The sequence below is a fragment of the Malus sylvestris genome, chromosome 4 (genome assembly GCF_916048215.2).
Source record: "Malus sylvestris chromosome 4, drMalSylv7.2, whole genome shotgun sequence".
Taxonomy (NCBI): Eukaryota; Viridiplantae; Streptophyta; class Magnoliopsida; order Rosales; family Rosaceae; genus Malus; species Malus sylvestris.
Window position 1 is genome coordinate 6,593,775 of NC_062263.1, and position 72,089 is coordinate 6,665,863.

The 72,089-nt window shown below is 38.9% G+C and overlaps 2 protein-coding genes and 2 pseudogenes across 4 annotated transcripts; 1 reads left to right on the top strand and 3 right to left on the bottom strand.

Annotated features, from left to right (window-relative positions):
- Nucleotides 1–4,889: 4,889 nt before the first annotated feature.
- Nucleotides 4,890–19,563, bottom strand: LOC126619525 (uncharacterized). 3 transcript variants are annotated; one of them, XM_050287916.1, is made up of 4 exons: nt 19,515–19,563; nt 17,633–17,716; nt 16,335–16,549; nt 6,227–15,621 (listed from the first exon to the last, which is right to left on the bottom strand). In XM_050287916.1, the coding sequence occupies exon 4, from the start codon at nt 12,252–12,254 to the stop codon at nt 11,301–11,303; it is 954 nt and encodes a 317-aa protein (XP_050143873.1). In that variant the 5' UTR covers nt 12,255–15,621; nt 16,335–16,549; nt 17,633–17,716; nt 19,515–19,563; the 3' UTR covers nt 6,227–11,300. The 3 variants fall into 3 exon arrangements, with proteins under 3 accessions (XP_050143874.1, XP_050143873.1, XP_050143872.1); XM_050287917.1 differs by lacking the exons at nt 6,227–15,621; nt 19,515–19,563 and adding an exon at nt 4,890–6,220 and having other exon boundaries at nt 16,335–16,505; nt 17,633–18,044; XM_050287915.1 differs by lacking the exon at nt 19,515–19,563 and having other exon boundaries at nt 17,633–18,044.
- Nucleotides 18,043–22,798, bottom strand: LOC126619524 (pentatricopeptide repeat-containing protein At1g71490-like; annotated as a pseudogene).
- A 317-nt stretch (nt 22,799–23,115) lies between these two features.
- LOC126619523 (uncharacterized) lies at nt 23,116–28,682 on the bottom strand. The gene is made up of 6 exons (XM_050287914.1): nt 28,321–28,682; nt 28,025–28,065; nt 24,786–26,420; nt 24,569–24,699; nt 24,426–24,501; nt 23,116–24,342 (listed from the first exon to the last, which is right to left on the bottom strand). The coding sequence occupies exons 3-6, from the start codon at nt 26,407–26,409 to the stop codon at nt 23,396–23,398; spliced, it is 2,778 nt and encodes a 925-aa protein (XP_050143871.1). The 5' UTR covers nt 26,410–26,420; nt 28,025–28,065; nt 28,321–28,682; the 3' UTR covers nt 23,116–23,395.
- Nucleotides 28,683–33,666: 4,984 nt separating this feature from the next.
- Nucleotides 33,667–41,341, top strand: LOC126619755 (uncharacterized; annotated as a pseudogene).
- Nucleotides 41,342–72,089: the final 30,748 nt, after the last annotated feature.

Sequence of the window (72,089 nt, forward strand, 5' to 3'; positions counted from 1 at the left end):
CCTGATCACTAATCAAACTACTTTTTGTTTCTATTCTACCCAAATATTGTGTTCAATCTTGATTGAGCTTTAGTTTTCACTAGAAAATGTGTCCATACCTATGAGGGTTGAATGCATCTGTTGTGAGCATGAATAATTTCCACATAAACTAGGCAAAATGGTGGTAAGAACATAATCACTCTCAAATGTAGCAATTCAAATAACATATATTTGAGCTAAGTGAATCCAACAAAATCACAGATCAACATACGCATCGTATCAATAATCGAAAATTGAAAATTTATCTAGTTTTTCAAATATTCAATAAATTAAACCACACAAAATTTAAAAATATATGACGCGACCCTACAGCGATAACAATTGATTTGTCTTCACTGTAGAGAGGTTGATCACCAGAAGCAGGGTCAACAATGGCCAGCCTCAAATGAGCAAAGAAACAATCTCCATGCCGGCATAGACCACTCCAATTAGGTCCACGAGACTTCAATCTATCAAATCCATCCATGCATATTGATTACCTGATTCGTATTGAAAATGAAACAAAACCCTCCAAATTTTTGAAATTTAGAGTAGGATGGATCGCTTACCTTTAGTAAAGTGGAGGAACATTGGTGGTGCGGATGGACTGGTGGTCCAGCGCGATTCGTTGGATTTGAGAGCGAGAAAAGGCTCTCCACTGCATTTTCTCTACATTCAATCATCAAATTGTAGTTCGTTTCAATTGATTTCTGCTGAAATTTTAAAAAATTAATAAACATTTCTAAAAATAAAAGTAAACTTCAAGCTACAGACAGTTTGACTTGAATGGCTTCAGCTGGAGCTAAGAAGGCTTATAGTGGGAGAATCAAAGGGATAAAGACACTGCAATTTTCAGCTTCATACCAAAGGATAGACAAAGCACGACAGCATGTTGCGAACTAATTGTTCAATCGAACTGAAAGGAAAAGTTGCAGGACAAAGATATTCACCTATTAATTTAGATCAAACCAGCAAAAGTGTCCGCGCTCTGCTGCGGGTTTTCAAACCATAAGCCAAATGAGCTATAAATCATTTCCACAAAAAAAGATACAATCTGGATAACAGCACCAGGCAATGAATTAATGCTAAAAAAAATCCCACAAAACCACTATAAACACGAAATTTTCCTGAAACAAACGAGACAAGAACAACGTGCACAAAATAATATTTTGTATTTGATGATTTTGGGTTACAATCTCTCTCAAATTTGATCATCTGATTCGATCTCCGTAAGGTGTTGATTTGTGGATGTGCGATTGATCCAAGGGCCATCGAGGCTTAATCTTGGATGAACGTTCTTCAAGGGTCGTGGGCTTGATCTTGAAGGTGGATTTGAGTGGATCTTCAAGGAGCCGTTGGGGCTTGATCTTGAGGATGAGCGTTTCTTTAAGGGCCGTTGAGGCTTGATCTTGAATAACGGTGATGAACGGATTTTCAAGGGCTTTTGGGCTTGATCTTGAAGAACAGTGATGAACGGATCTTCAAGGGCTTTTGGGCTTGATCTTGAAGAACGATGATTAACGGATCTTCAAAGGCTTTTGGGCTTGATCTTGAAGAACAGTTGGATGTATGGATTTGTCGACGTTGTTGATCCAAAGGGCCGTTGGGGTTTAATCTTAGGATGAACGGATGATGAATGATGAACACTTTCTTCAAGGGTCGTCGGGGCTTGATCTTGAATTGGTGGAAGTTCTTCAAGGGCCTTTAGGGCTTGATCTTGAATTGGTGGAAGTTCTTCAAATGGGCCGTCGGGACTTGATCTTGAAGGTGGATGATTGTTGATCCAAAGGCCATCGGGGCTTGATCTTGGAAGAACGAAGAACGAAGAAGGCTTTCTTGATTCTTCGGGAACCTGAATGCTTGAGAGCTTCGGAGTTTCAGAGCTTTAGAGCTTCAAGGTGTAATATGAATTGGTGAAATGAAATGAATGAAATTGGCTTCTATTTATAGAATTTTTCAAGGCCTAATTTTGAATATAATATTCCAGATGAAATAAGTCGTTTCTGCCAGGTGTTGACACGTGTCCTGTTTGATGACTTTTCCAACTCTTTTCAATTTTTCGTCGAGTCATACGCTATGTGTAAAATTTATGTAATACATGAGCGTTGAAACTTTGATTTATCGGTTAACATTTATTTACCAAAATTTCGATATCTACAAATGCCCCCACTTCAAGGCGCGTCGTATACATGTGCTTGTCGCGTGTAGGAGATGCGTTTTGAAGTCCCTTAATGTAGATGTCGATCCAAGGGCCGTTGAGGCTTGATCTTGAATTGGGCTGGAGATTTCTTCAAGGGCCGTTGAGGCTTGATCTTGAATTGGGCTTGAGATTTCTTCAAGGGCCGTCGAGGCTTGGTCTTAAATGTTGAAATTTGGACCACAAGGAGCTTCATGTGGTAGATGATCTTTGGCTTTGGTAGTGGATGAATTGGCACGTATTGTTTTTTGCGCTTTGTTGACTTTTCACAGCTTTGATCTTGAACTGGGTTGGAGGATTTTCTGGATTCCTCCAATTGTTGACTTTCCTCAGCTTATTCTTGAACTGGATTTGATTCAAGGGTGGTGGACGCTTGATCTTGAATCGGACTTGTGATTTCCTCAAGGGCCGTCGAGGCTTGATCTTGAATTTGGCTGGAAGCTTCTTCAAGGGCCGTTGAGGCTTGATTCTTGAAGGTTGACTCGAACACATGACAAGCAAGCACGAGGTGAAGGTGACGACTTGTTGCTTTGTTCAATCCTTCTAATTCACATCTGAGCAGTTTGGTCAACGGTATGATCTTCAAGATTGATGGGCTCTTCTTCCAGTTAGTGACTTGATCTTTAAGGATTTGATTCAAGGGTGGTGAATCGGCACGTGCAGCCCACAACGCCTAGCGAGTCGACCCAAGAATTTGAGGGTAAAAACGAGTCCTCCACTTAGAGTGATTGCAACCTTGATGATATGAGATACTTTTGATTTTGAAGAAGTAGCGGATGAATCGGCACGTGCTTTGTTGTGCTTGTCTCCACATGCTTCAATGTATCATTTTCCTTTGCCTTATCTATTCTTCTGGCAGAATGTGGCATCTTCTTGAGTTCCTCAGCTCAGACTCCTTCTGCTGAGTTGACTGTGCAGGCTGCATTCTTATATGCTTGTTTCTTTTGCACGTTGTCTCCACATGCTGCAAGGTATCATTTTCACTTGCCTTATCTGTTCTCCAGGCAGATGTGGCAGCTTCTTTGGAAGTACAGCAGCAATGGAAGACGAGTACTCAAGAGCAGTGCTAGGTAGGCAATCAGGGAAGGGTTTCAAGCAGTCGGTTTCTTACCCGAGTTTGAGTGGAGGTTCTGACATATTGCTTTCTTTATCCTTGTCTTTGCAGGTAAGAACAAGGACAAAGGAAAGGACAGGGAGAACGCATGATATGAGATACTCTTGCTTTCTACCTTGGTGATATGAGATACTTTTGCTTTGGTGTCATTTGTTTGCAAAGGTACCCCAAGGAATAAGGAACACTGAGTGACTCGAGAGGGTTTGTTGGAAATGCATTCTCAGAGATGAAGAAAGGTTGAGTATGTCTACCTTGCTATGGAAGGTAAAGGTGGACAGTTATAGGAAGTTCTTTAATACCTGTAGAGGTACTATTCTTTCACTCGTGTCGGCAACCATTGAGTGATTGATCAGTATGGCTTCACGTGATTTTTTTTTCATCAGAAATCTTCGACAAATTGTCCGTAATTTTCGCCAAGCTGAGTGTGCATGTGACAGGTGTTGACGAGGCTGAAAAAGACTGGCGCCTCTTTGATATTTGGGATCGACACTTTGACAAACTGCCCGTGATTTCCGCAAAGCTGAGTGTACATGTGACAAATGTTGACACGTCTGGAAAAGCAAATGCCTTTCCGATTTCTGAGCTTGCCTCTTCGAGTTCTGAGCTCTGTCGAGTGCAGAGGTTGCATGTGATAAGTGCGAACAAATCTGGAAATGAAGATTGGCCCGTGGTTTGTGAGCAAACCCAACTTTTGAGAAAGCTAGCACGTCTTCGATTTTTTGAATTGGCCTCTTCGAATTCTGAGCTCACCTCTTCGATCTCTAAAATCCCGTCGAATGCTGATTTTTATAGAGGCACGCAGGTTGTTTCAAAGCACACTTGAATTTTCGCTTGTAGAAACTCCCTTCTCGCACTTCTAAGATCTTGATTTGTCTGACCTATTCTTTCTTCAACACCTTTAAAAATGTATGGACCCTCCGATCGTCGTTTTGACTTGAACCTTGGTGAAGAGGCAGTCCCGCCTTCTCCAGACAACATATGGCGCCCATCATTCATATCCCCTACTGGTCTTCTTACCATTGGGGATTTGGTGATGAAGAATGATATGACCGTTGCGATGGTGGCCAGGAACCTTGTCACTCCCAAAGATAATAGACTACTTTCCAAACGGTCTGATGAGTTGGTTGTTAAGGATTATTTGGCTCTCAGTGTGCAGTGTGCAGGTTCTGTGTCTAATATGACCCAACGTCTATTTGCTCGAACCCGTCAAGTTGAATCATTGGCGGCTGAAGTGATGAGTCTCAAACAGGAAATTAGAGGGCTCAAGCATGAGAATAAGCAGTTGCACAAGCTCGCACATAACTATGCTATAAACATGAAGATGAAGATTGACCAGATGCAGGAATCCGATGGTTAGATTTTACTGGATCATCAGAGGTTCGTGGGTTTGTTCCAAAAACAGTTGCCTTCGTCTTCTGGGGTTGTACCGCGTAATGAAACTCCAACTGATCAACCTCCGGCTCCTCTTCTTCATGAAGTTCCACCGAGTGATGAGGCTTCACACGAGCAACCTTCGTGAAGGCTCCCTCTTGTTTGCTCTTTTTTTTTTTTGGACTGATATAAAATGTACATTTATGTAAATTTTTCAGAGAAATCAATAAACGAGCTTTATTTTATTAAAGTGTAAATTTTTTTTTAAATGCCACCCATTCATCTTTCCTATATACATATATATAATTTTATATGTATATATTCTATCGTGCAGGAAGAGCCCAATTTTTTTTTAATCATATATATATATATATATATATTCCTTTAATCATGGTGCACCCATTTTTTCCACATGGTGCCAGACGCACCAAAGACCAAACATTTTTTTTTCTTGCCTTTAATCATGGGGCGAGACGCACCAAAGATCAAACTTTTTTTTATTATATATATATTTTTTTTCTTCTTTTAGAATGGTGCACATGCGCACCTCCAGAAACTTTTGTAACTTTTTTTTTTCTTTCTTTTCGCCTTCGGTGGTACTCACACATACCACATCAAAATTTTTTTTATTATATTTTCTTCTTTGCTTTCGGTGGTACTTACACATGGTGCCATGATGAATCAAGATTCCATTTTTTCACATGGTGCCAGAGCACCCAAGACTCCACCATTCCTTCTTTATTCTTCTGGCGTATGTATGTATGTATGTATGTATGTATGTATGTATGGGGGCATAGCATGGAGGAAGGCGCTGGACTACTGGGAAACGACGTTGCTGGCGCGGTTGGAGGAGTGGACGAAGTCAGCGTCCAGTGCCATGACATGCACGCTCGTCGTCGACGATGATGACCTCACTCTCCGGCCGTCTTGGGTGTAGCACTCTTTTGGGTAGTTGTCAGACTCATCCATGACATTGAGATTGTGCTACCCCATGCATTCGTAAGTTCTGATGTATGGCAGATTAGAGTAGCCACCATGGCATTCCCAAGTACGTTCTCACCTCGAACCTTGTGGGGATCAGCTTCTGCTCGGGAACGATCCTGCAGTGATAAAGGTTTGGCTCTGCAGTGCTGATGGCGAGATTGGATTCATGGAGCTTGTACATGTGCAACTTCTGTGGCGTACATAACCCGAGCATCGAGTTTCAGGAGGAGAGAGAAGTCAGTCGTGAGCGTGCTTTCTGGCATCTGTGGACGACGACATCATTCTCGTCCACCTCCGGCTACTTGTACGAGTCCTCATGATCACCGCCATTGTCGAAATCATAACAGTTCCCGAGATCGTCGAAACTGTCCTCCTCCTCGTCGTTGGTCGCGTTGAAGCTTTTGAAGACCTTCCGAACTTTGTCGGTGATGATGATGATGCACTTGTCGTTGTGAGCAGGCGACGGAGATGGAGCCGCGTCTTGGATGCCTCGGGACTACCTTTTGCTGTTGTGCTTGCCTTTGCATCACGAGTTGCTGCCACAAAGAAAAGCATGAAGACAAGTCACCCTGTCAAAGTGAGAAGAGTACTCGCTGGGCTCACGATTTTGGGCTTCATCCTCAATAATCCAGCCCACCATTTATTATATTCTTTTCTTTTATTTTTTTATTTTTTTATTTTTTTATTTTTTTTACATGTGCTCCCTGCATTCATGGATTTCCTTGCTGTTTTGACGGATTACCCATGTTCACAATTGGTGGCAGCTTCTTGTGAATATGCAATTAGCGATGGAGTGGGCAGGATGTGGGTGTAACTATCCAAAAGACTGCAGCGGGGCTTCGCTGTGTAGTGCCTCTTGATCATAGTTTTCCCTCGGTGGTGCGCTGTCATGTGGTGCTGTGCAAGAAACTGCAGTGTAGTGCCTTTGATCATAGTTTTCCCTCGGTGGTGCCTTTGTCGTGTGGTGTTGTGCAAGAGACTGCAATGGGGATTTGTTGTGTAGTGCCTTTGATCACAGTTTTCCCTCGGTGGTGCCTTTGCCGTGTGGTGTTGTGTAAGAGACTGCAATGGGGATTTGCTGTGTAGTGCCTTTGATCACAGTTTTCCCTCAGTGGTGACGTTGCCATGCACATTGACCTTGCCGCTTGCCGTCGCTGCTCGCTGTTGCTGTTTTGGAGCTGATGGGCAGAAGGGGAGAGCTGCAGAGATGGCGGAGTCACTAGAGCTTGAGGCAGAATGTAAGGCGTCGAGCTTCATGATCGGCTAGTCGTTTGACGACGGTTATTGAAGTTCTTCGTTGATTTTGATCATGGTGGTCAGAATGCACTGCTGTTGCTACTTGGAGCTCGTTTTAGTACCGTCACTTTTTACCGTGTAGGGTTGTGCAAAAGACTGCAGCGAGTTTATGCTGTGTAGTGCCTTTTGTTACAACTTTCTCGGAGGTGACGTTGCCGTGCACACCGACCATGCTGCCTGCCAACTCATTCCTTTAAAGGAATAAAGTATTCGTATTTTGAATTTGCTCTTTATTCTTCAAAGCGTTCATGTTTTTTTTTTTGTTGATAATGTGACTATACTTAAAGTTTTGAAGTTTCGAGTTGCCTACGTACCCTCAGTTGAGGAGGGATCAAGTCATAACGTAGTTCAAATGAGCGATGAATTTAACAATGATTTTGATGATGATTTTAATGATGATTTTGCTGTACACAATTTATGCTCTTGCGGGCCAGGAGTTTTGGTTCATGTAGTTTAGGCTCGTGCGAACAAAGAGCAGGAGTTTGTCGCCTTTTAGGAGTAGTAGCGCTTCAAGAATCTGCCATTAATAGGGCTGATCTTCACGTCGTCTTCCGCCATGATTAAGTAGGCGTCATTGGTGTAGACTTCTTGTATTACGTATGGTCCATCCCATTTTAACGTGAACTTGCTTTTTGTCTTGTGAGTTGTGATGATAGGCCTACGCAATGAAAAGACAAGATCTCCCATTTGAAAAGAACGAGGGAGAACTTTCTTGTTGAAGGCCTTGGAGAGTCGTGCTTGATAACACTCCAAATGTTGCTGGGCTTCGAGTTTTTTCTCATCCAGCGCTTCCAGCTCTTGAAAGCGCAACTTTGCATTCTCTTCATCAGTCAAGCCTTCTTGTATAGCCATCCTTAGCGAGGGGATTTGACTTTCGAGCGGTAGAACAGCTCCCACGCCATATATGAGAGAATAAGGTGTAGCTTAGGTAGGCGTTCTATATGTCGTCCTGTATGCCCAAAGTGCTTCGCCTATTCTTTCATGCCAGTCTTTCTTTGTTCTGCCGATTACCTTCTTTAGGAGGTTGCATAATGTCGTGTTGAATGCTTCTGCGAGACCATTGGCCGGAGCATGATACATGGAGGATTTGTGCTGCTTGAACTTGTATTTCTCACAGAGCTCGTCCACGAGTCGGTTAGAGAACTATTTTCCGTTGTCAGTGACAATGTAGTGAGGCACACCATATCGGTGGATGATATGTTCCTTGATGAAACGGACGACAGTTTCCTTCTTGACTTCCTTCAGGGGTATGGCTTTAGCCCATTTAGAGAAGTAATCTGTTGCAGCCAAGATGTAAGCTTTTCCTGCAGATGACTTTGGCGCAATTGGTCCTACGACGTCCAATCCCTATGCATCAAATGGCCATGAAGTAGCTGTGGGGTGTAATGGTTCAGGCGGTTGATGTATGAAGTTGGCGTGAAATTGGCAGGCTTGGCACCTTTTGGCGTGTTCTAGACAGTCCTTTACCATGCTTGGCCAGTAGTAACCCATTCTTTTGAGTTGGAAATGAAGCTTCGGTCCGGACTGATGCGCCCCACATATTCCTGAGTGTGCTTCTTCCATGGCTTGATTGGCTTCTTCCTCGCCTAGGCATCTCAGAAGTACTCCTTTAAAACATCGCCGGTAAAGTGTCCCTTTGTAATAAAGGAAGCAATGTGCTCGTCGACGTACTTCAGAGCGGTGTTTTGGATCATCTGGAAGTATTCCATGCTCTAAGTAGTTGATCAGAGGCTGTCTCCATTCTTCAACGTTGACCGGAAGTATTGAAATAATGTTTGTATCACTTAGTACCATTTCAGTGACACGCGGGATTACCCATCTTTGGCAGACTGGCACATTTGCAGCTTTGTCTTCTCCTAATGTCATGCTCGAAGCTAGGTTAGCGAGAGCGTCTGCCATTTGATTCTCTTTTCTTGGCACGTGTTCTAGTGTTACAGCCTCAAACCTTTGTAGCAATTGCGTTGCCAGCCGGAAGTATGGGACGAGATCATCTTTCCTCACCTCATATTCAGTCAGGAGTTGATTGATTATGAGCTTGGAGTCACCATATATCTCAAGGGCTGTGATTTCCATGTTGATTGCCATTTAGAGCCCGATGATCAGTGCTTGGTACTCAGCGACGTTGTTGGAGCATAATTCGCTTAGTTGGAATGAATAAGGTAGTATTTGCCTTTGTGGCAACATGAATACTACTCATGCCCCCGCTCCGTCTGCTCGTGCAGATTCGTCGAAGAACATCGTCCATGTTGGGAATATGTCGATGTAGAACACCTCTTCGTCAGGCAAGTCGTTTGGGATTTTCCAATCGGCTGGGATTGAATGGTCGGCAAGGAAGTCTGCTAGCACTTGTCCCTTGACAGCTTTAGCTGGGACGTAGATGATCTCGTATTGATTGAGAAGCAATGCCCATTTAGCTAGTCGCCTTGTCAAAACTGGCTTGGACATGACGTATTTGACCGGGTCAGCTTTAGCAACCAAGTGGATAGTGTAAGCATGCATGTAATGTCTAAGCTTCTGGATGGCAAACATCAAGGCAAGGCACATTTTTTCTATTGGGGAGTAGTTCAACTCAGCACCGGTGAGCGTTCGACTGAGGCAGTAGAGCGCTCATTCTTTCTGGGATTCGTTTTCCTGTGCCAAGAGTGCTCCAACTGAACTTTCCTGAGCAGCAATGTACAATATGAGCGGTTTCCTTTCAACTCGTGCAGGTTTCTTGGCTCGGGCATGCTTCGAATGGCCTTAAAATGATGTTCATATACCTTACGTTGTGGGTTTCATGGTGGTTAAGCCTGGTGAAGATGTCAAAACTGATCATATTATTGAAACATATTTCAGTGAGGATTACTTTGGAATACCCGAATATGAAGAAAGGAGTAATCAAATGATGGCCAACTTTCTAGAGCGATCTTTGATTGGTCCACTTCAATGCCACGATGTTTGACAATGAAGCCAAGGAACTTTCCAGATGTGACACCAAATGCACACTTTAACGGGTTCATCTTGAGGTTGTATTTTCGCAACCTTTCGAACACTACTCGCAAATCCTTCAAGTGATCTGATCTTTTCTTTGTCTTGACCACCACATTGTCTACATAGCATTCTATGTTCTTGTGTAGCATGTCATTGAAGATCTTCTGCATTGCGCGTTGATATGTAGCTCCAGCATTCTTCAAACCAAAAGGCATCACCTTGTAGCAATAGATACCTTTTGAAGTGCGGAAGGCTGTTAGTTCCTCATCTTCAAGAGCCATACGAATTTGATTGTATCCAGAAGAGCTGTCCATGAATGATAATGCCCCATGGCCAGTGGTCGCGTCCACCATGATTTCAATGATTAGCAAAGGGAAGTCATCATTTGGGCAAGCATCATTAAGGTCTCGGAAGTCTACACAAACACATATTTGTCTAGATTTCTTAAGGACTATGACGATGTTGGAGATCCACTTAAGGTATTGCACCTCTCGAATGAAGCCTGCTTCGATCAACTTGTCAATCTCGACCTCGATTTGAGGGATGAGCTCGGATCGATAGCGTCTTTGAGTTTGCTTTATTGGTCGTGTTTCAGGTTTGACTGCAAGACGATGCACAGCAATGATAGGGTCAAGGCTGTGCATTTCTTTGCAAGTCCAAGCAAAGACGTCCTTGTACTCTAATAGCAGCTGGTAATACTTCTCTATCTCGTCTGCACTTAGTAATGCACTCACAAAGATAGGCTTTGGTTCCTCACTTGTGCCTAAGTTAAGTTTTTTGAGATCGTCAACTGTGGCTTGCCCCCCATCTTCGAGTTATGACGGTGCTGCAATGACATCTTCCTCGAGGATTTCATATTCTTCACCTTCTTGGATTGTGATGTGGAAGACGTCTTGGGCCTCTTCTTCGGTGTTGACCTCTCGAGCTTGTTGGCATGAAGATTGTCTAGTGTGGATGATGGTGCGCCTTTTCACTTTCAGTGATCCAACTGTGTTAACCTCCAAAATTGCTTGGCGCTTCATTCTTGAAGGAATGGAACTTCGAACGTCATCCTTTTCTGCCGGACGATCGATCCTTTCTACTTCTGGTGTCGTCTTTCTCCTTCTGGAAGGCTCTTTGGCTTCTTCTAGTCTTTCCATAACTGACTGTCATGGAGGAAAGCTAGTCGTATTGCTTTGCTTCTTAGGTTTTGACAACCTTTCGAAAACAGAGCTTCGAGATGCTGACGTGTTAAGCCTTTTGAAGACGGAAGTTCTGTTTTGACCGCCAATGAGTTTAGGTGCCGAAATTCTGGGCTTTGAACAATTCATTCTATCGAATACTGACGTCTGGGGGGGCAGGTTGAGGCTCCTATTTATCTTGTATATCGCTTACGCTGATGTGTTGAGCATTAGCATTTTTTGCCTTGCTGGAGATCTTCACCGGTGCATTTGGTGTGAAGCCAAGTCCAGCTTTGTTGTTGTTGACCCCATAACCATGCTCCTCCAACTTCTTCTGAGTTTTAGTAAGATCACGTTCGTTGTCTTTGACGATGTTCAAATCCTTCTTTCCTAAATTTGCAGATGAGGTGAAGTTGTACCCAGCTTTCGACATGAGTTTGTAGGCGTTTGGATCAAAACCTTCTTCGGTCCTTTTGGTTGGGAGAAAGCTTGGTTCTACCCCCTTTGGCAGGCCTTTTATGAAGCCTTGTGATGGTCTTGCAACCTTAGTGTCGCCTAGCTGTGTCAGAGGTAAAACTGCATTCGTTTTGAGCAACTTTACATTATCCATGTGCCGCTGTGCATTGGCTTTGCTTGCTGCAGTTTCAAACGGGAATTGACCATTCTTTCTTCTCGACGTCGGGATGTATCGGAAAATGGGTATGTTTGGTCCATTTGAGGGCGTCCTACTCCCTCTGGTTGTTACAGGTTTAGCAAGCTCATCGTCGTTTTTGCTTAAAGATGGCATAGCTTCTTCTTCTTGCTTCTTGGGCACGACTTGCCACTCCTGCTTTTTAGGTGTTGCTTTGCCCATGGATTTGATCTCTTTTGGAAGAGTTTCGGGCACCATGTCTTCATCCATATAGAACTTGGCGTCTGTGAAATGTGATTCGGCTTTGGTGAATGGCTTGGTGTCGCTATAGATCACCTTCACTCCTTCTCGGTAAAATTTTAAGCATTGGTGAAGGGTGGACGGTACTACTCCATTCGCATGGATCCAAGGCCTTCCTAAGAGCAAACCGTAGGAAGTTCTTGCATCAATCACGTGGAATATTGTGCTTGACTTGAGTTCACCAATGGTCATCTCCACTCGGATCATGCACATCGCTCTTTGTCATCCTTGGTTAAAACCTTGGATTAGTAGACAGCTTAGGGATAGTTTATCCACCTTGATGCCAATTATGGTCATTGTTGACTTTGGCATGATATTTATGGCTGATCCGGCCATCCACAAGCATGCGACTGACTTTGTGCTCCCTTACGTACCCAGAGACGAAGAGAGGTCGGTTGTGAGGCTTGGATCCTAGCAGCAAGTCTTCGTCAGTGAAGTGGATTGCGTTCTCGACGGCACAGCATGTGGCACATTCATGTGGCGAAAGCTTCAAGCTTTCGTTCTTGCTTTCTTGCACTTTATGGTCGTCGGAACTTGCCAAGACCGCTGCCAGTGCTCTTCGCATCTTCTTTGGCAACCAGAGCGCTCTCTCGATGCTAAAGTGTGTTGGCAGACCTTCTTCAGTTGTACGAGTCTTTTCCCCCTCAATGATGACAGCTTTGCCTTTTGAGGGTTCTTCCATTTCTGCTTCGACCATGTGACATGCAGTGGTAATGTACTGTTGGAAGAAGTCCTCCGGGAAGTATTCGTGTAAGGAAACGGGAATACGTGGCTCTTGCTCCATAGGTTCCCCAGCATATGTTGGCTTAGCAGTTCTTATGTTTCTTATAGGCTTCCTATTGTTACGGCGGCGGTGCTTTCTCGCTTGCTCCCCCTTTATAGCTTGTGGTCTTGGCTTCCTCGTCTTCTTATAGGTCACCAATGTCCACCCTTCTTCATTATCGATAGGTGCATCCTGGTCATTTTCCCCCAATGATGGTTGTGCAGAAGGTGCCGTGTAGCTTGTGCATTAATAGGAATGGTCGGGCATTTCTTGAAGAGGCACGGGATCAAAGGATCCGAACACGATCGTAGTGGTGTGCATTGTGGCTGTGTCTTCTACGTCGAGCTCAATCCGCCCTTGTTGTGCCAACTTCATGATGAGTTCTTTTAGGATGAAACACTTGCCCACATGATGACCCATGATACGATGGTACTTGCAGTACTTGGGATCATTAACGCGATTCATCTCTTCGGGGCGTTTGCATTCAGGCAACTCAATCACCTTCTTCTCCAGCAGGTCGTCCAGCATTGCGTCCATGTCGGAGTCCAGAAAAGGGTATACCTTCTGCTCCAGTTCCCTTAAGGTGTTTTTGTACCTATCTTGGGTGTGGGAATGCTCACTTCTTTTTATCTCATTTGCTTTGTTATTGAAGGAGATTTTGACGGGTGCGGACGAGGTCTTGATAGGGGTGGTATTGGTGGTAAAAGCTTCCTTGGCAGGCTTTTTCCCATGATTGTCTGCTCTTGAAGTAAACACCTTATCCCTTTTGAAATCGGTGATTGGCTCATTCTTTCCATGGTGGGCGATGCTCAGTTCCATGTCGTGGGCACGAGTGGCTAATTCTTCAAAAGTCTGTGGTTTGATACCTTAAAGGATGTATTGTAAACCCCATTGCATGCCCTGGATACACATCTTGATTGAAGAAATCTCGGAGAGCCTGTCCTTACAGTCAAGGTTTAGATTACGCCATCGGTTGATGTAGTCCATGACTGGTTCTTCCCTCCATTGCTTCGTGCTCGTCAGCTCTAGCATGCTCACAGTACGACGGGTACTATAGAAGCGGTTGAGGAATTCTCTTTCCAACTATTCCCAGCTGTTGATGGACTCGGGCTCCAGGTCCATGTACCACTCAAAGGCGTTTCCTTTTAACGAGCGCACAAACTGCTTGGCGAAGTAATCTCCTTCCGTCCCTGCATTGTTGCAGGTTTTGACGAAATGTGCGACATGTTGTTTCGGGTTTCCTTTTTCGTCAAATTGCATAAACTTCGGCGGTTGATAACCTCTCAGCATCCTTAAGGCGTCGATCTTCCTGGAGTAAGGCTTCGAGTACAACGTGGAGGCATGAGAGCTCCCTTCGTACTGTGCCTTGATGGTGTTGGTGATCATCTCTTGCAGCTGCTGGATAGAAAAAGATCTCATGAGTGCCGCTGCTTGGTCTGGTTCCAGCTTCACATCGATTTTCTTCACCAGAGGCTCCTCTTCTTCGCTAGCTCCTCTCTTTAGTAGATCATCCTCTGGGTCGGGTTTCTTGCCGTCCTGCGCCTCCAGTCGGTTAACTAGTGCTGCAATTTGCAAGTCTTTTTCTTCCACAGTTCGGGCTAGCCTTGCGATTGCTTCATTCATTTGAGCCAGCTGCTCATCGATTGAAGTTGCTCCAATGGTCATGACTTGCATGGCTGAATTGCCGCTTGAATTGGTATCAGATAGCATGGATTCGGAGTATTTCCTTGGATTTTCCCCCCTTGGTGCCCTTAGTAAGGCTAAGGTGATCACAGGCTCGTGCCTTGGGTGCTCTTGTTCCCTTGGCAGAGTTGATGCAGAGGTGAAAAAGACGGCAGAAGTAGCTTTTGCCTTGCTTCAAGTCGTGATGCTCAAAGTGACACCACTTGAGACGAGGACGCTCTTGTTCTTTGCGCCGATTGCGGGAACAGTTTGAGCCTTCCTTGATGCCATTAATTTTGGAAGTGTGTTTGAATTTCTTGAACGGAGAAAGAGATGAGAGGTAGAGATAGTCCCACTGGGCGTGCCAAATTTGTAAACACGAAATTTTCCTGAAACAAACGAAACAAGAACAACGTGCACAAAATAATATTTTGTATTTGATGATTTTGGGTTACAATCTCTCTCAAATTTGATCATCTGATTCGATCTCCGTAAGGTGTTGATTTGTGGATGTGCGATTGATCCAAGGGCCGTCGAGGTTTGATCTTGGATGAACGTTCTTCAAAGGCCATGGGCTTGATCTTGAAGGTGGATTTGAGCGGATCTTCAAGGAGCCGTTGGGGCTTGATCTTGAGGATGAGCGTTTCTTCAAGGGTCGTTGATGCTTGATCTTGAATGACGGTGATGAACGTATTTTCAAGGGCTTTTGGGCTTGATCTTGAAGAACAGTGATGAACGGATCTTCAAGAGCTTTTGGGCTTGATCTTGAAGAATGGTTGGATGTATGGATTTGTCGACGTTGTTGATCCAAATGGCCGTTGGGGCTTAATCTTAAGATGAACGGATGATGAACGATGAACACTTTCTTCAAGGGCCGTCAGGACTTGATCTTAAATTGGTGGAAGTTCTTCAAGGGCCTTTGGGGCTTGATCTTGAATTGGTGGAAGTTCTTCAAAGGGGCCGTCGGGGCTTGATCTTGAATGTGGAAGTTCTTCAAATGGGCCGTCGGAACTTGATCTTGAAGGTGGATGATTGTTGATCCAAGAGCCGTCGGGGCTTGATCTTGGAAGAACGATGAACGAAGAAGGAAGAAGGCTTTCTTGATTCTTCAGGAACCTAGATGCTTGAGAGCTTCGGAGTTTCAGAGCTTCAGAGCTTCAAGGTGTAATATGAATTGGTGAAATGAAATGAATGAAATTGACTTCTATTTATAGAATTTTCAAAGGCCTAATTTTGAATATAATATTCCAGATGAAATAAGTCATTTCTGCCAAGTGTTGACACGTGTCCTGTTTGACGACTTTTCTGACTCTTTTCAATTTTTCGTCGAGTCACACGCTACATGTAAAATTTATGTAATACATGAGCGTTGAAACTTTGATTTATCGGTCAACATTTATTTACCAAAATTTCGATATCTACAACCACATTCACAAATACATGTTTCAATGGAAGAAAAAGACCGCACTACTCTAGTCTTAAACACAAACCTCTTTATCAATTATCTCAAATAAGCCATTGTAAAGACTATTTCCACTTCACAGTAAAAATAAAGTGCATGAAGTAAAGCTCATATTTTTAGCAGAGGTATTTTAACAACAATTCTGTGAATGGTTGATTGGCCTGGTGGGGAGGATATTTCTCTTAGCCCCACTGCATCCCGGCTTCAAAGTTCTAACCATCCCCCGTTCCCTTGGTGTAGTTTACAATATAAATAGCACGTTTTAATAACTAAAAACATCAATTCTGATCATCCCTGCCAGTTTAAGCACACTAAAGGCCAAAGTTAATATGTTCTGCCTTCGGCCACCCAACCCCAGCAGATTCTTATATAAAATCCGAGATTAAGTTCCTAACAGAAACATTACCTGTTTTAGCTTTTTCCGTAGCTGGCTGTCCAACAACACGCATCATGATAAATCCCCCACCAATATCAACCAAAGGTAATTTACACTGACCCACTGTCTTCTTTTTCTCCAAAATCTGGCCAAAACTCATCAGTTTCACTTCATTCGCCGTCTTCGGCATCATAGTCTTGCCTACCAAACAATCAAAAGGGCAATCCAAGAAAATCAAAACAAAGCTGCAAACACAGTGAAAATCATATTAAAAAAAGGAGCCAAATTACAAATTTGTGACTGAATCCACAACTTCTAGCAAATTCTGATTTCCCAAATCGAAATTATGTTGGGATTTCATCTAATTATTAATAAAGTAATCAAGATACAACTAGTAAGTTCTCCTTGATTGGAAGATTTGACGATAATACTTTAGAAAAACTCATAGGATATACAAATTCTTGCTTTGGTTCGGTTTTGGTTTATTTTCTCCTTCCCAAATTTTTTCTCTTCGGTTTACGAGATGGGATTTTGGTTTTGATTACTGGACCGAAACCAGCCCTACGTATAAGTAGCGAACACACATCAATTGATCAATAAAGAAACTGGATATTAAATTGAACAAACCAGTAACAAGAATTTGTCGTTGAAACAGACAAATCATATCAACCTAATAAAATTAGGTATTAGTTGAAGGGTTTTCCCTTCCTTAGCAAGGAGAGGAGATTGCTTCTCCATAACAAAAAATAAACAAAACTCAGTTCGAGGATAAATCCCCTGAAGCTGTATACGGTATATCTTCTTTTATACACCACCTGCCTTCTCGTGCTGTAGCCAAAATACAACAGCACACGAAGGCCCAAAATTCTGTTACAGTACAAACTAATGCAAGAACCAAATGTTGTCATGCGAAGTCATGATAAAATATTGTTACGGTGCAAACAATTCTAAGCTTGAAGTAGTTATGAAATGTATATCAAGAACCAGTTACTATAGCTAGACATCAATCTAATCCAAAGAAACCTTAACATAGCTGAATTCAAAACAATCCTCAAACACAAATAAGAACAGTTAATCCCATTCTCCGAATCAACCACTAGAGATCCACAACATTCGCAAGTAAACATGGAAGGCACAAAAATCTAGCGGAGACTGGGACTCGCGGGAGTCGAGGATCAAGACAATGCCCTAGAAACCAGCTCTGGCAATATTCACTCAAAATATAATTACTTTCATAGGAGAAAAGACTAGAAGAAGAATGGAAAACACCGGTATGAAATTAAACCCAAACCCAGCAGGAGACTGGGACTTCGAGTAAAGGAACATACCTGTGAAGTTGCTCTCACCACCAGGCGCATGTAACAGGAAAATAACGCCAGCAGTTTCCCTTTTGACACAAAAGTAACCGATCCCTACAAACAAACAGAAGTGTTGAATGCCGCTAATACTTGAGTTTTGAGAAGTCAATAGACAATGAGATGCCATTAGAAAACCGAAAAACATGATATTGTAGTCTGCATTAGAAAAACTTTACTAAAATAAGTAAAAATCATATTCTAGGAAAATTACTATTGGTGTCTCTGTACTCAGAAAAGAAATAATGTTGTCAGTTCACAAAGGTGCAACTTCTCTGGAATTAGCAAAATTATGTCAAATCAGTCATATGCACTACAAAACTGAAATGTCAAAAGCACAGAAAGAAGATAAAATCTGAAAACAACTGCGCCCGGCATCAACCTTTAGATGTGAATCATGTGATAAGTTCAAGTGGGACAACTCAAGAATTCTTCATGACACTCTATCCTGCACCATATTAGCAGAATATTTTCACTTCAAAATTGGTAAAAAAACCCATGGACCTGCAAGTGTTTCTCAAGATTACAGAATTGAAATCAATTTACATGACATTGTGTTAGCAATCCTTTTCGTATAATCAGCTTCCTTCTATTCTAATCCTCAAAAACATCATAACCTGAACTTATATCCCCATTGACAACGGAATCAATATCTTTCATTAACTCCGTTAAGCCATCCAACAAAAGGTAAATTTCATCTCTCAGCCGATTTGTTGTGTCCCCCACCAAAAAGGGTGAAAATCCATCGCCCGCATCAACCCAAACACAGCCAGGATCCTTCCTCACACCCAAGTCCCTCATGAAAGTCCTCACTCTCGCTAGGTTGTTCCAACAACCAGCAGCAGCATACATGTTAGCAATTAACACATAGTAACCAGAATTTTCCGGTCTCATTTCTAACAGCTTCCCGGCTGCCCATTCCCCTATCTCCATATTTCCATGGATCCGACATGCTCCAATAAGTGTAGCCCACATAGCAGAAGTTGGCTTGTAAGGCATCCTTGTGATAATCTTCTTTGCTTTGTTTAGTAGACCGGCCCTCCCAAGGAGATCGACCATGCAGGCATAGTGCTCCAAATCGGGAGTTATACCATATACACTCAGCATCTTTTCAAATAGCATTTGGCCATGGATTACTAGACCGGAATGGCTACAAGCTGATAAAATTGAAACCATAGTTACATGATCTGGTTTTATGTGTAACAAGTTCATCTCTTCAAATAACTTCAGTGCAGCTTTTCCTTCACCCTGAACTCCATATCCCACAATCATGCAAGTATAAGTTACTTCATCCTTCTTCGACATTGAATCAAATACTCTTCTCGCCTGTAAAACCTTGCCCGATCTGGCATACATGTCCACAAGGGCATTCCGTAGCAATAAACAATCATCAAACACTACACGTTTTGTAATGTAGCAGTGGAACTCCTTCCCATGTTGAAGGTTTGCGACCCGAGCACAGAGAGGAAGGATGCTGGCAATAGTAACATAGTTAGGTTCAATTCCTGAACACAACATCTCCCTAAATAAGAATGAAGCTTCCTCAGCTCGATCCATGTGAGAATAACCAGAAAGCATGGAGTTCCAAGTAATTATACTCCTATCTTCTATCAATTCAAACAAAGTATAGGCTTTCCTAAGGTCTTTGCACCTAGAATACAATGTAATCAATGCATTATTAACATTATCATACCCATCACAACCACTACGAATCGAAAAACCATGAATTTCCTTCCCTGATTTAATGGCTCCATTGTGGGAACAAGCACTCAAACCAATCGTCAATGCTACGAGTCCAATAAAATACCACAACTTATTATTTGAGAAAGCAACTCAAGAGCGCCCCTGAAATTACCTGTCCTCAAGCACCCACCAGCAATGGTATTCCAAAGTAAGATATTAACTCCAATACCCTCCATCTGCATGTTTCCAAACAGCTCAAATGCATCCGTCCACATGCCCTTGGAGGCATAACCAGAGATCATTGCATTCCAAGAAATTGAATCCCTTGTGGGCATTTTGTCGAATAAGTGACGAGCAACGTCGAGAAGCCCAAATTTCCCATACATGGAGACCAATGAATTATGCACAAATAAATTCCACTCCTGACAACGAGCATCAATGGACTTATGCACCTCCCTGCCAAAACTTATATCCAATTTTTCACCGCAAGCCTTGAGAACAGATGGGTAAGTGAAACAATCTGGCCTAATCCCCTTGTTGACCATTTGTTTATATGTAGAGAGAGCATCATCCAAAAGTTCATTTTTAACATATGAAGAGATAAGCAGATTCCAAGGTAGAGGATGCAATATATTTGAATTCTCAAGAATGATACGAGCCTCAGCATGGAGATTAAACAACAACAACAACAACAAAGCCTTTTCCCAAGCTGGTTACATTTTACTCAAGCATGGAGATTAAAGCTTGAGTAAAATGTAACCAGCTTGGGAACCAAAATGGGGTGTCGTTCAAACCCAAATCTAACAATATGTGCATGAAGTTGTTCACCCTGTGGTAATGATTTATGGTTGGCACAAGATAAGATAACAGAAGAGATGGAATGTAAGATAAGGTCACAAGTAGGAGAAGAGGCATGGAGCTGGACAAGAGAGATAGTTTTGAATGCTTTTGATAAATTTCCTTGGCTTGCATAATTATTGATGGATGTAAGAAGAGAATCTATCATAGAATCATCAACAGCTGAACCTGTTTCCGAAATACATAAAGCAGATGATTTCCCAAATTGTTTCGTTCCTTCCTTCCAGCTTTTAGGTATGAATCTCTGGATTTGAGATATAGAAAGGCCTCTTGGGATGAAACGAGAATAAGATGGTGGCATACACTATAAAGTATCTTGTGCACATAATAACATGGTAAGCAAGAACTGATCGCATGACTTTGCCCAAATTTGCAGCAGGTGTCTTGAGAAAACTGGCTAACAGGAGATCCACTTTTGATTATTAAGATCAGGGACAACTGATCAGATTAAAAAGAAAACCATATCTCTCCTGAAAAATAATTAGAGAAAGTGTTAAAAATAGCATATTTTATACAAGGTTTTTTAGCCAAAATGGTCCCTGAGATTGTCATAACTACTCATTTTAGTTCCTAAGATTTAAAGTCGATAGAAGTGCTCCATGAGATTGTCCACCATCAATCATTTTGATCCTTCTATAAAAAATCTTCGTTAAATTTTAAGAAACCACCAGTTCAAGTGGAGGGGTTGATATGACAAAAATACCCTCAATTTAAAGGAGATTTTCACGGAAGGACCAAAATGATTGACAGTGGACAATCTCAATGACCACTTCTGTCAATTTTAAATCTCAAAGACCAAAGTGAGGAGTTGTGCCAATCTCAGGAACCATTTTGGCTAAAAGGCCTTTATACAGTCATGAAATGTGAGACCGGTCACCATATGTATACATCTTAAATAGTTCATATACAATAACTTGAAAGTAGGGTGTGTTTAAATTTATGCGTGTGCTTGTGTGTGTGCATGAGGGAGTGCCTCAAACTACGACCAAATTGATCAGTAAAAGTAAATGACAAGACAACACATAACAGGTTTTGGTTAAGTACTTTGCAAAACAAAAAGTACCATGGCAAGTTACACAGTTTCTGATGTGGCCACTGGCACAGTAACATATTCTGAATTTTTGGGAACGCACAAGTAGAGTCTTATTCCTTCACAGCGCCCAGCTGCTTTTCTACTTTTCCACACCCATTGGCACAACAACCATTTTCTTTAAACTTTTATAGGCTTAGGGAGTAGAATTTATGGTTGATTACTTTAGGATGTAATCACCGTTTAAAAGCTTAGGGTATAGGGCTTAGCTCTTAACTAGGAATCTAGAATCTGTACTAATCTCTTGTAACAAAAAAAGGACTCTGAAAGAGAAAGTAATTCATTGAATTGAACTAATAAAATTGGCAATTGTGGTCCTATTTAAGTTTTCCTTCTTGAAAAGAAGGAAATTTTGCATTGTTTCCCTTCAATCTGTATTTAAAATCAGTTGTGATGCCGAAGGTCAGTGTGATGCTGGAATTTATCTAAATACTCTATTGCAGTGATTCCAATACCCTTTTGGTATGATACCAAAGGCTGGGGTGTGTCCGGATATCTACCCCGTTCGTATTTATTCCTATTGTCCTGCATCACGTATTCCAGAAAGGAACCAGAAACTAAGACTACCCATTAGAAGCAGTAAACTTGTCAAACATCAAAAGTCCTTACGGTGCGCTTGGAGAGGGGATTTTTAAGTTCCATGTAACGTATGACAAATTTGTTAAGAATGCACTACAAAAAATAGATAAAGGAACTTGAAAATCACTAGATGCAATACATTTGATAGAACTTTCAAATAACTCCTTGAAGGTGTCATTAGGTGTTTTAGTAGTAGCTTAACAGTGCTTGAGTAGTTCATTGGTAGTGTTCTTGTGATGCATTTTAACAATAGAGCTTAAATTTCCTTGGTACTCGAAAGTCTCTCATCCAAACATAAGGTTCAAGCCTAAGCGAGAGATGTTCTATAACTAGAGTCAAGCTCAAAACAGCATTGGGCCTCAATGAATGATGAATGAGTTAAGGAGCTGTATCATCAAGTTCAAATGACCATTATATATATATATATAGGCACCACGGGCATCGGCGGGATTTATAACCAGACTTGGAATAGTGCTTGGAAAAACTGGCTATATCAGATGTTAAATGATATCAAATAATAATGACTATTATCGGATATCTACAGCGAATGGAGAAATTGAAGACAAATTGGGTTCAGGGTTCTTTTATATTGCACAAAACCAATAACAACATTGGTTGACTGACTGAAATGTAAGCGAGGAAATAGGAATGAGAGTGAGGGAGGAAGAAAGGTACCGCAAAACCAGTGAGAGCAATTGGCCTGACAAGGAGTGTCGAAGTTGCCATGGCAAACCGAACACACATCGCCTCCTGGAGGGCCGTCCATTCCGATCTCTCCTTCGCTTACCCCGCCGTTCGTCTCTTAGATACTCTGTCCCCCATTAATCATGACGTGCCACGCAAATGGATAAACACGTATCGCTTTTTGTTCTGGAAATTCACTTTCGGAAGAAGAAAATAATTTAAATTTAGAAAAATAATTTATAAATGAGAACTTTAATGAAAAGTTCTCGGCAAGGAAGAAAATATCGGTGATATCGGAAATATCGGTAGTCCGAAAACACGGAAATATCGATGGAAATATCGGTAAAATATCGATATCGATAAAAATTACATGGAAACCACGGAAATTGTAAGAAAAACTTGGAAATTTTTATTGAAACTTTGTAGGATGTTTATTTAGTCAATTATCTATTAGTTTATCACAAAAAATTGGAAGGAAATGCATTGCATGATGGATTTAACATTATCAAGTTGATTATATAGCGATCTGACAAACATTATGAGTGTAGAAAATATGTAGTAATTAATGAAAGAAGTCTAAACACACCATAATCATTTATATATAATGAATTAGTACAATATTTTACACTTTAGAACCACATAGAGTTCCTATGAGGTTCAAATTTGTCACTATCTTCATCATCTCTATGTGTAGAATGAGTGTATTGTGAAGAGTAGTTATCAAATGATAAATCCCCAAAATAGTTTTGCATGTAATTGTTAATATGCCACCCATATGGATCCGAGATTGGTTGAGGTTGTCCATAAGAAAAATCATTTGAAGATTGAGGCTGGGATTGATTTCATGAGTCGCTCGATTCCATCCCAACAGGAATGGGATATGAAGGGTAGGGAAATGGTTGGTTATGAGGATAACCATAGTTACTACTTCCCAATCCAACAGAGTCTGAAGTTCTAGATAACGAGTCATCTTCTTGACTTGACAAAATCTTTTTGCCTCTTTCTCTGCGAGTATAGTCCTTCCCTATGGCACCAATTCCTGGTCCTGCCTGCCTACTGCCATGGTCATCATCCTGGGTTGCATGCGTGAAGTTTGCCTCACCAGTGAAGGGGCTCATATATCCGGGAGGTGGTGGTCCATAATAGTTTCCATATCCACCACCACTACCTCCAGCTCCACTACCTCCAGCTCCACTATGTCCTTCATCATTCCCACCTCCGGTGGTAGGTGAGTCTCCTGATCTTGTACTAGAGCTATCATTAGTATCAGCACGATGTTGTGGTTGTGTAGGATTGGAAAAAGGTGGAATTCCAGTGTTGCTTGGTCTTGGCTGCAAAAGTTCTTCGAAAGAGTCAGCGCTGCTAGATCCCACCTCCTCCTCTAATACTCTTTCTACATTTATCCCTTCATTACGTGCTTCTTCAGCAACTCTGGGAGCTGGGTTGCCTTCATCATCATCTAAATGAAGAGGTCTAATCCATTGAAAAAGTTGGTTACCCTCCGTATCATCATCTTCACCAACAATATCAAACACATCTAGTGGGTCACCACGGTCGACATGATCGATTTCTGCTTCCTTATCTCGAATTTGAAGCTTCATGTTGTAGTAGCAATAAACTAATTTTTCCAAGCTACTATGAGCCAACTTATTTCTTTGCTTTGTGTGGATGAGTGCAAATGTGCTCCAATTTCTTTCACAAGCAGATGAGGAAGCCGTTTGTGATAATACTTTTATTGCTAACTTTCTCACAGTTGGTGCATCGGTCCCATACATGATCCACCATTCAGCTACAATGAAAAATAATGTTGATAAGCCTAATAACTCCAACAAATTCTATTATAAACTTATAGTGAAATATGTTTATACTCACTAGGAGACATATTTGTTCGAGCATCCACTGATGTTGGTTCTCCAAATGTTCTTCTTGCATCTTTAAACCATGTTAGCTGAATACAATAAATTGTGTTAGTTTAATCCAACAAAGTAATTATTATAATTTAAGTAATTGTGTACCTCATTTCCAAATTGGCCAACTGCTGGTGATGCAGGGTCTAATTTATTGTATACATTATGTACAGCACGTATAAGGTTACCATCATCTCCAACACCGGGTCTATATTGGTATCGGGGATTCAAATAATATGCTGTTCAAAGAAACACATACTCTAATAAGATAAATAATACTTATGCAACTAAAGAAATGAATTGCAAATTATGACATAATTTATATCTGCTGCATGCAAATCGTGGTATAATGTTTTATACCATCGGTCTTCAATTATTTTTACGACCCACCTTGCACCATGTTTTCTTTCCAATTCATCCTTCACTACACGCATCAACTCATATACAGCCCCCATAGTAGGATACACTTCTGTGTTAACGATCCGTAAAACTTTGTAAAGAGGTTCAAACACTTGACACACATGTTCTGTTTGACTCCAAAAAGCATGATCAAGCACTATACTTTCCACCATACGACCTGTATTTGAGCGGCTGAAATTGTGGTTGGCCCAATCGTCACTAGTGAATAGTTGCTTCAACCCTGCTTTCTTCTTGAGTAGGCTGTTTAATGCAATATAGTTGGTGGCGAATCGAGTGGTAGCTGGACGAATAATTTCTCCTCTGCAAAATTCACGCATCTTTGCCAACAACCAACCGTGATTGTAAATATAATTAGTGATCGTTCTAGCTCTTTTGACCACAGTAGCAACATTCTCTCTCTTCCCCATTGCCTCAAACATAAGATCAATACAATGTGCTGCACATGATGTCCAAAACACATTATGATGCTTCATTAACTTTTTTCCAGCTTTGACAAATGCAGAACCGTTGTCAGTCACGACTTGGACAACATTATGCTCTCCCACCTCCATGATTACATCCCTCAATAATTTGTAAATATACTTGTAATTCTTTATATGGTCTGAAGCATCAACAGACTTCAGAAAAATTGTCTTGCCCTTGGAGTATACCATGAAGTTGATGATAGATAATCTGGTCGGGCCGGTCCATCCGTCACACATGATTGTGCAACCATTAGTTTCCCACTTTGACCTCAACTTGTTAACATACTCGCCAATGTCTTTATACTCCATATCCAAATATTTGTTTCTTATCTCATAGGGAGTGGGAGGTTGTACTCCAACACCGGCCTGTTGACATCCCACTACCATATTTTTGAAATGATGTGATGAAGCCTTCGCAGCAGGGACATTTTCATAGATAAAGAACTTGCTAATTAGACGCCCCATTCCCTCCTTCACATTACCTCCCTTGAAATAACTCCAAACACTCTTTTGACGTGCGTTGGATGACTTATATAAACTTGGGGCTATTGGTGGTGTTGGTTGTGATTCTCTAAGACTGCCTCCCCGTCTCATTTGTGCACCACCACTTGTCCCGGAACCTTGTCCCCTATTAGGAATTTTATGAAGGTGTTCTCTTTCCCATGCTGACTGTTTGGAGGCACGTAATGCTTGTTTCAAACTGCGTCGTTCTTCAGGTCCCATGTCATCATCACATTCGTCCTCATCGTCATCCTCATCACTGTCAACCGCTTGGCCATAGACTTCTCCCCGTAGCCCAGCTCGAATATTTTCCATTCCTTGTGTCATCTTTTCCTTCTGCTGTTTTTTATTTTTTAATAATGTGCTGATGAATGCCTTCACTTCTGGGGGGACATTATCGCATCGTTGGACATTTTTTGATGGATCTAATCCACTAAGATGATACTTCAGTCGTGTCACTCCGCCATTCTTCATTACCCGACCACAATATTTGCAAATTGTGCCATGTTTGTTTCCGTCTATTGGGTCTCTATGTTCCCAAGCTGGATCACGTTTACTTGACATCTTAAACGTACCTATATTTATTTTTCATTAAAATTAGACAATTATTTTTTGATAAAAATAAGAGAACCTAAATAATAAAGTTATTCTACAGAAGAATTAAATACAAAGTAAAGAAAATGATTGTAAAAAGTTAAGTAATTATACAAATAATATGGAATAATAAAACCTAATATTAATGAATAATAATCCAATTTGATAATAATTCAATTTAATGAATAATAATCCAATTTGATAAAAAAAATCCTAATATAAAACATGGTGATGAATAATAATCCAATTTGATAATAATAATCCAATTTGATAATAATCCAATTTAATGAATAATCCACCAATTTGATAAAAAAATTATCCTAAATTAAAACATGGTGATGAATCATAATCCAATTTGATAATAATAATCCAATTTGATAATAATCCAATTTAATGAATAATCCACCAATTTGATAAAAAAATTATCCTAAATTAAAACATGGTGATGAATAATAATCCAATTTGATAATAATAATCCAATTTGATAATAATCCAATTTAATGAATAATCCACCAATTTGATAAAAAAATTATCCTAAATTAAAACATGGTGATGAATAATAATCCAATTTGATAATAATCCAATTTAATGAATAATCCACCAATTTGATAAAAAAATTATCCTAATATAAAACATGGTGATGAATAATAATCCAATTTGATAATAATCCAATTTAATGAATAATCCACCAATTTGATAAAAAAATTATCCTAAATTAAAACATGGTGATGAATAATAATCCAATTTGATAATAATAATCCAATTTGATAATAATCCAATTTAATGAATAATCCACCAATTTGATAAAAAAATTATCCTAAATTAAAACATGGTGATGAATAATAATCCAATTTGATAATAATCCAATTTAATGAATAATCCACCAATTTGATAAAAAAATTATCCTAATATAAAACATGGTGATGAATAATAATCCAATTTGATAATAATCCAATTTAATGAATAATCCACCAATTTGATAAAAAAAATTATCCTAAATTAAAACATGGTGATGAATAATAATCCAATTTGATAATAATAATCCAATTTGATAATAATCCAATTTAATGAATAATCCACCAATTTGATAAAAAAATTATCCTAATATAAAACATGGTGATGAATAATAATCCAATTTGATAATAATCCAATTTAATGAATAATCCACCAATTTGATAAAAAAAATATCCTAATATAAAAGAATAATAATCCAATTTGATAATAAAAAAACCTAATATAAAAGAATAATAATCCAATTTGATAATAAAAAAATCTAATATTAAAGAATAATAATCCAATTTGATAATAAAAAAACCTAATATTAATGAATAATAATCCAATTTGATAATGAAGATGGTAAGGGAAATAAAATAATAAATAATATTAAACATATTAAAATTATCCTAGGGAATAATTATACAACATTACTTAATTACTTAAAACAATTAATATTAACATTACTTAATTACTTACAAAAATTAACATGCAAGTATTAATTACTTAAAAAGATTCACATACGAGTCCACACAAATTTATTTGTTGTTGTATAAATTACAATAATATAAATTTAAGTTTGTAAACTTACCTTAAATATTGAAGCCTTTGTGTTCAAGCTTTGGAATGGATCTGGAATGACTTTGAAAATGGTAAGGAAAATAAAATAATAAATAACATTAAACATATTAAAATTATCCTAGGGAATAATTATACAACATTACTTAATTACTTAAAACAATTAATATTAACATTACTTAATTACTTACAAAAATTAACATAATTAACATGCAAGTAATTACTTAAAAAAATTAACATACGAGTGCACACAAATTTATTTGTTTTTGTATAAATTACAATAATATAAATTTAAGTTTGTAAACTTACCTTAAATATGGAAGCCTTTGTGTTGCTTGGCGTTGGAAAGGATCTGGAATGGTTTTGAAAATGGTATGGGAAGAAGAATGTAAGTTAAAATTCGGTGAATGCCTCTGATGATGAAAGAATGTAAGTATATAACAGACATTGACACTGTTTTACATGTGAAAGACATTGACACTGTTTTGCATATGAAAGACTGTCACACGCTTTCATTATTAAAGCAGTAGTATTTGTTGTGCATGTTCTGAAATTGCAAAAAGTTCTTTGGATTATTGTATCAGAGAGGTAGACATAGGTTTGGAATGATTTGGTTTTCAATAATTTGGAGCATTGGATGCTTTTTTTTTCTAACATGCCATCACTCAGACAGTAAAAAAAGACTGAATAACTCACACTCCACCACACACACACTTCGAGACCCCCCCCACCACACCACACACGCACACCACACACGTACTACCCTATTCCCGAATCCTCTCAGTCTCTCTCGAATCCTCTCAGTCTCGATCTTTCATTTCCCACTCCACTACCCTATTCCCGAATCCTCTCAGCCTCTCTCTTCTCTCTTCTCTCTCTGAGGTCGGTCTGAGCCTTCGTTCTCACCGAGAAGTTCTCAGTCTTCTCCCTCCCTTCCCCCTTCTCCACTTCTTCCACACACACACACAGAGACATCATCACCGAGAAGTTCTCAGTCCTCGTCCGTGTCTCCGTGTCTCCCTGTCTCCCTCTGCTCCTCCCATCTCACCCGCCCTAAACCCAGCCGTCGACACCACTCCTTAACCGTCCGTGTCTCCGTGTCTCCCTGTCTCCCTCTGTCTCCGTAGTCCAAGCCGTCGACACCACTGAAGACCACGAACTTGTCCCAGCCGTCTTGGATTCGTGAGGAAGACGATGTTCCAGGCTCCTACTTCTCTTCTTCCCCTCTATTACTTTAAATTTTTGTAAAGATTTCAATTTTTCTGCATGTTGCACACCTTTGTTGTACTGAAATTGATTTTAGGGAATGAGGGTTCTATTTTTGTACAGATTGCGATTTATCTGCATGTTGCTTGATTTTTGTACTGAAATAGATTTTAGGGATTTAGGAATTAGGGATTCAGTTCAGTTGCTTTGAATCCGAATTTGGGGATTTAGGGATCGGTTCATTTGCTTTGATTTTTGTACTCAAATCGTTCTTCTCGGCTTGTAAACATGTTGATTTTTGTAATGAAATCGTTCTTGTCGGAATCCTGTATTGTAGATTCAGTTCATTAGGCTGGAAATTAGCATTTGGGGATTTAGGGTTTCGGATTATTTGCTCCGGCCGTGTTCTCCGACGAGTCCATACCAAATATCGCGATAGTTTCGAAAATATCGCGATAGTTTCGAAAATATCGCGATATTATCGATATTATCGATAATATCGCGATATTATGCCGAAAACTAGTTGGATAGTTACTAAAATATCGGGGTCCCCAAAAAACGATAATATCGGCGATATTTCGCCGATATTATCGATATTTTCTACTGTGGTTCTCGGTACTATTTACTTTAACAAAAAATCACATTTTTACACTAAAAAGTCAATCCCGGTACTATTCACTTTACCCTTTATTTTGTCCTTATTATTAAAACTCAAAATTTTCAAGCCCTTTTCATTAGTTTTCCTTTTATAAATTGACGTTCACTGCTTCCGAAGATTCTTAAACGTACTAATTTAAAATTTTTGCATGGAAAAAGAAAATTTAGAATTTGAAATCCTCTGATTTTTAAGTTTAAATTCTATATAAATAAGTGTCATTTCCACCATCACATGTCACCACCACCTATCACCACCACTCACGATTATCATCACCATCATGGTTGCCGGCACCACTATATACGGTTGTGGCCCTTGTCACTAACACCACCGATATCACAACCCACAGCCACTACACACTATCATCACCATCGTCACTACCACCACTACTGTTACATTTTCTAACTAGTATCTCTCATATATATTAATGACTATATATATACACATTAAATTTCGTATTCAAATTTTATTGTTATTTTAGGTTAACCAAACAAGAAAATTAAAACAAAATTTAAAAATAGAAATTCTTTACTAGTCTTAAATTTCTCATCCAACAAAGTGTTTGAAATATCGTGGATATGCTTGATATTTCCACGGAAATATTAAAAAATTCAGGGAACGATATGGAAAGGGCGTGAAGTCTAAACTTCACCTCATATCCGCGATATTTTCGAAAATCAGTCAATTTTCTCGATATTTCGATATTTCCAGGAAATATCCATTGTTTGCAGACTTGTGGTCGCATTTTTTAGGGAGACACAAGATGAATGACAAATGTCTTTTGTTCTCTCTTGAACATGAATTATTTTTGCGTTTTCAACTATACAAATCCGGGATTTCAAGATCAAGCTTTGAATTCGATGTATTTATCTAGTGCACGGTTTCTGAGTACCAGCAATACCAAGATGCAACAACTGATAAGGAGGAATACGAGGATAAGCCTATATGGACGAATGAATGAACTTGTGGTTGAGAGAGATTGAGGGAGAAGTTTTAATATCGACTTCCAGCTTTGTATTATAACTTTACTTATTTTGGAAATGTGGATCTATAGTAGTGCTGATATATTTGCTTTTTAGCATTTGATCTTTGCTTCTCTCTCTCTATCTTTAGTAGTATTATTATCAAACTGATCCCATAATTAGAGTTTTAAATTCCTATAGTTCAGGACTTGTCATGTTTAAATTTGCTAAAATGGATTTCTGTTGAGAATTGAGATTTTGATTCTCGTTTGAATTAATTTTTCCTTCTCACATATCACATACTATTGTTTACATTTATATATACTAAAACCCAAACTCAGCGTTACTGTTCATTAATGGTGAACTACCTAAAACGCCCCTCAATTTAGTCATCAGCCAATGCTTTTTGCCTTTTTGTAAAGTAATATACCGCATATGCCCTTTCTATCCACCCGTTCTTCATTCGTGGAGCCTTTTTTTTAGTCTATTCTTGATTTTTTAAAACCACATACAACATTTGTGGCATAGAGAAAGATAAAATAATAATTAAAAAACTGGTGGCAAGACAAAAAATATATTTAAAAAATATGAGTTGAATCAGGCCATATGGTTTGTGGCATGGTATAAAATATCGATGATATCGGAAATATCGGTATTTCAAAAACATGGAAATTTCGATGGAAATATCGGGATATTATCGATATCGATAAAAATTGAATAAAAACCACGGAAATTGTAAGAAAAACTTGGAAATTTTTCTTGAAACTTTGGAAAATGTTTATTTAGTCAATTATCTATTAGTTTATCAAAAAAAAAAATTAGAAGGAAATGCATTACATGATGGATTTAACTAATTTAAGTTGATTATACAGCGAGCTGGCAAACACTGTGAGTGTAGAAAATATGTAGTAATTAATGAAAAAAAGATTAAACACACCATAATCATTTATATATAATGATTTACTACAATATTTTACACTTTATACATTGCATGGTAAGATACATGAGTGAATTAGTACCACATAAAGTTCCTATGAGGTTCAAAATTTTCACTATCTTCATCATCTCTATGTGTAAAGTAAGTTTATTGTGAAGAGTATTCATCAAATGATAAATCCCCAAAATAGTTTTGCATGTAATTGTTAACATGCTACTCATATAAATATAAATATTTTAGCATATAATCACTAAAATATAAGTGATATATGGTGGTTACGGTGTTGGAGGAGTAAAATGGGAGGGGTTCAAATCCCCTTTACAGGCACTCATTGTTGTAAGGCAAGTTTGTCTATTGTGATTACAAAGTCAAGGATGATGTAGATAACAGTATAGGCACTCATCTGATTGGATGTACACAGGAGCGGCTGCCTTGATTGCCATAAGACTCCAACACTCCTATATAAGGAGTTTATATAGATCACATATTATTTCTCCAAAACAGAGCTTAATTATAAGTTTTCAAATACCATTCCTATCTCCCATTTTGGTTTTGTTCTGCTTTTAGTCTTCCACACAAAGAAAGATAGAATAATAATAAAAAAATTGGTGATAGGACAAAAAAAATAATTTAAATGTGAGTTAAACCAGAGCACATGGTTTGTGGCATAGAAAGAAATAAAAAAAATTATAAAGAAATTGAATGCATGGAAAAACAATTATTAAAAATTGTAAGAAGCCCGCCTGTCTCACATTTTGGTTTTGCTCTGCTTTTTGTCTTCCACACAAAGAAAGATAAAATAAAAATAAAAAAACTGGTGGCAAGACAATTTTTTTTTTTTTTAAATATGAGTTGAACCAGGCCATATGGTTTGTGCATATAAAATAATAAAAAATTATGAAGAAATTGGATGCATGGAAAAACAATTATTAAAAATTGTAAGAAGCCCGCATGTTTTCCATTTTGGTTTTGCTCTGCTTTTTGTCTTCCACGTGTTGATCTTCTGGGCCGTTTTGTGATTAGTTGTGTATTTTCTTGGGTGCCATTTTTTGACACTTCTGTGGTAAATTTTGTGTTGAGTTTTAGTATATGTAAATTTGGGTTTATGTGATTTTGAGGTTTTAGAGTTAATTGTTTCCTGTGGGTTTTTTGTGGGGGTGAGGCTTATAAAATACTGGAGTTTTGTTTATGTGTTGGTATTATGACTATTGCTGTGTTGTTTGATCCTGATTTTATTTTTAGCAAACTGGTGGCAAATATAGGTCACAAATTTAGCCCACAAAAGCTGCTGGGACCCACGAATGAGAGTGAAAAGTGGGTCTTGTCCTGTAGCCAACGGCTACTTTTCTTCATCGGGTAGTGGTGGTAATTGGACCATTGGTTAATCCAACGGTCCACATTCAATTTTTTTTTTGTTTTATATTTATATATTTATTGAATCCAACGGCTTAAATTGAATATAATCAAATCTAACGGTAAAAAAAAGATCTAACGGTCCAAATGTAAATCCAATGGCTAGAATAATCTTAAAATTTATCGGAATTTAAATATTTTTTTCCAACGGCTAGAATAATTTTTTTTTTTTAAGTTTATGTGGTTTATCATGATTTTCATGTATTGATTTAGTAATTTTTCAAAATTTATCGGAATTTAAATATTTTTAGGTTAAAATGTTCATAAAATTAATTTAGGATAGTCTACATAATTTTTTTTTAAAAGTTAATTTTAAAAAAATTAGCCTTAATTCATTTTTTGATAATCTGGGGCTAAAATTTTAGGCCAAAAGGGTTGGAGTAGAAAAGCTGTTTCTGGGCTAAAACCTAAATTTTCTGGGCTAAAACCTAAATTTTCTGGGCTAAATATTTTTAGGTTTTAGGTCAGGATTGGAGATGGTCTTATGGGTGTATGATTTGGTTCTGTTTTGTGTTTTCAGGTAACGGTGTTGTTCGTTTTTCCCAGGTGTTGTGTTGCCGTTTTCGCACTAGTTCTACTTCAGGTATGTCATTCTTTTTTCTTTTTTTCTTTCTTTTCACTTATTTCAGCTTATTTTCTGTTCTTGGGTAAATCTGATGTTTAACTTAGAGCGTAGAAACTAGGGAATAATGATTAAAAAACTTATGTTTTTGGATGAATCTAATGTTTAAATTAGAGTAGAGAAAATAGGGAATAATAAATAAAGAGCGAAAGATAATGGTTTCTTACAATTGATGTGTTAGTGGAGAATTGATTAGCGGATTGATTGACAACAATATGTTAAATGTTTGTTCAAATTAATCACATTGCTTTGTTCTTAGGGTTAAGCTTTGTGTGGTGACAGTTTCCGAATTAAAAAAATGTATGCTTTGTTTGACCAGGGTAAATGGAAAATATACCTCCGACTCCTATCGATAAATTACAGCCTTATGTAAAGGTGGTGAAGATAAGAGTCCGAATTTGCAGGATATGGAAATACTCAATTCCCGGAGCTGTTCAAACATACACAGCTCTGCACTCTGTGTTACTTGATGGAATGGTGAGCAGTTGTTATTCATTTGTATTAATTATGACTGGTAACAAGGGTAATTAACACTAGAAATAACACTTTGTTCTATCATGTTTTTTTTTGCATGCTGAATAATAACCCTTAGGTTTATTTAGACGAATAGAGTGTGTGATCAGTCTTTTGATCTTAATTTTTAATATGACTGTTTCTATTTAGGTTAATCTATATATACATGATTGATATTCAATTTATACATATTCATTCTTCTCATATACAATCAAATTGGTATTGTGATTTGCTTATTGCTTGGATTTCTAATATTTTATTTTTTTGATGTTGTTAATTGTAAAGCAACATGCTGTTGAAGCTTGCACATCAAACCTTGACTGTGGAATTGTTGCTTCCAAAATAGAAGCTGGCAACTGTTATGAAATTATGGATTTTCGTATCAGTAGAATGAAGGGTCAATAAAGGGTTGTCCCGCATGATACCATTCACCGGTGAAACAATTTTTAAAAAATTGGCAAGTGTGTTTCCGCTGATCCCTTGGCATCACTTCTTTTTATAGGATTATTACACACTTTATCCTCAGCTTAACAGAGTTGACATCCTCACAAGTAATAATATATATATATATATATATATATATGTATGTATGTATATATATATATGTATGTATGTATGTATGTATATGTGCATATATAAATGTATACATTTGTTAAAAAATTATTTGTCTTTATTTTGTAAAATAGATTTTAACAACTTAATTCTATTTATTGGTTGAAATGCAAGATGTCATTGGTCATGTAACCAGTATACAACATTTGGAGCGAAAACAAATTAATTAGAGAGTTACTCAAAAGTGATGTGGTTATTCAAAATAGAAAAAATTAGATTTTCATCCCTTATTTTCATATTACATTGATTGAAACCTTATTAATTTTCTAATTTAGATCAAGGTCCTTTGACTTATTCCACGTCATCATTTTGGTATTTAAAATATTACACATCATCATAAATGAAATCTGATCCCTATGTGCATTTAAGGCAAAATAAACTATATGAGTAAGTTTAAAACAAAGAAAATCCATTTGAACTTCTCCATTCTTCTTCTTCCCTTATGCAAATCTGGAATTTACAACACCCCAATCCCAATTTTCTCCATTTTTTCTCCATTCCTGAATTGATCCAATGCATATATGTTGAATAAACCTTGTAGCATCAATGGTTTTATCGGCTTGTGAAATTTTTGTGGTATGGACAAGGCAATGCAGGCATCGCTTTCTCAAGGAATCTGGTTGATTCAAATATGCATAGACTGTAGAGTGAGCGGACTATGTAAAAACTGTACCATTTGAAGTCATCTTCTTTTATTCTTTATATTTTTTTCTTTTCCATTTATTATTATATATTAGTCTTGATTATTCAATGTTTGGTTGGCTACACTTATATCCATGGTTACATTTTTAATCTACATGTTTCGTTCTAATATATCTATTGCTATAATATGTTTTGGTTGATTCAATTTCGTTTTACATAAATATATATGGGTACAAAGTTTTTGGAGAACATTATGTAAAATGGTTTTTAAGGCTCTGCATTTTATGTACCCACATATGCATGTCTATAAAACAATGTGGTATGATGTACATTCTTTTCCTTGAGTTTTTAAATGTACCCATGAGTTTTCTTGTAAATTTGGTATGTACCTAAATGCTATTTATGTTATGGGTACATAAATTATTTTTGGTCTAAGTTTGTGGGTACATTATTTCCCTTAATACTACTCAATGAAATTCACAAAAATATGTGCAGTGTGCATGAAATTTTATTGCAGAAATTGTTTTTTTTTTTAATTTTTAAGTCTCATAATTCATGAGATTTGTACATATATGATCCCATAATTTTTTTGAATTTTTAAAACTTTAAATTTCTTTTAGACTTGATCGATTGATTAAATCTCATAATATAAGGATTTTGAATTACATAAATTCTTGAATTTAAATCCCTTAAATGTTGGGCTGCAATCAATATTTTAAATTACAGTTTTTTATTTAAGATATCAAAAAGATGACATGGAAATATAGTAATACTAAAATATTGAGGAATACAAAGTCAAATGTCTTTGATCAAAAAATAAAAAACAATAAGATTTCAATCTAACAATTAAGTTGACTAGGGACCGGAACCAAAATAACTCTTCAAAATATCAGGTTGTTTCTCCCCTCTGCTTACTGTAATTTTAAATTATTTTTTATATCTATTATATTTCTGTTACAATAGTTTTAAAGTTTCATCTGCCAAATTGTATGTTGTTAGGCAATTATATAATACTTATAACATTGACTGTCTACTTTTTTCATATAATAATAAAATGCATTTTTTCTTGTTGTATGAAAATTTGTTTTCAATTTGCTTCCGCAACAGAAAAAAAGAACTGAACGTTACATTATGGGGAGATGTTGCAAAGAATTTATGTTCTTTGTCAATGCGAGCATTGTCTGCACCAATTGTTGTTTTCACGAGTTTGAAAGTAAAGTTATACCGAAATATTTAATTCCATTACAAATTAGCCTATTTCATATCTTTATTGTCCTGTTTTTAAATATCATATGGTGTAAATTGTGTTGACCATCGCTTACAACACAACTTTAAAACATTTATCGTCTCTCATTCGTTTTTTTATATCATTTATTATCAATAATGAAATAGGTTTTTCTCATTTTTATTTACGAATCTATGCTTGCAAACTTTTAAATTATATGATATGACTTTATCTAGAGTCTTTGTTAATGTTCTATTCATGCTTTTTCCATTATTTTTCCAATTCACAGATAAGATTGTGTTGAATACGACTGGTTCCTCACTTTTCTTCCTTGATCTAGACATCCCAAAGCTAAACTCATTCAAATCAGTGTGGGTACATTTACGCTTCTTCAGAGAGAATGAAAATATACCTATTATTTTTACAACAAAAGATGTTATTTTTACAAACTTATTCAATTCACATTATCTTTTAAAACCTGCAGGTTTTCTAATTGCACAGAGGTTGTGAAAACACTGCCACCCTCTTCACAGTAGGTAAATGAAGCTCAAATTTTACAAACTGCCAAAAGAGTGACAATTGATGAATTAGCATTCCTGGATCTGGATTTATATAAGGTATAAAACTTTAATATAATTTTTTATATTTTTTTTAAATTTGATAACTAAAATTTTTACGAATCTACTCAAAATTATTTGCATGCTGACTCCTCCTTATACAAATATCTGTAAAACCATTTTACAGGATGACACGTTTTTGTGCAAAGCATCTATCAGGCGTTTTGACACAAGATTTGACTGGTCATACAATGCTTGCCCAAATTGTGTAAAATAGATGCATAAAGATCCAGCGAGTAGACAACTGGTTTGCCAAAAACATCCCAATCAGATTCCAACGCCTTGGTAATATGTAACATCCTGTGTTTCAATTTTCTGTCTTGCAAATTTAAATACAACCTGTCACCTTTTTTTTCTGCGATTTATATATAATTAATAATTTATGCTCTTCCTCACTTAACATAAATACTATTTCACGTTTAATGCATTGGTACAAATAAAATATTTCTCATTTGAATGATTGATTGCGTCAAATATATATCATCCCAATTTTTAAATATAGGTACAAAGTAAATTTGATTCTTGAGGACCACACCAATGAAATCATTGCTTTGGTAATTGGTAAATCTGGCGAAAAGCTTTTTGGAGTGCCTTGCAATGATTTGGTCCTAAATTAGAGATTGATGGATAAACAACAATTACCCAATGAGTTTCTCAGATTGATAGGGCATAAAAAAATTTATCACTTGCGTTTTGGCAATAGAAGAAACATCTTTAATTCAAGTGATGTGTTCATTTACAATGTCTCTGATGATACAAGTAGTGAGGCAACAACTCCACAAACATTGGTGAGGGAAATTACTATGTCCTCAATTGTGGTTTCATCTTCTATGTCAACACCAGATGTAACTGCAGAATCACACAGTGTGAAAACGAGAGTCAGTGAGAAGACCTCTTTTTATTGGCAATGAACAAAGGTTTATTTCCTATCTTTCCTTTGTACAAGTTTTAAACTGTTGTCTATTCATTTTTTCTAACATTTGTCATCTATTTAAAACGGTGATGTAGACGAAATATCAGGACCAAGTGAAAAAGACTTTGATCAAGTTCCCATCAAGCTGTTAAAAAAAAAAAATCACCTTCGACACCTCCAAAGGCAGATTTGACTCCTCTAACAAAATAAGGCCGAATTGGATTAAACATCCTCGTGGTCATAGGATACTTACGTGATGACCCATATGGTAAAAAAATTAGGAATTAAGCCCCTGTGGTCAACACCGTTAGCAAATTTAGCCCAGAAGTAAAGTTTCTGTTAAAAATCTGTTAAATGTTGGATAGAATTGTATTTTCATGTCCACTAACAAAAAAACCATCCTAGCATTGCTGATAAACTACACCCCTACATCTTTTACCGATCAACAACGTGAACTCTAGTACCATCGATGGTCGCCGCTTCTCTTAATCTTTTCCTCTTCTCTCTCTTTCTCATCTGTCTCCTTGGTTCCCCCACTCATCTTTCTCATTTTGCTCATGGCACAATCCCCGAATACAAATCAACATTAATTTTGCAAACAAATTATCTCTTTCGATCTCCTTTCTACTGTTTTTGCAATGAACACTTTGTGAACTTTGTTGTAGTTCTATGCGGAGGATTTGTTTTTTCCAAAATTTGACTGATTAAAATATGCAGTATTTCCAATGCTTCTGCACATTTGGTAGGATAATGCTCAAACTGCTTGGAATCAAAATAATCAAAAACCAAAAACCCAAAAAGCACCAAATGTATAAAAGGTAAGGACTAAGAAAGAACACAAAATCCCGCTGCCAAGTCGACGAAGAAGTCTCCATGGAAGAGATTAAAAACTCTACCGAGCTCCCATATAAGGAGGAGGGAGATTTGGGAATTGGTTGAAATCCCAGAACTTAAAGTCCCAGTAGTAGCAAGATTTGGGAATTTTGTTCGTGCTTTAGAATTGGGAACGTCACGAGGGTTTTAGCTAAAGCTATTGGCATGCTACTAACTATGAAATGACCATCTTATCCTCTCATATGAGACTCACGTACATGCTACTGATAGAGGAATGACGAAAGTTTTAATTTTGGGTATAAATCCTAACATACTTAGACCACTGGGGTTTAAATCCGAATTTTTTTATCATAGGGCTATCTTCCGAATACCTTATGACCATGGGGACCATTTATCCGATTAGGCCAAAAAATAATAGGTGGCAATACTTCACCATCACCTGTACATTTGATAACCTTTTGTGTACAAATGTTGCTGCTGATGGAAAATTATGTATAACTGCTACAACAAAATAGATGACTATGTTGTATTAATGTTCATGCTTTAAACCACTTTCTCTGCATGTTTTGAACATAGCGTTTCATACAATTTTCAAACCCATAGCATCGCGAGGGCACTACTACCTAGTAGTATCTAATCATTAATTATTGATTTATATGTGCATTGTAGTTTCATATGACATTTCCTAAAAAATAATTTTAAATTTCCATATTTTTGAGCAAATTTCCATCATTTCTATCGAAGAAAATCGATATCGATATTCGATATATCCATCGATATTTTCACAAATTTACTTATCGATATTTCCACCGATATCGATATTTTAATTACTGATCCAACATATCAATTTTTTTATTTTTGGGTAGTCCAAATAGGTAATAGGAGGGGCCCGCAATACCATGTAAGCAGATAACAAGGATACTAACAAGGAGGCAGATTGTCTGCCTTCCTATTTGGGTGCCCTTCCCATCCCCTCTTATTTGTGTGGTCACGGTTAAGCCATGTCAACATTTTATATTCTTATTGCTTTTTGTCTTATTATCTCTATAAAAAAAATTAATATAAAATATTGACGTGGCTTAATCGTGACCGCACAAATAAGAGGGGATGAGAATGGCACCCAAACATGAGGGTAGACAATCTGCCTCCTACTAACAAAAGATTGTAACTTTGAGGGACTATAACATTACAATGGAATTGAAATCCTAATTTTTTTTATATGACATTGCAATAAGTTATTGTATGAAGTTGCTATTTGACACAAATTTGAGACCGCAAAAAGGGTAATTTACCCCTGAAATTTCATTGAGCCTTGAATTGTACTAGATTGTAGGCGCGTGTGTTCAAAATTCGAATTTGGAAGTGTGACAAAAACATAGTTTAAAATTTATTCGATACGGTCGATATTTTCATGGAAATATTAAAAAAAATAGAGAAAGTATGGGAGGTGAAGTGTAAATTTCACCTTGTATCGGAGAAACTTTTATGTTTAGGCTAAAATCATTGTTAAATATCATAGAAACCCTTGTATATTTTTCTTCCAAACCAATGCTTGACAATCTCTAAAGTTTTGTTTTAAATTTTCATCATTTATATTGAAAACAACTGATATTGATATTGATATTTCTACAAATTAACATATGGATATTTCCACAAATATCGATATTTTAAATACTGAACTGGAGAGAGGCCTAACATGGTGCGGCTAGTCCTGGACAAGCACGCTCAGTTTATAACAGCGACACGAATCCGAAACCCGCACCGGAATGTCTATAGTTCCATTGGTTTCAGTTTTACCAGGAAGAAACTGAAACGATGTCGGCACTTGGCTCCTCCAAACGCCACCTCCTTGGTGGAATTGGAGCTCCCGCTCCTTCCCTTTCCCTTGAACGAGGTTTTCACTTCAATTTCTCTTTCAACTCAATCTTTTTATTTTTCTAGTCTGAACTTTGCGGCGTAAGGGAGCACTATGCTCTAGCCAACTTGGCTACGATTATGTTTGCTGTTGTTTTTTAACATGATTATTTTTTTGTGATTTAATTTAGTTAATATTTGGATTGCTTTGAATGATTAATTCTTTTGTTTGTATTTATTTCTTACAGTAAGAACAATTCTTTCTTTCTAATTTTTGAAAAACTGGTTATCGAAATTTCAGGTTGTTGATGCACAAAATCAGTGAGGACTTTGGTACAACAGAAAGTGTCAAGTTTGTGACCTTGGCTAGATTGCTCCGGCCACTAGTGTGGATAAGTATGTAAATGGATAGAGACAGGGAAGCAAACACAAGATGTACGTGGTTCACCCAGATTGGCTACGTCCACGGAATAGAGGAGTTCTCATTAATTGTGAAAGGTTTACACAAGTACATAGGTTCAAGCACTCCTTTAGTGAGTACTAGTGAATGATTTAGTACAAATGACATTAGGAAATATTGTGGGAGAATGATCTCCTTTTATAGAAGAGTTTCTAGCTTTGTTCTGACATTGACACGTGTCGTGTTGTGATTGGCTTCTGATGTTGACACGTGTCACGCTGTGATTGGCTTCTGATGTCGACACGTGTCGCACTGTGATTGGCCTCCTGGTTGGAGGGAAACTCTTTTGGGTCCTTGACGGTATAACATTGAACAGTGCTCAGTAGTTTCGGGATTGGTCAAGTATGGTACAAACAGTGCTCCCCTAAGTTCCCGAGTTAGAGAAGCTCCTCGTTTGGGGACTTGCAAGATCCAAGCCGCTGAGTAATCACGAAACTTCTAAGTACTGAAGTGTGGTATCGTTTTCACTTGCCTTATCTGTCTCATAGGTAGATGTGGCATCTTCTCTGAAAGTACTTTTCCTCCATCCAGGGGTGGTATCCTTAACCGGTGGAGATGCACAAGGTAATGTATCAATTTCACTTGAAGCTTACTTGTAGTTTTAGGCTTGGTCAAGCGTGATACAAACCATGTAGTAGGAGTCCCCCAAGTCGCCAAGCTAGGAGATCCGCCGAAAGAGGTGACAAATAAGGTAAGTAATCAGATCTCCTAGCAATCAGTCCCAGATCAAAAGTTTGATTTCGAGTTTCGGCTGATTGTTCTCATTCTCCCTATCTTGCAGGCAGCAGGAAAGATAAAGAGAAGAAAAAGGAGAAGAGATGATATGAGATACTTTTGCTTTTGAAGAAGTAACTTTCCACAAGCTTATTCTTGAACTGGGCTGGAGGGTTTTCTGGTTTCCTCCAAAGTATAAGGTCGACTCAAGAATTTGAGGGTCAAAACAAGTCCATCAAATCAAGAGTGCGTTCGACCTTAATGATATGGGATACTTTTGATGTTGACAAAGTAATAGATGAATCGGCATGTGTTCTGTTGCGCTTGTCTCCACATGCTTCCTTGTATCCTTCTCACTTGCCCTATCTGTTCCTCAGGCAAATGTGGTATCTTTTCTGGAAGCATAAGATTTTGAAGATGAGTACTCGAGAGCAATGCCAGGTAAGTAATCAGGCAAGAAGTTCTAGGTAGTCAGTTCCTGACTAGAAGCTTGATTCCAAGTGTTGACTGATTGCTCTCTTTCTCCTTGTCTTGCAGGTAAGAACAAGGCCAAAGGAAAAGACAAGGAAAAAGCATGATATGGGATACTCTTGCTTTTAACCCTGATGAAATGAGATAGTCTGGCTCTGGTGTGGCTTGTTTGCAGAGGTATTATCAGGGGGAAAATAAGCTGAGTATTTCGAGAAACTCTGCTGAGAGTGCCATCTCGGTTGTGAAGAAAAGTTGAGCATTTTTTTTATTTGCAGGTTTGCTTGGCTGTAGAGGATGAAGGTCGACATATATAGGAATTATCCTAACAGCGAGTAGTAACGTTGTTCCTTTACCTTTCTCGGTCATAGCAATGTAGTGGAAGCTGCAAGATTCACGTGTTTTAACTTTGTCAGAGCACTTTGAAAAAGTGGTCTGTGGTATCTGGAAAGCTGATGTTGCGTGTGAAGATTGCAGATAAGCTTTATCCAAGGAAATCTGGCTCTCGAAGTTCAGAGAGCGGTGCCTCTTCGATTTTCGAACAAGCAATCATGTCGGGGACTGGCTCTCGAGATTCGGAGAACGGTGCCTCTTCGATTTTTGAGAAAGCAATCCTGTTGGGAGTCTGGCTTTCGAGATTCGGAGAGTGGTGCCTCTTCGATTTTTGAGAAAGCAATCCTGTTGGGAGTCTGGCTCTCGAGATTCGGAAAGCGGTGCCTTTTTTATTTTTGAGAAAACAATCCTGTTGTGAGTCTGGCTCTCGAGAGTCGGATAGCGGTGCCTCTTCAATTTTTTAGAAAGCAATCTTGGTAGAAGTTTGGCTCTCGAGATTTGGGGAGCGGTGCCTCTTCGATTTTTGAGCAAGTAATCCTGTTGGGAGTGTTTTCTCGATGTGAGTAAAGGTTGGGCATTTTTTGCCAGTCTGCCTCGCCACGGAGCACGGAGGTTGACACACACAGGGACTTTCCAGTTATCAAGCAGTTGTGTTGTTCCTTTACCCTTGTGGGTAATGGTAGGGTAGCTGGACCTTCAAAATTTATGTGTCTAAACTTTGTTAGAGATCTTTGGCAAAGTTATCTATGGTACCCGAGGAGCTGATGTTGCGTGTGGGGATTGTCGACATATTTTACTCAGGAAAATTTGTTTCTCGAAATCCGAAGAGTGGTGCCTCTTCGATTTTTGAACCAACGACCCTGTTGCCCTTTCTTTTATAGGGGCACCAATTGTGTACAAGAAGTACATTTAGAGAGTTATTGCTTGTAGGAATTTTCCCCTTATTTTGTACCTTAGAGATTTATTGCACCTCATTTCTCCTTCATCATTTCTGAGAATGTCTAGCTCATCCGACCGTCGTTTTGACTTAAACTTTGGTGAAGAGGCAGCCATGCCTTCTCAAGACAACATATGGCGCCCATCCTTCTTATCCCTTACTGGTCCTCTTACCGTTGAGGACTCTATGATGAAGAATGATATGACCGCTGCGGTGGTGGCCATGAACCTTCTCACTCCCAAAGATAACAGACTACTTTCCAAACGGTATGATGAGTTGGCTGTTATGGATTCTCTGGCTCTCAGTGTTCAGTGTGCATGTTCTGTATCTAATATGGCCCAATGCCTATTTGCTCGAACCCGCCAAGTTGAATCATTGGCGGCTGAAGTGATAAGTCTCAAACAGGAGATCAGATGGCTCAAGCATGAGAATAAACAGTTGCACATGCTCGCACATGACTATGCTACAAACATGAAGAGGAAGCTCGACCAGCTGCAGGAATCTGATGGTTAGATTTTACTTGATCATCAGAGGTTTGTGGGTTTGTTCTAAAGGCATTTATTGCCTTCGTCTTTCGGGGCTGTACAGTGTAATGAAGCTCCAAATGATCAACCTTCGGTGCCTCCTCCTTCTGGGGTTCTGCCTAGTACTAAGGCTCCGAATAATCACCCTCCGGTGCCTCCTCTTTCTGGGGCTCTGCCGACTGCTGAGACTTCTCCTGAGCAACCTTTGTGAAGGCTCCCTCTTGTTTGTTTATTTTGATTCATGTATATGTACATATTTATAACTTATCGGATATATCAATAAACAAGCTTTGCTTCATTTCAACGTATTGTGTTAAATACACCAAGGTCTTCTTCACTAAGTTCTTTGAATTTTTTCTTTTGTTGAAGCTTGTATGTTGAAGCTTTGTGAGTAAAGCATGTATGTTGAGGTAGCGCTCCCTTAATTTCCCGAGTGAGGAAAACTTCTCTGTTGGAGACTTGAAAAATCCAAGTCACTGAGTGGTCGTGAGACTTCCGAGTATCAAGGTGCAGTAGCATATGGTAGGGTATTTAATGATGAAGCAAGGCATTGCACTTATATGAAGCAAGGTATCTAGCTCTACTGGAGGAGGTAATATATACTTTCATTGCTACATTTTCTCTGATTTGATGACAGCATGAGTTATGAGTGTTGAGCAAGTAAGGTGGAAGAAATTTTGTTAGAATAAACGAAAGAGTAACATACACCCGCGAAAGTATATTGAAACAATAACCAATCGTGCGATAAGTTTTTAAGAAGATGCTTTTGCTGCTGTTGTTCTTCTATTTTAGGTGCTTTGCTTTTACGAGCAGTTTTTAGTAAACCACAGCATACTGAATTAGGCCTTCTTGTCTCTGAATTATATGAGGTTGGAAAAATTCATGGAGATTTAAGTCAAATTGGTATTGCTAGGGAATTTGTGAAGTTACACTCGACAAGCTATTGAAAGTCTGTTTGGTTACTTTCGCAAAGCTGCTATTGATAAGCAGAAGCACTTAGTGAGATAGTCGTAAGTGTTGTGAAGATATGATGTAAAATGAAGATGGCCTGCCACCTGTCCGCAGACAAATACCTTTCAAATGGCACAGTAACATCGTAGCTATTGTGCTTATCTATAATCAAGTAGTTTTCTGTAAAGTTATATACCATTGATAATAATAATATGCAGCACCTGGAAAGTATTAAGGGTAATATTGTAAATACACTATCAAGGGATAATACTTAGAGGTTAAGGAAAGTTGTTAGTTGTTATGATTTAGTCTACACAACTTGTATATATACTTTCAGATTGTAATCTTATTCAATTGAGTAAAATGAAAATATATTTTCTCAATATGGTATCACTCGCCCTCGTCCGACGACTTCTCTCTTCGATCCCCAATCTTCCCGCTTCTCTGCTGCTCCGATCTTGATCTCCGATCTTGTCGATCTTCTCTGCTTGTCGATCTTCTCTGGTTGATCCTCGTCTCTGCATCTCTGATCATGGCTCCTGCTGTCTCTTCCTCTACGGCATCAGATTCTCCAATTCTTCCACCGTCTGAAGCTTCAAACCCTAATTCTTCGAATTCTACCTCAATTACCATACAGAAATTTGGATCTATGGTTCCGATTAAGCTTACCACTACCAATTACCTGACATGGAGTGCTCTTTTCGCTCCAATTTTTCGTCGCTACAATCTCACCGGTCTGATTGATGGTTCTTCGCCGGCGCCGCCTCAATTTCTCATTGACTCCTCCGGCAATCGTAGTCTTAATCCGGCGTATGTTGCTTGGTTTGAGAATGATCAAAACATTCTCATCTGGATCAATTCAACTCTCTCGGAATCCCTAATTCCTTATACTGTTGGAGTTTCCTCGGCTCGAGAACTATGAGCCAAATTGGAATCTCGCCTTGCTGTTGCCTCGCATTCTCACATCCACGAACTTCGATCTCGTCTTCGAAGTCTCACTAAAGGAGATCTCATAGCCGCTCAATATCTTCAACGCACTGAGGAGATTGCTGATGCTCTTGCTAGTGCTGGTGCTCCAGTTGACGATTCAGAATTGATTTTTGTCATTCTACATGGCTTACCTCCTGAATTTGACTCGTTTATGGATGCCATTCAGTTTCGTCTTAGTTCAACTACTATTGATGAACTCCATGGTTTGCTTCTTAGCAAAGAGATCCAACTGACCAATCGCAAGCAAAGTACACCGGTGTCTTCTTTTCAGGCCTACAACACCTCCACTGGTCTTCTTCCTCTGCCTGTTCCTTCTATTTCTCAAGGCTATGTTGCTCAGCAGTCGTTCTCTTCTCACAATCAAAATCGTGGAGTGGATCGCAACTTTACTCGAGGCAACCACAATTATCGTGGCACTTTCAGGCAGAACAACAATCAGCGATTCTCCACTTTCAATCAAGGAAATAATCAGCGTTCAAATAGGGGACCTCGGCAAAATTTTTCATCAAACAGGAAACTTTCTTGTCAAATATGTCGTCAATTTGACCATGAAGCTTGTGACTGTCCTCATCGCATGGACCCTCACTATAATGGCAAGTCATCCCAAACTGCGTTGGTTGCCAACACCTCCAACTTCTCTTCTCCATGGATTGTCGACTCTGGAGCCACTTCTCATATGACCAACAACTATGCCACTCTCCAGAATCCTGAAGCCTACACAGGACCTGAACAAGTGTATATTGGTGATGGCGAAAGTTTGCCTATCACTCACACTGGCTCTTCTTCTATTACAACTTCACATAGTAATTTTGCACTAAAAAATGTTTTATTTGTGCCTGGTCTGAAGCATAATATCCTCTCTGCAAATCAATTTCTTATTGATAATAAATGCTCTATGCATCTTTATCCCTCTCACTTTACTGTGAATGATCTTTCTTCGGGGATGATGCGTTTTAAAGGCCCTGTTCAGCATGGTTTCTATCCATTTTATCCTTCTTCTCAGCATGGTGACAAGCATACAGCTCTTATTGCTACTCCAAAAGCTTCCAGGACTCTGTGGCATGGACGGTTGGGCCATCCTTCAATCAAGATTTTAAATAAGCTAGCTTCTCAATCTTGTATCTCTGTGTTCCAACATAAGACTTCTTCTTTTTGCTCAGCCTGTGCATTAGGAAAGTGTTATAGATTGCCATTTGTATCCACTACATGTACTACCACGAAACCATTAGAACTCATTCATACAGATGTTTGGGGACCCTCACCTATAGCTTCTCAGGATGGTTTCAGGTACTATGTCATATTTGTGGATGATTTTACTCGATACTGTTGGTTCTACCCTCTGAGATACAAATCTGATGTACTATCAGTCTTCATGCAATATAAATCTTTGGTTGAAAATACTCTGTGCACCAACATTATTACCTTGAGATCTGATTCTGGTGGTGAATACATGAGTACTATGTTCTCTACTTTCTTGGCATAACATGGCATCCAACATCATTTATCTTGTCCTCACACACCCGAACAAAATGGGTGTGCTGAACGCAAACACAGGCATCTTGTGGAAACTGCCCGGACTCTTTTTGCCGCATCTAAAGTTCCTCACTTATATTGGGTCGATGTTTTTGCAGCTGCCATCTATCTCATTAACAGGTTACCCACTTTATCTCGGCCCTCACCTTGGGAGTCTCTTTTCAAGAAATTGCCGTGTTATAACACACTCAGAGTTTTTGGTTGCCTCTGTTTTCCGTGGTTAAAGTCGTATACTTCTTCTAAGTTGGATGCTAAGAGCAAGCCTTGTGTTTTCTTGGGTTATAGTCTCAATCATAAGGGGTACAAATGCCTTGATCCGGTTACAGGAAGACTCTACATCTCTCGGCATGTTCTCTTTGATGAAAGCACATTTCCATATTATGATCTTTCCTCTTCCTCTCCTTCTTCCCCTTTAAAACCTCCAAGTCCATCCTCTGCTATTCCATCTTCCTTAACTTTTACATCCCTTACTCCACCCTCACCATCATCTCATTTTTCTGGCACATCCTCCTCCCCTCCTCCCACTGCACCACCACCACCTCCCCCTTCCTCCATAAACAATCACCCTATGTAAACCCGATCTAAGTCCGGTATTTACAAACCTAAAGCTTTTACTGCCACAAATCATCCTCTTCCCTCTCATTTGTCTCTGGATTATATTCCTACAACCTATCTCCAAGCCTCTAAACACCCATATTGGCGCCAAGCAATGCAGGAGGAATTCAATGCTCTTCTTCATACTCAAACATGGTCCCTGGTTCCATATACTTCTTCACAGAACATAGTCGGCTGCAAATGGGTGTTTCGCATCAAACGAAAACCCGATGGCTCCATAGATCGCTACAAGGCTCGGTTGGTTGCCAAGGGCTTTCATCAGCAGGAAGGTCTCGATTACACTGAAACATTTAGTCCTGTGGCTAAACCTGTGACAATCCGAATCTTACTCACCCTAGCTGCTCAATTTGATTGGTTTTTGAACCAACTTGATGTCAGTAATGCATTCTTGCATGGCACTCTTTCTGAATCCGTGTTTATGCAACAACCACCCGGCTTTGAAGACTCTACCAAGCCCCATCATGTGTGTCAGCTTCATAAATCGTTATATGGTCTGAAACAAGCTCCCCGAGCTTGGTATGATAAGTTACATGCTGCCCTTGCTTCTCTTGGCTTTGTTGGTTCTCAAAGTGACCACTCACTGTTTGTAAAAAAAGACAACTCCTTGGTCTTTGTTCTAGTGTATGTGGACGATATTTTGGTTATTGGGCCCTCTTCTGTTGATTGTCAACATGTGATCACAGAGCTCAGCAATCTGTTTCCTATTAAGGATCTTGGTCCTTTACACTATTTTCTTGGTCTCGAGGTAAAGCGATCTTCTACTGGCATTTTCCTCTCGCAAACTAAATATATTCTGGATTTGCTTTCCAAAGCCAAAATGGTTGGTGCAAAACCCTGCAACACACCACTGAGCACTTCAAAGATTGCTCATGATTCTTCTCTTCTTGAAAACGCTTCTGAGTATCGGTCCTTGGTGGGTGCTCTTCAATATCTCACATGGACAAGGCCGGATCTTAGTTTCGCTGTCAATCTTGTATGCCAGTTCATGCACACTCCCAAAGTATCTCACTTCCAAGCTGTCAAGCGCATACTAAGATATCTTAAGGGCACCATTGATCACGGTCTCTGGTTCTCAAAGTGCTCATCTTTTCCCTCTATCAAGGCCTTTTCCGATGCTGACTGGGCTGGTTGTGAGTTAGATAGGCGATCCACTGGCGGTTACTGCATCTTTCTGGGTAATTTTCTTATTAGTTGGAGCGCTAAAAAGCAACCCACTGTTGCTCGTTCTTCTACCGAGGCAGAGTATCGTTCCCTTGCAAACACTGCTTCTGAAATCACTTGGCTTTGTCAATTACTTGCTGACATTGGCTATTGTCTGCCTTGTTCTCCTCAACTTTGGTGTGATAACGTATCTGCTATATCCCTTGCCAAGAACCCTGTTTTTCATGCTCGGACCAAGCATGTCGAGATTGACTATCATTACATCCGTGAAAAAGTGGTTGCCAAGCACATCTCCCTTCACTACATCTGCTCCCAAGACCAAGTCGCTGATATATGTACAAAATCCTTATCTGCAGCACGTTTTATGTTTCTCAGAGACAAACTTCAACTTCGGGTCCCTCAGTCTCGTTTGAGGGGGGATATTAAGGGTAATATTGTAAATACACTATCAAGGGATAATACTTAGAGGTTAAGGAAAGTTGTTAGTTGTTATGATTTAGTCTACACAACTTTTATATATACTTTCAGATTGTAATCTTATTCAATTGAGTAAAATGAAAATATATTTTCTCAATAGAAAGAACGACATGGTTGCTCTTCGGATGATCCTATGGTATGGTTTCGGATGTCAGAAAAACTATTTGTATCCATCCTACTTACAGTTTATTCTATTTGTTGCAATTGTTGACAAGGAAGAAGCTTTTTGTGCATTTTGTGTTGGATCCTATCATCATTGACAATTCATCAGGAGAAGCATCCTTTGCAGCCAGAAATGGTTGATAAGATGAGATGAGCGTGAATAACTTTGTGGGAAACTTAAGGTTGGAGAGGTGAAAATGAGCGTGAATAACTTTGTGGGAATAACTTAAGGTTGGAGAGGTGAAAATGACTCTTATTCGAACTCATCGGAGAACACTAGAACGAAATTACAGTGGCCATAATACCGCTACAGCAGGAGTTGTTTGTCTCCCAACAGTATAATTAGAAGGGCATTGTTCTTGCTGTCGGTAGATCCAACTAGAACAGAACTGGAATACTGGTGGCAGTGGAGTGTTGTATAATAATCAAGAGGGTGGAGATCCAGAGTTCCAGACAGTATCTCGTGCGGAGTCTGATCAAATGAAGAAGGTCAAGAGCCAGGTGGAGTGTGAGGTGCGGGGCTTACAAGACATTAGGAAGAGACAATTACAAGTCCCTTGTAATCATAACTCACTCTCAAATCTGATCTGGTGCTTCGAGAAGCAAAAATCTGTTATTTTATCATTGGATTTCAATAAGGAAGAGGGCGTTCACTCAAGGTGGAAATGAAAATTTCAGAGGCAGGATAGTCGGATAGAGAGGGAGAGAAGAGTTAACAAGGAAAGGAGAGAGATGAATAAGAAAAGAGAGAGAGAGAGAGAGAGATAGAGATTGACACAACTAATGCGTATGGTTTTTCTTATGATCTTTAACACGACTCTATTGATCGGGACTGTACACATTCATATGCACTCGTTGACTCTTGTCTGCTCATTTCTCTGTTCTACTAGGCCCCTAAGGAGGCACCGTTGCAGACTCGAATTGCCAATTCTCTAATGTGGAGTGAAAAGGAACTAGTCTTAGATTGTGATGAAGCTTTCATTCCTTCCTTGCCTGAGCGTGTATCCTTTGCAGCACTTCAACCAGTATCAGGTAACAAAATTTCTAATGGAATCAGTAAGTTGTGTTGGCATCCTATTCTAGTGAAGCAAACTTAATTTGGTCGAAGCAGACAATCGAACAATATAGTGGACATTGGTCTTAGCGGACATAGGACAGTGTCATGTGGCTTTCCTTGTAAACTGGAAAATGATGACAATGCCTGAGATCTCCCCCTAATGCATCTTGTTGTTTATATGTAATGTGTATCAGAATCAGGTGAATCGGAACTTGCAAAGCTACAGCAAGAGAAGTTAAGGGCAATGGAGCTCAAAGACACCTTCCAGAGGCTAGATAATTCCCTGGAATTTGTTAAAGATAATATCTCCATGGTTGCAGCCAAGCTCGCTTTACAATCAGTGGAGATGAAGTAAGTTGTGGGAAGAATCCATTGGACGATCACCCTTTCATTGCAAAATATTATTCTCACACCTGTTAACTCATCATCCTCAGAATTCTGTCAGTTTTGCGGGTATAATGTAAACACTATATCTTGGTTTTTTTTTGTTTGATCACAATTACATTTCTCGTTCTCAATGTTTTCCAATTCGACTAATGTTGCATCGCGAATTCGGGATGATTTTTGGATAAAAATTCAAAATTATTGAACTGCAGTGTCAGCGTGAAGAATATAGGAGCTCGGTAACAAACTATAAAAATTATTGAACTACAGTATCAAGTAACAAAATTATTCAACTCAAAATAACCTTGATGTGCAACCATGGACAAAAATGAACTATGGAAAAATTAAATGAAATTGTTTGGCTCATTACGACTGAAGAGTTGTGGTGGGTCTCACGTAAAGGAACGTGTTGAAGAATACAAGAATCTCACATCGAGCAATTAACAAAATTAAATATAACTTATATTGAAAAGTTTTACTTCTAATATCGCCAAAGATGGCACATTGTATAAAGTACTGATAGAGTGATAGGACTAGTTATACGAAACCAGTTGTTTGGTGCCCCTATTGACACATATTCCAGGACATCATAACAGTTTCTGTTATGCTTAGTGTAACTAATAGTTATCTTAGTGTAATTAGTTATACTTGATTAGGTGCTAATTATGATTAGCAGATATATATATATATACACAGTTGTAAAGCCTCATTAATTCAATGAAACAGAATATTTCATAACTCTCATATGGTATCAATCGCCTTTGCTTAACCGCCTCTTCGCGATCCTCTCCACCTCTTCGCGATTTTCATCGATCTTCAAGATCCTCTCCACCTCTTCGTGATCTCTGTGGTTTTCTTCAGCTCTTGATCGATTCTTCCCCTTTTCGATCTTTCATCTCTGTTTCTCTGTCTCTCCGATGGCATCTTCGACGTCTTCTCCAGCGAATCCAGACATTCTTGCCCCAAATTCCTCTTCGATGAACCCTAACCCTAATTTCCCAATTTCATCTATTTCTTCAATCACAATCCAAAACATTAGTTGTATGGTTCCCACGAAGCTCAAACGAGACAATTATCTCGTCTGGAAGGCGCTCTTTGCTCCAATCTTTCGCCGTTACAAGCTCACTGGCATTCTTGACGGTACTGAAGTATGTCCACCGCCGTTTCTTCTTGATAGTTCTGGCCACAGCACCGGTGCTCCGAATCCAGCCTTTGAAGCTTGGTATGAAAAGGATCAAAACATCCTCATTTGGTTAAATTCCACTTTATCTGAAGAAATCATCCCTTTTACTGTCGGTGTATCTTCATCTCGCGAACTGTGGATCAATCTTGAACAACGCTTTGGTGGTGTCTCCGCTGTGCACATTCACCAACTCCGCACTCGCCTTCACTCTGTTCAGAAAGGTGATCTTTCAATCTCTGCCTACATTCAACAAATCAAAGGAATTTCAGATGCTTTAATGGCGGCTGGAGCGCCAATTTCTGATCCTGATCTTATTGCTGTTACGCTCAATGGCCTCTCTGATGAGTACGAATCCTTCATTGACTCTATAATGTTGCGAATTTCCTCCACCTCTCTTGATGAACTTCATGGCTTATTGATCAACAAAGAACTCTTTATGGATCGAAAGAAGAAGTCTGTTGTTCCTTCTGTTACAGAACCATTTCATGCCTACGCTGCTCAGTCTCAGCGTTCTCAGGCTCCACTTCTTCCAACGCCTCAATTTAATGCCTTTCCTCAAGCATTTGTTGCTCCATACTCCAACTATAATTCTTCTAAGAATTATCGAGGCAGCCATCGTGGTCACACTCGTGGCAATAATCGTGGCAACAATCGCAGTTTTACCAATTATCGTGGGACTAATAATTTCCGAGGCAACTCCTACACTCCAAGTCGCTCTTCAGGAGGCTCCAATCGACAGTACTCTGGTGGCCGAGTTCCCTGTCAAATCTGTCACTCTCATGATCATGAAGCAATTGACTGCTTTGAACGCATGAATCATGCCTTTGCTGGAAAAATTCCACCTGCAAAATTGGCAGCAATGTGTGCTCACACCACTGCTAAATCTACCTCTCCTACCTGGATTTTGGATTCTGGAGCTACCTCGCATATCACGAATGATATCTCTGCTATTCATTCTCCTATGCCTTATCATGGTGACGACAAAGTCTATATTGGTGATGGTCAAGGTATGCCCATTCACCACACTGGTACTTCTGTTCTTAAAACTCCATCTGCCGCATTTAAGTTGAACAATGTTCTCCATGTTCCTCATATGAAGTTTAATCTCCTCTCTGCATATCAATTTTTAAAGGATAATTACTGTCAATTAATCCTTGATTCTGATGGTTCTACAATCAAGGACCGTTCTACGGGGAGGATGCTTTTTCAGGGGCCAGTTAGCTCTGGCTTTTATCCTGTGCAAGGTACTTCACCTGCTTCTGTTTGTGCTCCAGTTTCTACCTCATCCTATGCTAATATTAGTACTCCAGCTTCCTTACAACTTTGGCATAAGCGGCTTGGACATCCCTCTTCTGCAATCTTCCGGAAGATCTTAAGTAGACATAAGCTTGCTTACACTGGCAAACCATCTGTATCTTTCTTTTGTCAAGATTGTGCAATTGGTAAAAATCATAAGTTGCCATTTTCTGTAAGCACTAGCAGTACTACTCACAGTTTAGAACTTGTTCATTGTGATGTTTGGGGCCCTGCTCCTATCTCCTCTGTCAGTGGATATAAATTCTATGTACTGTTTGTTGATGAGTTTACCAAATACAGTTGGCTATTTCCTTTGAAGTTCAAATCTGAGGTCTTCTCCATATTTGTGCATTTTAAATCTTATGTTGAGACCTTGACTGGAAACAAAATCAAGACTTTACGGTCTGATTCAGGGGGTGAGTTTACAAGTTCTCTGTTTCGTTCTTTTCTTCTCCAACATGGTATTTTGCATCAGTTCAGCTGTCCTCACACCCTAGAGCAAAATGGGTGTGTTGAGAGGAAACATCGGCATTTAACTGAGACCACTCGAACAATGCTTGCTGCTTCTAAAGTTCCTCACAAATTTTGGGTTGAAGCTTTCTCCACTGCAGTTTATCTAGTTAACAGATTGCCAATTTCTGGTTTGGATAAATCACCATGGGAGCTTCTTTTTCACAAACCACCAGATTACTCACGGTTAAAGGTTTTTGGATGCAGTTGCTATCCTTGGCTTAAACCTTATGTTTCTTCTAAGCTTGATGGCAAAAGTACACCATGTGCCTTTCTTGGCTATAGCCTGCAGCATAAGGGGTATAGGTGTTTAGATATGCACACATCTCGGGTCTATATTTCCAGACATGTCTTGTTTAATGAGAGTCATTTTCCATTTCAGCACAAGCCTCTTCCATCATCTACCCAATCCTCATTTTCTGTTCCAGATTCAACCTTTCTTTTACCCTTTCCCATTACTTCATCTAGTACTGCCCCTCCTGCACCTTCTCATATATCCTCTTCTTCACCACTTGCCTCTTCCTCAGTTTCTCCACCCACTGTACCTTCTCATATATCCTCTTCTTTACCTCTTGCCTCTCCTTTGATTTCTCCATCATTACCCCCTTCACCTCCCCACAATAATCACCCAATGATAACTAGATCCAAAGCTGGCATATTTAAACCAAAGGCTTTAACAGCAACCAAACATCCTGTTGACCTTGCTCAATTTGTTCCTACTACATATTCCCAAGCCTCTAAGCATGCTTATTGGAAACAAGCTATGTTGGAGGAATTTCAAGCTCTCCAATCTACTGGTACATGGACTCTTGTTCCCTCTTCTCCCCATCAGAATTTAATTGGTTGTAAATGGGTTTTTAGAATAAAGAGGAATCCTGATGGCTCTGTGGACAGATACAAGGCTCGATTAGTGGCCAAAGGCTTCCATCAACAAGAAGGTGTGGATTTTACGGAAACATTTAGCCCTGTTGCAAAGCCAGTGACCATTCGGATCTTGCTCACACTGGCTGTTCAGTTTGACTGGTTCTTGAATCAACTGGACATTAGCAATGCTTTTCTTCATGGTTCCCTCAAAGAAGAAGTATTCATGCAGCAACCTCCAGGCTTTATTGACTCTTCTAAGTCTACGTATGTTTGCAAGTTAAACAAATCACTCTATGGGCTTAAGCAAGCTCCTAGAGCTTGGTATGACAAACTGTTTCATGCACTGTTATCCCTTGGCTTCTCTAACTCACAATCTGATTGTTCCCTCTTTGTTACATTCTCTCCTGCCTTGGTGATAATTTTGGTTTATGTGGATGATATATTGGTCACGGGTCCCAATCCTTCAGTCTGCAAGGATATTATCACTCAACTTGGTGCACTGTTTCCAGTTAAGGACTTAGGTCCTCTTCATTACTTCTTAGGCCTGGAAGTCCACAGATCTTCAGAGGGTATTTTTCTTTCTCAAGGGAAATATGCGCTTGATTTATTACTCAAAGCAAAGATGGAAGGCTGCAAACCGTGCTCAACACCACTTGGCAGTCAGAAATTAGATCATGTTGGCTCCCCTTTATCTGATCCTCATGAATACAGGTCTATTGTTGGTGCTCTTCAGTATTTGACCTGGACACGGCCCGACTTATCCTTTGCAGTTAATCAAGTCTGCCAATTCCTTCATTGTCCACGAGATCTGCATTATCAAGCTGTCAAAAGGATCCTCAGATTTCTTAAGGGTTCTGTGACTCAAGGATTATGGTTTCGAAAGAGTGCTCTACATCTCACTGCTTTCTCTGATGCTGACTGGGCTGGCTATGTTTATGACCGGCGTTCAACCAGTGGCTACTGTGTGTATTTGGGCAACAATCTTATCAGTTGGAGTGCAAAGAAGCAAAGCACAGTTGCTCGCTCTTCCACAGAAGCTGAATATCGTTCTCTAGCACATACTGCAGCAGAAATTACATGGATTTGTAAGATTTTCAGAGACATTGGTTTTCCTTTATCCAAAGTTCCTGTTGTTTGGTGTGACAATGTTTCTGCCATCTCTCTCTCATCGAATCCAGTTTTTCATGCTCGCACCAAACATGTTGAAATAGATTATCACTATATTCGGGAGTTGGTCCTATCCCATCTTCTTCATGTCAAGTATGTGCCTACTCAACATCAAATTGCCGATATTCATACAAAGGCTCTTTCTAAAGCTCGGTTCAGTGCTTTGCAGTCCAAGCTTTCCCTCGGATTACCTCCTGTCTGCTTGAGGGGGTGTATTGACACATATTCCAGGACATCATAACAGTTTCTGTTATGCTTAGTGTAACTAATAGTTATCTTAGTGTAATTAGTTATACTTGATTAGGTGCTAATTATGATTAGCAGATATATATATATACACAGTTGTAAAGCCTCATTAATTCAATGAAACAGAATATTTCATAACTCTCATAGCCCCAACCGCATAAATAGTCACCCGACTAATAATCTGGCCCCACCTACGCTTCACACTTGCTTACTAGTCCACTCCAAAGTGTATGTATAATTACTTAATTAGTCAGCTCCATAAAACGCCTGCTATGTTCAATATTCTTCTTCTTCGGCCGAAGCTTTTCTTCGTCGTCTTCTTTTCCAACCAAGTTTTTCTTCGTCATCTTATTCTTCTTCTTGGTGGATCAATTCTAATTTGTCTGCTGTTTGAGTTTTCTGGGTTTTCTCCATCACCAAGAACTTGGGTATTTTTATTGCAGACACCAATTTTAATACAAAGATTTGTTTTGTTTTTCTTGTGCATCTGTCTTCTGGGTTGAGGGTTTTAAAATTAAAATATATATCTTCATCAAATTCGATATTGATTTTCTTTTTGGTAATTACGGGTCGTTGCGGCCATTACATTTTCGCATGCTAGATTTTGGAGTGGATTTCATTGAATCAGGATACATGTTTCCTGGAAATTGAAATTTTTTGGGATTTGGAGCTTGTATTGTAGTGTTCTTCAGTAATCAATGAATGATTGCAGATCTGAAAATGCAGAGTAGATGTTCGCTGCTTTTCTGGATTTCGCGGAGGAAAAGTGGTACGCCCAAACGGTCCCAGATAGCAGAAAGCTAGAAATCGAAGGAACAGTGCAGGAATAGTAAAAGAGAAGGGAAGAGTAATGAGATTCAAAAGGAAAGGAGACACATTTCATTCATCATATCCCTTAACAGAGTACACTACATTATTTATATTCAACTGAAAGGAAACCTTAGCTCCAAACAGGCTGGGCCTTGAGCCAAACATAGTTGTGGGTTAACAAGTATGGGTTGAGAGAAAGAGCTAATAGGCCCCCAAACAATGTGGTCCTAACAACTCCCCCCTGCTAGAGAAGAGGCATGTCCTCAGGCCTGAAAATCAGGATAACGAGCGATGATGTTGTCAACGACTTCCCAAGTAGCATCGTCGACAGGCAGTCCTGTCCATTTGATGAGCCATTTGGTGACTGCAGCATTTTCCCTCTTGAACATGCCTCGGTCAAGTACCTTTTCAGGTTGTCAATGTAGAAGCCCCGTGGAGTTAAGCGGTGGTAGAGTCGGGTTTGGGGAAATCTGGTCACCAATCTTCTTCTTGAGCAAGGAGACGTGGAAAACCGGATGTATCTTGGAGGTATGTGGGAGGTCAAGTTTGTAAGCCACATAACCAATACGTTCCCGAATTTGGAATGGTCCATAAAACTTGGGTGCAAGTTTGTTGGATGTGCGCAGAGAAACAGATTGTTAACGATACAGTTGCAACTTGAGGTAGACCCAATCACCCACCATGAATTCACGCTCTGTTCTGCCCTTGTCATAGATTTGTTTCATGCGATTCTGAGCGAGTTGTAAGTTGGCTCGTAAAAGATGAAGCAACCTATCTCTGTCTTGTAAAGCCACATCAACTGAGTGCACTGCAGTGGTTCTAGGGATATAGGTGTGAATGGCATGAGGATGGGCTCCGTTTAGAGCTTGAAATGGTGACATCTTGATGGCAGATTGTAAAGTGGTGTTGTACCACCACTCAGCCCATCGAAGAAGAGAGGACCACTTGGTTGGTTTATCAGCTGAAAAACAACGGAGATAATGTTCGAGAGTTCTATTAAGGACTTCGGATTGACCGTCTGATTGAGGGTGGTATGCCGAGCTATGACAAAGTTTACTACCTTGGTGCTTGAAGAATTCTTGCCAAAATTTACTAAAAAATGTTAGGTCACGGTCAGACATTATGGATTTCGGCATACCATGTAGATGGAAGATTTCCTTGATGAATGTTTCTGCAATGGATGTGGAAGTGTACGGGTGTTTGAGTGGAATAAAATGACCGTATTTGGTTAAGTGGTCCACGTCCACCAATATTGCTGTGTACCCATTTGAAGATGGCAGACCTTCAACAAAATCCATGGCAATGTCTTGCTAGATGCCATTTGGGATGGGTAGTGGTTGTAAGAGGCCTAGAGGATGTATTGTCTCATGGTTCTAGCATTGACATTCTGGGCAGTAGGCGACAAAGGTTTTCACATCTTTGTGGATGCCGGGCCAAAGGAAGCTTCTTGAAATTATGTGGTAAGTACGGAGGACCCTGAGTGGCCGCCGTGTAAAGTCGAGTGAAACTCCTCTAGGATTTTGGGACGCCACTTTGATGAGGAAGGAACGAAGATCCGTTTTTTGTAATGGAGGATATCATTAATAATAGAGAATCCTCGGATAGTTGTGTCCGGGGATTGAAGTAAAGCAGTCCCTATATTCAAGACCTGAGGATCTGTGGCATAAAATTGCTTGAACTCATTGATGCATTCAAAAATAGGAGAGGAAATACCGAGAAGGGGCAACAGCTCTTCTTTGCGTGAAAGAGCATCGGGTACCGTATTTTAAGAACCTTGTTGATATTCCACCGAGTAATTGTATCCAAGGAGCTTAACTAGCCATTTTTGTTGTTGAGGAGTAGTGATACGCTGCTCAAGAAAATATTTGATAGGTTTGTGGTCCGTAACGATTCGAAAGCGTTGTCCCAATAAATATGGTCTCCAATGTTGTACTGCAAACACAATGGCTAACATCTCTTTGTCGTATGTGGAAAGAGCAAGGTTGCAGCCTGATAATGCTTTGCTAAGGTAAGCAATGGGATGTCCTTCCTGGGTTAACACGATGCCGATGCCCACACCTGAAGCATCCGTTTCAACCACAAACTGTTTGTTGAAATCAGGAAGTGCAAGAATTGGAGTGGATGCCAAAGCCTGCTTGAGCTTGGTAAAGGCCGCAATTGAGTCGGGTGTCCATGTAAAGTTGCCATACTGGAGCATGGTGGTCAGAGGCTTTGCTATCAATCCATAGTGATGAACAAATTTACGATAATAACCGGTGAGTCCCAAGAATCCTCGAAGACTTTTGATGGATGTTGGCTGAGGCCAGTCTATGATTGCTTGAATTTTTGAAGCATCAACTAATACACCATTGCTCGAAATAGAATGTCCCAAGTAATCTATTTTGTTTTGGCCAAAAGAGCATTTGCTAAGCTTCACCTTCAGGATATTGGTGGAAAGAACTTGGAAAACAGTCTCCAAATGTGAAAGGTGAGTATTCAAAGATGTGCTATACACAAGTATATCATCAAAAAATACTAACATAAACTTACGCAAGTATGGACGGAAAATGGAGTTCATAAGAGCTTGAAAAGTAGATGGTGCATTAGATAAACCAAATGGCATTACCATGAATTCAAAGTAACCGTTATGTGTACGAAAGGCAGTTTTGGCTATGTCCTCTGTGCTCATGCGTATCGGGTGGTAACCGGAACGTAAGTTGAGTTTGGAGAAAATGGAAGCACCGTGTAATTCATCCAAGAGCTCATCCACCACCGGGATTGGAAAACGATCCTTGATGGTAGCTGCGTTAAGTGCTCTATAATCAATGCAAAGGCGCCATGACTGATCTTTCTTTTAGAACAGGAGGAAAAGAGAAGAAAATGGGTTGTTGCTGTTTCGAATGACACCGGAGGAAAGGAGTTCCCGCACTTGTCTCTCAATTTCTGCCTTCTGGGAATGAGGATAACAATATGGGTGTACAGTGATGGGTTGGGTATTTGGAAGCAACGGGATCTTGTGGTCAATTTGTCGGGGTGGTGGGAGGCCGAGAGGAATGGAGAATATGTGTTTGTATTGGGATAGGAGGGAGACAATTGCTGGGTGGGTATTAGGGGGTGGGGAAAGCGGTGTGTCGGTGGGTAAAGTAGTGTGAAGGGGTGGGTGGTTGTTGGGATATGGAAGTTGGGTTGGGTGGCGTGGGTTAAAAGTGGGTTGAGCTGTAATAAAGCCTTATAGGGTGTAAGTGTGGCCTTCTGTTGTGAAAATCATAGTTTTATTTCTGAAATGCCAGCCTATAAAGCCTAGGGACTCCAGCCATTCGGCCCCCAAAACTAAATCATACCCAGGGATGGTGAGTAGGAGAAAGAAACCAACGAGAGTGTAATCTTGCAAGGTTACATGCACATTGTGAACTCTCATGGTGGCCGTGACCTGTTTGTGAGAAACAGTGGTAAACGGTATTGGGCTAATATGTTCAATTTGTAACCCTAGGTGTTGGGCAATATCAACGCTCAAAAGATTGCAGGCAGCCCCCGAGTCAATGAGAATTTTGATGGGTGTGAACTCGATAGAGCCTTGCAAGCGCATAGGGTGGCCCATTCCAAGGTTTGGGATAGAAAGAATCTCGAGCATATGGCACATGGGATCAAGGGGGTACTCCTCATTGGGGTTACAATCATGAAATTCATGGGAGTCATCCTCGGGGCTATCAATGTCCAACATGACAATCATTGGGTTTTTGCATTTATGACCAGGGACATGAGGCTCTGTGCAGTGAAAACACTCATTTTTTTTTTCTGATTTTATCTTGGAACCTCAGCTGGGGTTAAACGTTTGAAGGGTGCCGTGGGGTGGTGGGGTGGATGGGGAGGAACTGTGATAGGTGGTGTGGTGGAAGGAATGGTGGGCCTCGAAAAGGATGAGGATGGGAAGGACGAGAGAAATAAGGACGGGTATAACGTTTGGCTTGGTTTTTGGTCTTAAAGATTTTGGCTAGCTTTTGGGCTTGGTGGAGAGAGTCAGGTTCGAGAGCTAGGATGTCGTGACGAATGTCGTCACGTAATCCCCTAAGGAAAACATGTTTCAACTAATTTTCTGTCCAATCAATCACCCTACAGGACAATTTAGTGAATTCGAAGATGTATTCGTCCACGGTGCCTTTTTGCTGAATGTGAGAGAGCTGTGATTCAATATTCGCTTGATAACCACCCCCAAAACGTTGAAGTAATAAGTCGACAAAGAAACTCCAGTTCTCTCTGCCATGCCGTTGTTCGAACCCTTGCATCCAAATAGAGGCATCAGCCCTAAAGTTACAAGCAACCACCAAGACCCACTGATTATGTGGAACCTCATAGTAGTTTAGGTATCTTTCGGCCATGGCCAGCCACCCATATGGGTCATCCCCATTAAAACGTGGTAACTCCATTTTGATTGTTCTAAAATGAGGGGGTTGGTGATGTTGGGAGGGTATTATGTGTGGTTGAGTGTGGGAGGGAGATGGCGTTGTTGAAGGTAAGACATAGAATGAATGAGGTTAAGATGGGATATGGGAAATTGGGTTTGGGGAAAAAAAGAAGATGATGGGGATGGTTGCTGGGAAAAAACTGGGCAACTGGTTATGGTTGTGGGGGACGGGGTGGGGCGGGTGGATGATAAGTATGGGGGTAATGGAGCAAGGCTAGGGGAGGGTGGGTTAGAAAGACCTAAACTTGTGTATGTAGTTGTCGGTGGTGCAAAAAGGGAATGGATAGAGGTGGTGGGTATGGGTGTGGTTGGTCTAGTAGTCATTGGGGATGGTGTTGGGGTTGGGGTAGTGGTGGTTTGGAGGGGAGGAAGCCCAGATTTGAGAAGACGAAATTTGTCGAGCGTGAGTGTTTGAAACGCTGCAAACTGGGAGGTTACTATGTTTTGAAAGGTTGCATTCGAGGTGGTCATGAGGTCAAATAATTTCTGGAGGTTCTGGTGTTGCGTTTCAAGGGCTTCAATGGAATCGGAGAGACCCTTCACCTGGGTGCGAATGTGATCCTGGCAACCATCTATAGCGGCAGCGACCGCATCTGGATCAGAAGAGGTGGTGGACTGGGTGTTTTTGCCTATTGAATTGACGGGCTCTGATACCAATTGGTACGCCTAATTGGTCCCAGATAGCAGAAAGCTAGAAATCGAAGGAACAGTGCAGGAATAGTAAAAGAGAAAGGAAAAGTAATGAGATTCAAAAGGAAAGGAGACACATTTCATTCATCATATCCCTTAACAGAGTACACTACATTATTTATATTCAACTAAAAGGGAAACCCTAGCTCCAAACAGGCTGGCTTTGAGCCAAACATAGTTGTGGGTTAACAAGTATGGGCTGAGAGAAAGAGCTAATAGGCCCCCAAACAATGTGGTCCTAACAAAAGGGTTCAATTTAAAAGCGAACCATCTTGATTTTTTTTTCTTTTTTGCCATTCTCTGGAGCTTTTAATCCATTTCTTGTAGAGTGGTATAAGAAACTAGGAGGTGGGGTTCATTGGATTGGAAGGTCTATCAGTGGGGTTTACCGGTGGAAAAGATATGAATAAAGGAAGAGGACAACTAGGGTTTTCCATTTTCATTCCTTTATTTTTTTATTTTTATTATTGTATGTGCAATGGACAAACAAAAAATAACAATATGGAAAACCTTTTACAAGCACAGTATTAAATAGTCAGTCTTTAGTCCGGTATTGCACCAAACACTTGATTAATTTAGTCAGTACTATCCGATGATAAATTATCCTATCCGATTTAAATAGTCAATACAGTCCGAGTTACCAAACGAGGCCTTAAGGCTTTAGGGCTGTTATAGAACTCAGCCTTCACAACTCTAATAAAATTAATATGTACCATAAACTCAACCCATCCTCCACTATTTCTGTAGAATCAGTTCAATCAGTCATCGATCATTTTTGCATAATCAATTTAACCCACATTTTTTGCAGAATCAGTTCAACTTGTCCACCACCATTTTTACAGAATAAGTTCAACCCGTCTTCGACCATTTTTGCATAATCAATTCAACCCGTTCTCGACATTTTTTGCATAATCAGTTTAATCAGTCATCGACCATTTTTGCAGAATCAGTTCAATCAGTCATCAGCCATTTTTGCAGAATCAATTAAACTCACCATTTTGCAGAATCAGTTCAACTCATCATCGATCATTTTTGCAGAATAAGTTCAACCCGTCTTCAACAATTATTCCAGAATTAGTTCAATCTGTCATCGACCATTTTTGCATAATCAGTTCAATAAGTCTTGACCATTTTTGTAGAATTATTTTAACTCATCTTTGACCATTTTTGCAGAATTAGTTCAACCAAAGTTTCTTTAAAATTGTGACTATAAACCCACACCATTTATTGGATCTCTTAGCAATGCTTATTGCCTGAATAGTACCCCAAACCAAAACCATTTATCGATAATATCAATATCGATTCATCCGAAGACAGAAACGTGAGCTCAGTGTGGAGAAATTTTTTGGGGTTCCTGATAAGCTCATATTTATATATATTTTACATAAAATTCACTTGTCTTTTCTTAGTTAGTTCCTTATATTTTTGAGCTATTTACTATGTTTTTGTGTTTTGTGTGATTTATCAAGCAAAGAAAAGAAAAGTAGCACAAGTGAATTATTAAGTAACAAATTCGTCAAAACTGCCTGTGCAGATTAGCTGACTTTGAAAGCATGTTACGAACAGCTCAGAATGAATGAGAAAATGAGCCTTATATACTAGGAAAGCTACTGATGTCTACTTTCTGGAGCAATTTACAGATTGTTAATATCATTTTTCTAGAAGAAGTTATGGGCATTTTAACACTGAAAGGTTCAGAAACATGGACAGCACACACACAAAGAGAAAGGCAAGGCATGGACAGTTTGACATGGGCAGAAAATGGGTGGATTGTTGGCTGAAATAATGAAGAACATGTGTGTGCAAATGCAAAGGAAAAACACACACACATGGGCAAAGGAAACACACACACATGGGTAGAAAATGGGTTGATTTGTGGTTGAAATGATGGAGGTCATGTGTGTGCAAATGTAAAGGGAAACATGGACATCACACACTCATCCACCACACCCATTACATCCACTCATTACCAAACACTCATCCACCACACCCATTACATCCACTCATTACCACAACACTCATCACTACCACCTTAATTAGATGGTGGTCCTCTCCCTAGCCTATAAATACATCCACCCTTCACCATAACAAGGGGGAAGAAAACCAAAGAGAACACAATCCACCCATCCACCCTTCACCATAACTCACCTATATCCATCCACCACCATAATTTACCACTCATCCATCAAACCACACCTTGTGCCGCTACAAAGAGAAGAAGGGGGACCCTTGGACGTGCTTGCCATTCAAATTGGATTGTTGGAGCGTTTTTAGGTGTTTTCTTTCTTTTGTTTTCAATGTTTAAATTTGTTTATCTTTGCTTTGTAAGTATGAGTGGCTAAACCCCTATTTAGTTAGGGGGAAGTTTGAAGCCATGAACATGCTTGAGATTTAAATTGATTTCTTCCAATTGTGATTTGATAAGTTGTGATTGCAATTCAATTATCTATTTTATTCATAACTGATTCTTGTATGTTTATTAAGGATGCATACTTAGTTTTCATGCATGAATTAGATGCTAGAATATAAATGAGTTTCACCTAATCGTTACAAGTTTATATTCATGAGTAGTGAAGGTTGTTTATCACAATCGCGTTAATTGAATTCATGGCATAAGTTTCATGCAATTCATAGTTACAAGTGTTTTGTCAATGCTTATGATTTTCATAGAACTTAATGATTCTTGCTTGTATCTCTATTATGCAATTCATGTAGAGAACTTGTGGGGAATGCTTTGGGTTGTTGTATGCAATCATCCAATTCAATGGAATTAGGAAAATCTGAGGATTAATTTAAGCGTACCTAATTAATCTGGGGTGTTGAGCATCATAGTTTATTGAAAAGCAATTGGAAATCAATTCATATACAAGTGTGTCATGTGTGAAGAACGGACCTCTAACTAATCCATCCATAATTTTATTTCTCAAATTCATTTTATAATCTGCCTAGTTTTATAACTTGTTTGTTTATTTCAAATTCATCCAAACCAAAATCCCCTTTTTACTTTCTTGTTTCAAAGTGTTAAATTTCTGTTTTGTTTGTGTTTTTAAGTGCTTTGAGTCTATAGAGTCTAGTTAAGTGTTTTTAAGTTTCTTTTTGTAAGTCAGTTTAGTTTAGATTAGCAATCCCTCCTAATCCCCGGTCCAGAACGATCCCTACTTATACATATACTACAATTGTCAAAAGAGGGTTTAATTTATGTGCTTATATATTTCGCGCCAGTTCCTGACACAAAAGTCAGGTGGTCTTCCCACCAATTAAAATTTGCCATCTAAATATTATTTTATATCTTTAATTCTTAAAAATTGAGATGCTGAATTGTTGATGGAAAACAAATTAATTTAACGAAGTTGTATTTCCACCGTCAACTCTTACCGTCATTACCAATTACTCATTTTGTAAATCTTTTCACTAATTCAGAAATCATCACAAAATTTACCAGCACCCAAAAAATGAAAACGTGAGAAAGAGAGAGATAATCTGGTTTGGGCGCGGCATGCTTTGGGATTTAGACGTTCACCTCTGTTAGTATTTTCCTCTCTTTTTAGATTGCGGTTTTCAATTCAAAAGTAGAGGGTGAGTGCTGGGCAAACAAGATTGAATTTGAAGTCGAATAGGAAATATGATGGATTTCGAAAGTAAGTTGCAAAAGCGCTTGATGGGGAAGTTCACATCCTTTAGTTTTTGTTTGACTATTGGAATTCCAACTTTTAAGAATTTGTTTGATTAAAAAGGGATAAAAGAAGATTTAGATGTCAAATTTCTATTGGTAGGGAACACCACTTGGCATAGAGCAATAGATGAAGAGATAAAAGTGTGAAAAACCTTTTCTACTAATTTTGTAACTTACACTCCAGAGAAAAAAAAAGGTAATGATGTCATATTTCACATGTATTAACTTTTTTCTCTCCTTGTAATGTTAAAAAAGTGTTGACTCAATACACAATTAAGTATTAAAAGTATACTCTGTATAATTTTTCCTATTTTATACTATTATTTTTTGTTTTTATTAGTTTTTTTTTTAACAAACGATATTATCTACACTAAGGAAGTGAGGTAGTAGGCTAAGTCTCATAATGAGCTAGCAATAATGTGATTCAAATTCGTCTTTGGCGAGAACCGAGTCTGAAAGCTCTCATTTATCTTGTTTTTAAAACATTAACCTTTTATCCTGAATTGTCTATATCTATACTACCTAATAATAGAACATTCTTTGTTAATAAAAAAACTAAGAAAAATAGTATTATACCTTTTCATACGTAGTTGAGAGAAAATATTGGAAAATAAAAACCATGAGCATTAAAATAGTTTCTCACAAAATAAACTTTCTTGTTCCTTTTTCTTCCTCCACCACATATTATCAAATCATTAGTCATGTCTCTAATTTAAAAATAAGAAATAAAACTCTCTCCCACGTTCTCTTTCTCTCCCTCTCTTTTTCACATTTCTCATCAATTTCTCTATCTTCCATATATATATATATATTTTTTTTTCTTGTTAAATCTTTTATGTACACATAGTGTGTGAGGTTCGTCTAATTCTTTATAATTGATATATCCTTCATTTTACATTTTGTTTTCAAATAGAAAATATTTTTTTTAATTGTAATGAAACATATATTTACATATTTTAATTGTTATGTTATAAATTTAGTTAAAAAAAAAAACGCCTAAGCCTCTTAACGCTAAGACTTTGCCTGCTACCCGACTAGCTCATTTTAGAACTTTGTAACCAAATATGGTCTTTTTGGTGATAGATTGAGCTTTTGTTGGAAGCGATTCCACCTTTGATTGTTCTTCAATTTGAAGAATTTGTGAACTATTCGGCAAGTGCACGAGTGGAATTACTTGCCCGGTTTGTTCATGTTGAAATGGTCGGTCATATATTATACACCTCTGAAATGTGTCTATTTCCAAGTCACCGGCCTTCATATGGAACTCATTTTTCCTCACCATTCAAGATAAAGAGGCAACAATATAACAAGAATGGCAAATTGATAGTAAAATGAAAACAAGATGGAATAATAACAAACAAACAAAAAGTAGGGAAAAAGGTTGACGTATTTGGCGGAAGCCTTGTGATCGTCATGTTCCATCTTCTTGAAAAACTGAGGTCTAGTTGAACAACGATTTACCAAAAAACTTATAGCATATTATTCCAACAATTTTTTGGTGAATCGCTAACCAACTAGAATTCATCTTCATTACTACGTAACTTTTACATGGAATCAAGCTCTAATCGAATCCATGATTTACCAGGAAGCTAAGTTGAGGTGCAAACTTTCTGATTAGCTTCTTGGTAAATCATGGACCGACTAGAATTTACCTCCAACTATATCAAACCAAAGAAAACAATTTGATTTTCATAGAGCATCTGAAATGTATGCACCAATAACCTAGTATATATAGTGGTCCAAAAGGCTCTCTATTTAATATTGACCAATGGGGGATAGATTTGAAATTTAATCACAATCTATGAATTTATAGAAGGTCAATTATTATTTTAATATTGGTAGATACATGTTAATATATGCTGACTAAAAGCTTACGTGCTGAGTAAATCACTTAAAAGAAATATCTATGCATGAATCATTTAAAAGAAATATCTATACATGTTTAGTGACTACCTTAATATGTTGAAAAAACCTAATTCATACCTAATATAGTTATTCCTAATGACAAGTTTAATTTCTAAATATATATGTTTGTACATATCCACCAAATTTTATATCAAAAGCTATACCATATAAACCTTGAAAGTCAATCTCATTATCCTAATTCGTATAACCGCAAAATTGTAAATAATGTAAATGCATAATAATAGTTTTTTAAAGAAAATTAAAACAAAATAAGAATATATTTGTCATGGTAGAAATCTAACACTAGTCTAGTAGGATTCTTCCATCACTTAACGTAATAAAAAAATTCATAAACAAATTTCTATTATATGAGATGAATTGGATTGTTGAAAATCCAATGTACACTCATGTCCAAAATTTTACCCAAAATTATGATATATTCTGTGTTTGGATAAACGAAGCTTAAAGCTTTTATATTCTGAACAGTTGGTATGAACTTTTGCACATGATGAGTCTAAGAATAGCATTTGACTAATGTCAATTTTCGTGGATGACGAATTCGACACCAAATTATTATGGAATTGAAAGAAAAAAATAGTTAGTTGTTACGGAACGATCCCAACATACGTCTAAGATCGACAAGTGATGCACGGGTGTAGAGATACGGGGAAATACAAGCGAGATACACAACGAAATACTAACATTGAAATTCACAATTTTTACAACAATTGGTCAACAAAAATAACCAACCCTTACTAGGGACAACGCCCGCAGGCTCCCAAAAAAAAAAAGTCCAAAACAAATACAAGGAAAGATATAGGGGTAACCTAATCAAACCACAAAGTTTCTAAAATTTCTGATATATACGTAAATTGAGAACTTAGGTTAGAGCGACATAGTTCGGCCGAAACCTATAGCTCCTAAGGTTCCACATTCTAGATCGACTGCAAAGATCAAATGAAGACAAGGGGTGGGATCCCAGACCACTCAACGAAATTCAACGAAGATCTAGTTCTAGACCCCTAAATGGAATAAAAAAGGAAGAGGGATGCCAGACTACTCAACAAAATCGATACTAGATATATTAAAGTCACTCGCTTTGCAATTTTCGCTAAAGCACATTCGAACAACGATCAAGGCGCTCACGTACAATCACCGCTAGAACACAGATAAAGTCTCATCACATAATTCTAGTGATAGAATACGTAACTCTACGTTGTACATGTTAACTATAGTGTTCTAGAGTGATTTGGGCATGCTGACCAAAAGTCAGACCTCAGTTAAAGGTCAAAGGTGGGGTCAACAATCCTACATTATTCAATCCGGAAGATCCGCACGTTGGATTTTCTATCCGTAACTTCTTAAATGACTCATTATAATTCTAGAACAACATACTAAAATTTCGTCAAGATTGGATCTCTGCCAATTAGAAGTTTATTTGGTGGCCAACTACAAAACTAGGCTAAAACATTGGAAATACACTAAACGGATGCTAAAAAAATAGATTCAGGGCGTTGAAATAAGCTAGAAAGACATTTTGGGTCACTAGCCCCAGGCCGCCACCACTCGCAGTGATGAGCTAGTCAGGCGTTGGCCACACGTGCCAACGTACGTCGGCCACACGCCGTCAAGTGCAGGGTTAGGATTGACTCGAATTTTCTATCCTTGGAATGGAATATTTCATCCTTGAAATGAAATATATTTCGTTTAATCTAATAGAAAGTGTCACTATAACCTAGCGTCATCAGGAATATTATGGATAGTTAACGGAATTTTCCTTTTTCCTTCGGTCGCCGTCCGTCGTCGTCGAACTCGCCAGAATTTGTAGAAATCGTCGAAAAACAAGAAAATTTCAAATGCTTTGCACTTTGTCATTTCTCCACCAAATCATGCATACATATATGAAAATTCAACTACTCAATGAGATGAACACATTGGTGTGACTAGAGGTCTCATCTTGGTTGGAATCGGCAAGAAAATCTTCGAAAAAGTCTCGTCAAACCGAAGGACATCAACTCGTGTCTAGGCACGAAATTTCAAGAAACCAAAGTCGAATTCACGTTTCTGGGGCTGAGGGGAGTGCATCAATGGTGATTTGGTTATCGTTAGGTTGCTAGAAAAATGGTTTGGTCGATTGTGTTTACTCAGGAACGCAAAAGGGTGAGAAAGTTTGTGGGAGATATGAGAGACTCGAGGATGAGAGAGACCGAGAGAAAAAGATAAAGGAGGAGAGATATATAGAAGTCATGGCGGTACACGACATGGGTTTGCCAAAGTAGATGTGGATGCAAGACTCCAAATTCCAGTGCCAATGCCGATGCGAAAAACACAACCATGCTAATGTCGATGCCAACTTCAAAACACAACCATGTCAATGCTGATGCCAACTTCAAAACACAACCATGTCAATGCCGATGCCAACTTCAAACTACCATGTCCAATCATCCTTCCTAGATTCAGATTTTGAATCAGTTTCAATATGCAAAACAGCAGCTGCTCCTTCTTTCTGTGGAAGATCATGTTGCTGAGACAACTTAGGACATTGGGATTTCCAATGCCCTTTCCCTTTACAATAAGAACACTCATCCATAGCAACCTTACGAGACCTTGCTGCAGCAAATGCTGAAGTATTTGACGACGATGAAGAGAGCCTATGCGACTGCACACGAACTTCTTCTGCTTGTAACTCATTAAGAATATAATCAACAGATGGAAGAGGAGTTCGATGAAGGATGGAGCTACAGAGTGTCTCGAACTCATCCCGAAGAGGCATTAGAAATTGAACAAGACGTTGTTCTTCTCTATATTTACAATAGAGCTTGACAATGCCGAGTTCTTCAGGCTCAGTTAATGCAAGTTGATCCTAAAGATTGGTCAGTTCATTGTAAAACACTTGAATACTCTTATCACCTTGCTGGATTGTACGAATCTCCATTTCCAATTGATACCTCTTAGCAAAATTGGCCTTGGTATACAACTTTGCCAAGTGATCCCAAACTTCCTTAGACGTTGAGAACTTAGCCAGTTGCATTCCAATAGCCAAATCAACAGAATTATTAATCCAAGTAATAATCTTTGAATTATTCATCTCCCATGCAGCAACCAATTCAACATGTTTCTCATCTTTAGGGTTATTTGGAAAAGAAATCATTCCAGAAACATAGCCCCACAAACCTTTTCCAATCAAAAATTCTTCATCACATATGCCCAATACACATAATTATTTCCATTCAATTTCACACCAATAGCTTGTAAGGAATCGTCCTTTGCAGATGCCATGACAATATTGAGGAACAAGGAACACGATACTTGGTGCAGATGCAGATCAAAGGTGCAGATGCAGATTGATGCAAACAAATCCAGACTGATCTGAGCAGACTGATGCAAAATCAAGATGCAACTGATGCAGACTGATCCGAGCAGGTACAACTCAAACCGGTTCAGGTAGGTTGCAGTCGGAGGAGTCCATATAGGTGCAGCGGTGCAGAGTGATCTGGTGCGATGGTGGCTAATCAGGCGAAC

What these genes read in the sequence shown, in the direction of transcription:
- LOC126619525 (XM_050287916.1), bottom strand. Translation starts at nt 12,254, where the DNA reads ATGTGCATGATCCGAGTGGAGATGACCATTGGTGAACTCAAGTCAAGC.
- LOC126619523 (XM_050287914.1), bottom strand. Translation starts at nt 26,409, where the DNA reads ATGTCAAGTAAACGTGATCCAGCTTGGGAACATAGAGACCCAATAGAC. An exon ending in CCACGATTTGCATGCAGCAG is followed by an intron (nt 24,700 to 24,785) that starts ATATAAATTATG and finishes TTCTTTGAACAG; the next exon opens with CATATTATTTGAATCCCCGA. An exon ending in TTGGCCAATTTGGAAATGAG is followed by an intron (nt 24,502 to 24,568) that starts GTACACAATTAC and finishes TATTGTATTCAG; the next exon opens with CTAACATGGTTTAAAGATGC.